At 35.2% G+C, this 60,948-nt stretch overlaps 2 protein-coding genes and 1 non-coding gene across 10 annotated transcripts; all 3 read right to left on the bottom strand.

Annotated features, from left to right (window-relative positions):
- Positions 1-24,932: 24,932 nt before the first annotated feature.
- LOC120090023 (Nucleotide/sugar transporter family protein) lies at positions 24,933-29,135 on the bottom strand. Of its 4 annotated transcripts, none has more exons than XM_039047504.2 (7): positions 28,865-29,135; positions 28,368-28,546; positions 28,040-28,248; positions 27,451-27,544; positions 27,197-27,363; positions 26,929-27,099; positions 24,933-25,335 (listed from the first exon to the last, which is right to left on the bottom strand). In XM_039047504.2, exons 1-7 carry the CDS (start codon positions 28,941-28,943, stop codon positions 25,074-25,076), a joined length of 1,161 nt encoding a protein of 386 aa, XP_038903432.1. In that variant the 5' UTR covers positions 28,944-29,135; the 3' UTR covers positions 24,933-25,073. The 4 variants fall into 4 exon arrangements, with proteins under 4 accessions (XP_038903432.1, XP_038903433.1, XP_038903435.1 ...); XM_039047505.2 differs by having other exon boundaries at positions 28,368-28,519; XM_039047507.2 differs by having other exon boundaries at positions 25,050-25,358; positions 28,865-29,129.
- Positions 29,136-30,534: 1,399 nt separating this feature from the next.
- LOC120089841 (coiled-coil protein) lies at positions 30,535-34,413 on the bottom strand. Of its 5 annotated transcripts, none has more exons than XM_039047249.2 (6): positions 34,006-34,413; positions 32,929-33,369; positions 32,527-32,723; positions 32,233-32,379; positions 31,180-31,404; positions 30,535-30,979 (listed from the first exon to the last, which is right to left on the bottom strand). In XM_039047249.2, exons 1-6 carry the CDS (start codon positions 34,267-34,269, stop codon positions 30,724-30,726), a joined length of 1,530 nt encoding a protein of 509 aa, XP_038903177.2. In that variant the 5' UTR covers positions 34,270-34,413; the 3' UTR covers positions 30,535-30,723. The 5 variants fall into 5 exon arrangements, with proteins under 5 accessions (XP_038903177.2, XP_038903178.2, XP_038903180.2 ...); XM_039047250.2 differs by having other exon boundaries at positions 30,535-30,976; XM_039047252.2 differs by having other exon boundaries at positions 32,929-33,398; positions 34,006-34,407.
- A 17,872-nt stretch (positions 34,414-52,285) lies between these two features.
- On the bottom strand, positions 52,286-52,392 carry LOC120092253 (small nucleolar RNA R71). The gene has a single exon (XR_005485963.1). It is a non-coding gene; the product is annotated as a small nucleolar RNA R71 (small nucleolar RNA).
- Between the last annotated feature and the right edge of the window lie 8,556 nt (positions 52,393-60,948).

Here is a 60,948-nt window from a genome sequence, read left to right as displayed (position 1 = left end):
ATGAACAACTAAAAATCGAATCATACACACTCCTACTATGAACAATTAGAAACTAAATTTGGAGGAAAAAAAAAGTATTTAGAAAAAAACCAGCCTTCCTTCCCGGACGAAAATTGACTATGGTCGGAATCGGAATATCTTGGACCATACCCTCAAACAAATCACAGGCTTTTGGCTCCCAATATCACCAATCACCATTATTGAAATAATAATAATAATAAAAAGAAGTATCTGCTTACTGCTTCGTAAAATACCTTGAATAGAGAAGAAAAAATAGCGGTAAGTGTGAAGAGAAATGCATTCCTATCTCCTCTGTTTTTCTTCCACCAAACCTACAATGTAACAATAATTGGCCAAAACTTTCACTTCTTTTTTCTCTCCACTTCTGTTCAATTTTCTCCGTCGCCCTACTCGAGATTTCACAAGAAATTAGCTCAAAAAGTTGTGATTTGAATGTGCTATTAAAAGAAGTTAAAGTTTACTAGCCGAGATATTAAAACAATTGATCAAAAATGCTATTTGTGAAAAAAAAAAAGAAGAAAAAAGTATGGCTATTTCCAACAATTATCCATGGATGGAAGATAGAGGATTGAAGGAAAAGAGAGGGAGAGTTTGTTAAAATATGATAGTTTCTATACTTTGAAGTTTGTTAGTTTGAGTCCATGTATTTTTAATTGTATGATTTTTTATTCATGCACTTTCAAAATCTTAAATTTAGTCCCCATAGTGCAAGGTTTTTTTCTTGATTTTTTTTTGTTAGAAGTGTTATCTATTAGCATTTTTTACTATAACAATTTTGAAAATATATTCACATGTTGTATTTTCTTGCATAAAAATTATTGTTATTATTTTACTATAACAATTTTGAAATTTTTTTTTGAGAAATTTATTAAAAATACAAAGACTAGAATTGAACCATTAAAATTTTAGAGACTAAAATTAAACAAATTTTATATGGATATCACAATGACACAAACCGCAAACCCTCAAACACTAAAAAAAAAAAAAAGAAAATACCCTAACCTTAAACCCTAAAATGCATTTTTTGAAAAAAGAGTATACTTTTGGTTTTTTTGGATTTAAGCTATCTATTTATTTAATCTCTAAGTTTTAAAATGAATACTTTTGGTCCTTCGAATGCAAAAACATTTCTAAATAGTTCATTAGTATATTTTAACGGTTAGTTGACTTATGACAAAAACGATGTGATCCTTAGATTGATAATTATATATTATTGATTAGAAAAAATACGTTAAAAGAAAAACCTAGTACATCATGAAGCTAGTCATCTTCTTGCAATCACACGAAAGAGAAAAAATTTAGAAAAATAAATTTAAGAAAGAAGAAATAATTAAGAGTTTGGCACATGGTAAACTGTGATTGGACAATTGAATAAGATGCATAAATATGAGTGAAAAAAAAACATGATCGATCCAAGTATTTTTTCTAACACTACTGTTTCTTAAAAAAAAAAATAGAAATAAAAAGAAAAAATTAGAAACAAAACGTTATCAAACAAGTCCTAAATTTTTGGAGTCTTCAAAGTGAGCATTTTGAGCCTTTGGATAATTGACAAAAATGAGGGGAAATGTTTTTGCTTTTTGAAAACTCTATTTCCAGAATTCTTCTTTTTTTTAGCCACCAATAAATGTGAGAAGTCATTTATGCCCTTAATTGTTTAAAATTAAACAAAGGGATGGGTCCAAAAAACCAACTCGTGTTTTGAACAAATTTTCTCCCATTTCTCGATTGCTTAGGCTTAATTTCCATTTCATTCATTTTCTAAGTTCGGTTTGAATTGACTTGGAAAGAATTATATTTTTTAAAAAATTCATTTTTATTTAAATATTTTTTATAAAGCTGATTAAAATACATTTGAATAGTTATTTTCAGTGGTTGTCAAATACTTTAATTTCTTCTAAAAAGATTTATTTTTTAAATTAAATATTTGAAAATGTATTCTAAACACACCTTAACTCCACATTGTTGTGGTGTAAATTATTATACGTTGCGTTATGCTTACTGCAAAGTCATAGGATAAAATGATGTGTAAAACCATATGGTATCAATAACACGCTATGCATGGAAGAAAACTTGGGTACAACTCTTTTTGTGCAACACTGAATAGCAATTTGATACGTGGTAATTTATTTTTATTTTATTTTTAATGTATATAAAAAAGATAAAGATGGATTGGTGCAGTCTAAGCTGCACCTAATCATTATTCATATAGAAAAATATCTCGAGACCAAATTTATAGAAACAAATAATGCTAATATTGAATTAAAATACTTAAAAAGGGTGCAGAACAAGATCATAATATTGGTTGGATTGCAGCGAGTAAAGAAACAAACAATCTCCATCAAATGAAAATTTTCGTTTAATTTGGCAAGAATTGGAGTGCAAATTTTAGGTGGAGAATTCGGAGGGATCGGATTTCGAGGATTTTTTTCTATTTATTTTATGTTTTTTTTTTTAAATTGTTTAAATAATTAATATTTTCTAAAAAAATTCTATCTAAATAGTGAATTCCAATAAGAATCTCCTATTTAAAGAGATTTTTTTTTTTTTTTTTTTTTAACTTTCTAATAAAAACAAAGCTTTTAAATTTAGGGTCTAGGTTTACACTCATCCTTTTTGAGAATAAATATTAAATTTAATGATATTTAATAAATATCGTCTTATAAAATTATGTTTTGTCTAAAAATTAGAACTGATTTATATATTATATATTTTTAAAGAAAAACTGATATGAAAATATGGAATAAAAATATAATTTAAATAAAAATGAAATATGTAAATTTTAAGTAGGCATCATGCATGCATGTGACATTTAAAATACAAAGAAGGTACTAATCTTACTAAATAAAAATATAATAATTGTGGGGATGAAAATGCATGATATATCATACATTAATTAATATTTTTTTAATAATAAATAAATAAATTTACCTTTCACCAGAGTCAAAGATCACTAAACAACACTGTTTTAGAAAAATTAGAAGGGCTAATGGTCTTGATTGAGAAACCTGAAAAAATTTGAGAGAAGCATTTTTGGAGAAAGAAGATAATAAACCTCAAATCCTTATTGAAATTGAGAAAAATATAGCTCTTTTATACTCTAAGATTTGAAGGGTTGCAAATCAATAAATTTAAAATTAGAAAAAAAAAAAAACTACAATCTAACATAAATGATTGAGTTTAACATCAAAGCCAAAATTATCCACACATTCCTTAAAATTATTTACTATTAATTAATGTTTATCTTTATTACATTCTAATTTTTAATTGTCTAATTTATTAGAATCCCCACACCACACTAATTGAAAGGCTTTCTAGATGTTTAGTAAAAAAAAAAAAAAGAAAAATTAAGGATTATGGTGCGGAAAAGTTCATTTATTAATTTTTACGCGAGATCCATAATTTACCTATTTATGTAATGATTTAAAATAATAATTATTACATAATTTAACTTTTGAAAAAGTAAATTTATTTTAGGGAATTCTTATTATAAGAAAAAATAAAAATATTTTCAATTTATGGCAAAAACAAATTCCATTTTTCCTTTTTTTAAAATTACTGAAAATACTCTTCTTCCTTGCCGATTTTCCTTTTCTTGAAATTTCATTTTTCGCGCTCGCTCGTTGAACTCTGCTTCTTCGTCGATGTCGTGATTTTCCTCCTCGCCATTCTCAAATTACAAACACCATATTGATGTTCTTCCTCGCTTATTCTCCTTCTCGACACCATGATTTTCTTCTTCACCGATTTTCCTTTTCTTCAAATTTGATTTCTTGCGCTCGCGGAACTCTGTTCTTTTTTCTTCCTCGTCGAACGCATTGATCTTCTTCCTTGCTGAATGCTATTTTTCCTTCTTCCTTGTAGAACACCGTGATCTTCTTCCTCACCCATTTCCCTTCTCGATACTGTGATCTTCTTCCTCGCCGATCTTCTTCATCGAAATTCTTCCTCGACCATGGTACGATTTTTTCCTTCTATTTTTTGTGTTTGTAAGTGTACGTTTCTTCATCGAATTCGTTTATAGTACTGGTGGATTTTTTTTTTTTTTTATCTGCATTGCATTTATGTGATAAATGTTTGTGGATGAATTGTTGATGGATGTTTCAGGATAGAATTCTCGTTTTAAGGCTTTCTTTAAATTTTACAAAGTTAAACGATTAAATAGCTGTTGTTATGCAATCATGTAGATTTTTTACTACACTATCATGTAGAATTTGCTAAACGATTGTATAGCTAATGCTACGCGATCATGTAGAATTTTTTACACGATCGTGTTGCGTTGGCTGCATGATCGTGTAGGCGCTTGCTTGCTAGACGATTGCGCGGTATTGGATACTCGACACATCCTTGCGTGCTAAACGATCGTGTAGCACCATCCATCTATGGCTTCTTCCCCGTAGATAGATAGTTTTTGGTTTGACTATGTATGGATGTGAACATTTCTCTACCACTGATAGACAATGATACACATCTATCATTGTTTGTAAGTTATACAAAGTGATAGAGTTATATTACTTTCTATCAGTGATAGACAGTGATAGAACTCTATCACTGTCTATTACTGATAGAAAGCAATAGAACTTTATCACTCTTTATAACAGTGATTGAGCTCTATCACTAGTGATATACCGTGCTTGATATACTGTGATTGAGCTCTATCATTGTCTATCACTGATAGACAGTGATAGCACTGTCTATCAGTGATATACAATAATAGAGCTTTGTACTCATAGACAGTGATAGACATTTACCACTGTCTATCAGTGATACAAAGTGATAAGTAGTTATAGAGCTCTATCACTCTCTATAACAGTGATTGAGCTCTATCTCTAGTGATATACTGTGATTGAGCTCTATCATTCTCTATTACTGATAGACAGTGATAACACTTTATCATTGTCTATCAGTGATAGAGCTATATACATATTAACATCTTTCTTATACAATCTTCTTTTCCTTTTATTGCAGTAAATTAATACTATGCTTAATATTCTTCTAGTCGTTTTTTATGGTGGACAGTGGACTCATTACAATTCTTATGAGAATTATAGTGTTGCTGGAGTTTTTGTTGATGATATGATAGACTTCAATGGTTTAGTTAGTTTGATATTGGGTAAAATTCAGTTGGATGTTTCAAGAGATTTATCAGTATAGTTGGATTTTGGTCAAACTAATATTCAATCTGTATTTCAAATAAAGCAAGATAAGGATGTCAGTTGGTATTTGTCTTTGGCTAAAGATTCAGGGACTAGACATCCTTTAGTTGCTCATGTTAGTCATCATTCTGTATAAGGATCTTGTAGTGGTATTAGTGATAGATTGCTATGTTTAGGTTCTTCTTCTAGTTCTTCAAATGGTCAAGTTATACAAAATGTTGATTTTAATGGTGATTTGAAGGAAAAAGATGTATTTGGAAGTAAAGAAATACTGTGTAAGTATTTTTATGTAATAGTAGTGAATAAGAATTTTCAATTCAAGACTACACGGTCAAATTCAAAGTCACTTAAGTTGAAATGTTTGCAAGAAGGTTGTCAATGGTATGTTCGGGCATCTCGATACAAGAAGAGTGAGTTGTGGATGCTTAGAAAGTATATTTCCAACCATAATTGTTCAATGAATATAACTTAAAGTTGTCATAGGTAAGCTTCTTCATTTGTAATTGGGGACTGCTTGAAAGAGGATTTTAGTTTACCTCTACTGATCACTCCCTTCCTAGAGATATTGTTCATAAGGCTCGTACTAAGCTTGGTGTTAATATTAGTTATCAAAAAGCTTGGAGGGCAAAAAAACATATATTAAGATCATTAAATGGTGATGTAGTTGAATCATATAGCTCGATTCCACAGTTTTTTGAAAGGTTGAAAGAAACGAATCCAGGTATTATTTCAAATGAAGTATTCTTCTTATAAATTTTATATCACTGTGAATTGTAGATGGACTGTGATATTAATCTATCACTGTCTATTGATGACATATAGAAATACATGTCATCTTAAGCCTTTTACTTAGAATTACGAAGGTTGTTAGGCAGAAATTGCGTCGATCATGATAAGAATTCATGAGAAAAAGAGTTTGCGTCGATCAGCATGATGAATCTCAGCTAACCCGTTACTTTGCGTTAATTCTGCGTTCAGTGTTCTATTTTTGTAGCTAATGCAGGAAATGAACGCAAATGCAAAAACCGAACCACCACATAAACGACCGCATATGGAAAAACACTCAATCGCAAAGGCAAACGCATCGATCAACGCACGGATGTTGCGGTAATCAGTCGTATGCGTCCATCGTATGGGAGTTACGCTCGTCAAGCGAATACGGTCATCGTGTAGAGTTGCGGTATTAAGCAAATGTGGTCATTGAATGATTGTGGCTGCACGAAAATGCAACTAATGGGATCAATGCAAGGTAGGTGGAATGAACGCATCAACACATCTACCTCGAGAAAATCCAAAAATGATGTTGACATTTCACCTACCACGCCGTTAGTGGCAGAGGTTCAGAAAGGATGAACGCGCCGAATGTCAGACTCAGAGCAGTCCAATTAATGAGGTCGGCGACCCAAGCTCTATAAATAGAGGCTGAAGAGTTGAAATTCAATCATCCGGAGATTATCCCTCAACCGGGGACTTTCCCCTTGATCCAGACAAATGCGTGAGAAGATAGCTGAGAGTTCTTCACCTCTTTCATCCATTTCAAGTGATGATCGGAGCCTTCGACTGGAGCTAGTTCTCGAGAGAGTCAGCTCCTCCACCCATCCATGGCACCACCGACAACCTTGACGCATATCCGCTGGAAGCAAAGTTTTGCTTCCAACCAGTCATTTCTTTTTCCTTTCTTTTCCTATGATTGTATTGTATGACATTTTGAATTAAGAAATTAATACAATGTGTTTTTCAATGCATTTCTCTATTCCTTCGACTTCATCTCTATCTTCTTGCTTAGCATCTTTACTTTCATTGCAACATTTAGTGGGATTGCGTGGGTATTGCATACTTAGTCATGTGGATTAGGGATATGAAACATGTAGCAACCCACCGAGAGGTGTGCGTTGCGCAAGTGTGTGAGTAACCTTATTTGCTTAGTGTGAAGCTGCTGCAACGCCTGTCTATAGGCTAACACATTTTTTGTCTATGAGTAAAGTCAACAACAATCAAACTGCCCGGGAGGGTGAGTGGTTGGACGCATTAAGCAAGGTATGCATTGTTCACTAGGGATAGTAACAATCTTAGGTTAGCGAAGTTTATGCAGTTGTCTTGTATTATGTATGCTTCATTCGTCCATTAGGGATACTAGGGAGGGTAGTCTAAGGACGGGATCTAGTCTTGGGAAGGTCAGATCAGAATCTAGGCTCGGGAGAGTCAGATTAGAACAAATAACACAAGAGATAGGCGCTTAGGTATAAACACTATTTGTTATTAACGCATCGCATGCATCCTAGAGATATGATACGATTGAATGCGGTCACTTTGCTTTCATACATTCTGCATCATCGCATAGGACAAGAGTAGAGACTTAGGAATAAGCTCTATGGACATTTTGCGTTCAACACATGCGTCCTAGAATTAGGAGCACCGCATTTCCATTGGAAAATGACTTGTCGTGTATGGTTGTAGCATGATTGCATGGATTGCGTTGACTAGAGTTACCCTTGCGATCACTCTTAAGTTTTACAATGAAAACATCTCCGCATTTTATCTTTTTTTCCACACATTTATTTCATGTCAAGGTTTGTCGCATCTTTACTTTTCATGCATATTCATTGCGTTGTCTGTTAGATAAGAGTAGGAGTAGGATTAACTTAGCAACATCCCCTCCATTCTTTTATTCAAACCGTCAGCATGCACATCATCGTAAACATATAGCTACAAGTCTATGTGTTCGACCTCGGATTACTCGAGAAACTTGCGTCCATGTTATACTTGGCATGAATGCAAGAAAACTTGTGGCAGGACGCATGGTCATTGCATACATTCGTTAATACATTTTTCATTCCAACGCATGACTATTGACGCATGACTATCAACGCATATCTTAGGAACATGCATTGCATACCATGTGCAAGGGAAGTTGGTTGTCGAGTAAAATTGACTTCCAATTTCCCGTCATCATATCAATGATAGTTGTGCATCATTGTCTATCACTAATTGATTGTGATAGCCATCTATCACTGTTTATCTACCAATGATAGACAATGATTGATTTGTTACCATTATGACTAATATAATTGTTTTCATTTATTTTTTCAAGAACGTACACTGCTTTAAAGATTGATGTAAATCGACATTTTAAATTATGTTTCATAGCTATTGGTGCATCTATTGAGGGGTGGAGGTACTGTAGACCTACCATATCTGTTGATGGCATGTTTTTGAAGTCTAAGTTTGGTGGTACTCTACTATCAGCTTCCACACTAGATGATAACAATAATATTTTTCCCCTTGCTTTTGCTATTGTAGATTCTAAGAATGATGTATCATGGAAATGGTTTTTCGAACATATACAAACTAGTTTAAGGGATAGAGAACATTTAGTCATTGTCTTTAATTGACATTTGAGCATTCCAAAGAGTGTCTTAAGTGTGTTTAACAATGTTGAATATTGTGTGTGCATTCAACATGTACTGTGAAATTTGAAAAAGTTGTTCAAGGATCCTTTGATTGATCAGTTGTACTTTATTTGTGCTAAATCTTATACTGTTGATGACTTCAAGTTTAATATGAGATATATGGAGTTAATTTCTCTAAATATTCGTAGTTACCTTATTAATGTAGGACTTGAGAAGTGGTCTCGTGCATATTCTCGAAGAAGAAGGTATGAAATGATGACAAAAAACCCTTTAGAGTGTGTAAATTCTATTTTGAAAGAGAATAGGAACTTACCAGTTGCAAGTTTACTCGATGCAATTAGAGGTTTACTGCAACAATAGTTTCATGATCAAAGGAAAGATAATTTGTCAATGACAACAATTTTGACTCATTGGGCAGAGAATACATTATGCAACCAACATGAACTATCAAGAAGTTTCATGATAAGTGTTATTTATAAAATTGATAGGAGAATGGTATTCAGTGTGATAGACAGTGATAGATTTATATCATTGTCCATCAGTGATAGACAGTTGATACTCAGTAATGGATGTTATTCACTGATACTCAGACAGTGATACTCAGAATGGTATTCACTGATAGACTGTTATAGAAGTCTATCACTGATAGACTGTGATAGAAATCTTTCACTGTCTATCACTGATAGACCATGATAGAAGTCTATCATCCTAACATTGATAGATTTCAACAACTTTTTATTTATTTGTATATTTGGTATTTTTGGTATGTTTGTAATGTGTTGATTTCTTTTCTCATTTTTATTTATTAGGTTCATCCTATTGACAACGTTGAATACTCAGTAATGGATGGTGATAAACAATTCCTAGTAAAGCTTATTTTGGGATCTTGTAGCTGTCGAGTATGGGATTTTGAAAAAATTCCATGCTCTCATGCGCTTGCTGTTCTTGGGCTGCTTAACATGGATATTTATTCCTATGTATCTAATTATTATTACTCAAGCGCATTGTCATGGACATATATGGGTTGTATTCGACCTGTTGGAGTCCATTCAGATTGGAGAATTTTAGATGATGGTATTAGAGCATTACCTCCTATTTTTAAAGGTTCAACATGAAGACCTAAAAACCAAAGGATTCCATCTATAGGTGAAGTTAAAAGTAGTTCATTAAGATGTAGTCGTTGTCATTTTAAAGGTCACAATTCTAGGACTTGCAAACTTTACCTAATTAGTCAATGATGTAATCATTATAGTCCATTTTTTCCCTTGTATTGCCAAATAGATTGATATTAGAACTTATGAAAGTTCTTTTTGCCCTTGGTTGGTTCTATTATTGAGTTTGTAAGTGAATGAAACACTATCTTTATATGAATAAAATTATTGAATTTCTTTATTTATATTCCTTTTCTAGATTGAAACATGTGATATACCCATTTATACAAACACTGATATATACTGATAGACACTGATAGATTTCTATCAGTATCTATCATTTATACACACTGATATACCATTGTGTTGATATCCATTGATATCTTTCAATCCGTGTATATCACTGCTATTCTGAAAATGAAGATACTTGATGAACTGATCATGGATATTGATACTGAACTTGTCTAACGGTCAATTTGAAAGTCAGTGTTTCTTCTTTACCATATGATACAGTATATCAGTTTTTGTTATTAAAATTTATATATTGATTTCATTTTTTTATGTAAAAGTTGTTGCAATACTAGGATTATCCACGGTTGATTCATTTTTTGGCATTAAAACTAAAAGCATTATAGCATTATAGTAATTGAGTTGAGAGTTGATAGACACTGATAAATGTCTATCAATGTCTATCAGTAAACTATGGAATTGATAGACTTCAAAAATATATAATATATATTTAAACATTGATAGACACTGATAGTAGTTTAAATATATTTATGTCAAACCAAAAAATAGTTTGAGATAAGCAAATTGACAATATCAACATCCAAACTCTTGCAAAAATGCTCCAAAGGACTGCTTAAACTCTTTTAAATAGCTCAAGCGAAAAATGGGTGTTCAACTTCCCCATTCTTTGTACACATAATAAACAAGAAACAAAAATGGTGGTTCAATTTTCTTCTTTAGTTTCTTCCTCAACAACTTGTTCTTCAACATGCACAGTGGACGTGGGCCTTTGGCCAAATCCCTTAAACTCTTGTGTCTTCTCTTTCTAACTCTACAATCATTTAGAATTTACTAAAGTATCGTTTACACGATCGTGTAGTTCCTATCGTATCGTGTACTCGATCATTTAGCTCAATGTCCAATCATCTATACGATCGTTTAGCTCATTAGCTGTCGTCTATACGATCGTCTAACTCTAGTCAACTGTCGTCTACACAATCGACTAGCGCTTCATCCAATTGTTTACATAATTGAACTATCGTTTAGTTCTTGGAGCTTTGTCTACACGATCGAGCTGCCATTTGGTAAACGACAAAGAATTTCAAGCCTCAACATACTACCTCCTCTAACTCTTGAATTATTATTGACCGTTAAAACTGAGTGTTTTGTGATTGTGAATGTGAAGATCATAGTTCTCTGGGACAATAAGTGGTATCAAAGCTCAGTGAGCAGTTCTTTCCCCAAGTAAAATGAAGCTTACAATCATGTTCTTTTTTAATAGACCATCACTAACAGACATTTATAGACTTCTATCATTGACCATCACTAACATACATTTATAGACTTCTATCATTGTTTATCAATGATAGAATTCATGATGTACCTAATAGAAATACATTGGACATATATTTCATAGTGGTTTATTCATCATATACCTGATAGAATTTTATCCAACACATATACAAAAGTTTATAAAATTGATACAATCACAGCAGATAACATCATTAGTATAAACTAGAATTCTTATAGATGTAGTTCTACCATCAATGTTTATTGTCACTTGTAACATTCACAAAATATCATTCACAAAATAATATAGTTCATTGTTAGTCGTATTGTAGTCTTTTTCAATAACTTTCTAAAATCAAGTTCTAACATTAAGTTTGAGAAGCTTGAGATTCAGATTTAGAAGGTTGAGATTGAGTTTGAGAGTTTAGTTGAGAGTGAAGGATCTCATACCGAGGGTTCCATGAGCGTGTTCAGATCGCTCCGATCTCACCGTGACTGAAATATAACAATATACATTCAACACATACAGTTATGCAAACAAAGACTAATTAATGGCATGCTACGAATAACAAAATAACAAAGGGACAGAGTTCCATACCAGTTGAAGACTATCTTCAATCTTCGGAACCCCAATTCAGCAGAAACCCTCCTAGTGATCTACCAACGCCCAGACGGGAAAATCGATTGTAGCAGCACGATCAACGCGAACTCACGACCACAATGGGGATGACACCACCACTAATGAGCCCCAGGTATTTTCGGAGTGAAAACCCAAAGGGTGGGCTTTGGTGAATTTGGTAGAGGACGGAGGAAAAACGAGTCGTGTATGCGATAAGCAAGTGGGAGAGAAAACAACACATCACTTTCAACTTTGCACCGATGACCCTCGTGCCATCCCAACCTTCCAACACATCACTTTCAACTTTCTTCCTTCAGCCGTATGGACGCATACCACCCATCCAACGCATCCAATGCATCCATTCAGCCTAATGCGTTGGTCTAACCTCCAAGGCATGTGTCACTCCCACTTCAACTTCTCCCTTGGCCTAAATAATCTCTCCAAGATCTTATGGCCAATGCATGGCAATGCCTAGCCCAACACTTAGTCAATTTTTCATCAATTAAAGCTTAACTCAAAGCTACTCAAGGAAAATCTATTCAACATTTAGAAATTTCCTTCACTTCAACATAGATTTTAACTTTCACTTTAGTTAATTTCCTTAACCACCTGCTTAAGTAGAGAAAATGGAAATTTGGGTTTCACACCCACTATGTCGAGGTTCTCTCATCTTGAGGTGGAACCAACCTACTGGATGAACTCCATTAACAACTCCTGTTGATGTAACAGGCTCTTCAACAACTCTTGTTGAAGTTTCAGTAGTTTCATTGGAAAGCTCACGCAACACGACTTTACATCGTGGACTGTGCTCCCTTATATGATCCTTCTCCAGAAAAGTAGCGTTTGTTGAAACAAACACCCTTTTTTCCGTCGGATCATAAAAATAATCGTGTACCTTTGGGTAGCCTATAAATAGGCATAACATCGATCGTGTTCTAACTTCTTGGGATTAGCCTCAAGCACATGTGCAGGGAAACCCCAAATGCGGAAGTGACGTAAACTAGCTTTACGCCCGTTCCACAACTCCAGAGGTGTTCTGGTAACACTCTTGGAGGGAACGCAGTTGAGTATGTACAACACAGTCTCCATTGTGAAACCCCAAAACGGGTCCGGTAAGGAAGCGTAACTCATCATCGACGAACCATGTCTAACAAGATCTTATTTCTCCTCTCCACTACTCCATTCTGCTGAGGTGTACCCAGTGCTGAGAGTTGGGAAACGATTCCATGTTCTATCAAATAGTCTTAGAATGCCGAGTCCAAAAACTCTCCACCTCGATCTGATCAAAGTGTTTTAATCCGTCTATCCAATGCATTTTCAACTTCAACCTTGAACGCTTTGAACTTTTCAAATGATTCAAACTTCTGTTGCATAAGATAAACATACTCGTACCTAGAGTAATCATCAGTAAAACTGATAAAATACTCATAGGCACCTCGGGCGCGCACATTCATAGGACCACAAAGGTTAGAATGTACTAACTCAAGAGGCTCCTTGGCTCTAGAACCTTTTCCAGTAAAAGGTCGTTTAGTCATCTTACCCTCAAGGCAAGATTCACACACTGGCAAAGAATTTTCTTCTAACTCTTTAGAAGTCCATTCTTCACCAATCTCTCAATCCTATTAAGATTGATGTGCTCTAAATGTAGATGCCAAAGTTGGACATTTTATTTTGGAGAAATTTGTCGGCGTTTTGATTGAGTTACGACAGTTCTGAACATTTCAGAATTATGGAGGGAATTAATTGCTAACGGCCTTAGCACATATAAATTAGATTCCAGATTTATTGTGTAAATAAAAACACCATCTTTATGAATAAATACTTTATTCAAATCAAAAGAGACAGTATATTTACATTGCTATAAACACTTTACAGAAATAAGGTTCCTTTTTAATTGAAGAATAATATATACATCATTTAAAATAAGAAACCTATTCTATAAAGCTAACTGGAGTCCTTCCACTGCCACAGCTGAGACGACGTTCCCGGTGCCTTACTCGCATCATCATCTCACCAGCCTCCAGTTGCCGCCAAGATCTAATCCCCCTAAAAAGAAGAACAAACATGGTTAGTGGCACCTGAATCAATTATCTAGGCAGAATCATCATTCTCCACTAAACAAGTATCAAGCACAAGTAAATCACATTTACCTTTATCCGTCTTGGCCTTAGCCTTGGCTGCTTTCTTCTCTTTTAGATACCGAGGACAATTCTTCTTCCAGTGTCCATCTTGGTTGCAGTGGAAACACTTTCCTTTAGCAACTTGTGGACGCCTCCTTGGGGCAATAGGCAGTTGATTAGCAGGTGTCTTCCCTTTACCCTTACCACCCTTCTTCTTCTTCCCCTTTGCAGAGTTAGAAGAGGAAGGTGCAGACTTCGTTCTTGAGGTTGAACCTCTATGGAACGTCCTAGAGGATGAAACAACATTTGCCTCACCCTTCTACCTCTCTTTACTGATGTGTGTCTGCAACTTGTTGAGGAGAGTTGTAAGGTTATATTTCACTTTGTTAAGAATCACATTACTAACAAAGTGCAGGAAGCTCTCCGGTAAAGAATGCAGGATTATGCTAACCTGGCTGCCCTCATCGATGGTAGTCCCATTCAACTCTGCCACATTAAAGTGGACCATCATGTTTAGCACATGTTCACGAACAGAGGTGCCTTTTTACATTTTGGAGTTGAATATGTATTTAAGAGCCCTCATGCATAAGCTGTTCAGACGGTTGTCCAAACATCCCCCGCAGGGACTCTATGATCTCACGCGCTGAGACCATAGGCTCATGTTTCTTAGCCAAGACTTCAAAAAAACTTGCCAAGATGTAAGCTCGGGCCTTCTTATTCACCCTTGTCCATCGCTCGTATGCCTCTCGAACATTTCGAGCGGCATTTGGAGCTGGAATAGGAAGGCAAGCCTCCGTGAGAGCGAACATGAGATCCTCGATGATTAGGATCGTCGTGATCATGTGTTTCCATGTTGCAAAATTATTGCCAATAAGTTTTTCGGCGCTTAACAACGATAATGTGGCTGTTGGCATTTGAAAATGTTGCTTAAAATACGAAAAAAACTTTATTAGATTTTGTAAAACTAATTTTAAACCAATCAGTTTTGCAAAACAGTTTCAAGTACCCTAAGTTGTAGATTACTATTTTGCAATGATGCCCTAGTGAATTAGGACAAACGCCACCGGTGGGGTGATCAGTTGCCCTTTCGCTGGGATGAGACATTCTCAACCATTAGGCAGAACCAACTCTTGGAACTGAACCTAACAGCCACTATTTTTCGGTCCAGAATCGTTAACCTTTAACTATTCCACGTAAGTGTAACCCCTTGCGTTCGGTGCCAAAGTCCTGCTCTAATGCGCTTACCGTAGGGAAAAGACAGATTAAGACAAGAGATTAAGTTACATTATCCTCTTACAAGAGATCAAATAAAGAAACGTGCAAAACTGCCATCCTTTAGGGGGATACTCCCAGGGTGCCTCGAGGCGATGCGTAGTAACTTTATTCAACCTAACGTGGGAGACCGAGGGATATGCTGTCGCACTTCCCGCTCCCACTTACTATGAACATTCTTTCCATCCACTTTGATATTGACCTATCCAAACACCATCCGTTAGGGGGACACACCAAAGGTGCCACGAGGCCGAGGATAGATTTAAGTGAATCCGACTATTGATTTTAGGAGAAAAGTGAAAGGTTTAAGTGAAGCATCTCATGCCCCAAGTACCTCCCACTGAATGTTCTACCTAGGGATTCATTACCCTAGACAATCCGACTATTGATTTTAGTCTAAGTCGTCTTTTTAAACTCTACTCATAAACAACGTTTGTCTATGAAATATGAACAAGTTTAAGTAGTCACATTTAAACACTTTAATGGACTGTGCCTAACTTGCATGCATGCATCAAATCTATCTAATTCACCTTTCCAGGTAAGTTCCTAAGTAGGAGTGTTACGTTTCCGTCAACTTAAATACCCCAGCCTAGACAGAACCCGCCTTGGACAAAAGGTTCCTTATAGATAGATTTGCTACACTTTAACTTATTTGCCAATTTAATCCTATTAAACTGATTAAAAGATTAAAGCCTTAGTGTTGCTAATTGTATTAGAATCGTGATCTTAGGTCTATGTGATCCAAGTTTTAAACACTTTAAAAACATGAATTAAACCTAAGTGAGCATGCATGTCTTTCTTATTTCTTTTAGTTCTAATTTCTCTTTAACTTTTAAAAAGAAACAACTAAAACCATTGCGCACAATGAGGTGTTTATAACATTTATAAATTAACTTATGTGTCATGCTTCATGCAATGTCCGGTCATTACTATATATAAATTTTATATAAAGCATAACAACCAAGAAAACATGCTATCATTCATCCTTATACTATAACAATTATAATATAAAGATGATGCATGTCAATGTTTTTTATGCATGCATAAATATAACTCTTATATTATATAATGCATGAGCATGCTCTTACATAATTAAAATCATGCTTCTCTAAATTATAACAATTACAATAAAGAGATGATGCATGACCATTGCATAACCTAAGGTGGGATTTACTATATGTACATACCATATGACATATAAAACATACATCGCATGTAATAAACAAAGTATTAATGGATCGGGATGAGCCTTGACACAAAAAAACTGGAATAAAAAACCTTATCTATTACATTTTTCATCGAGCAAACCGGTTCACAGACAAACCGGGTCTTGAACCGCCAGGAGGTCTTCATCGTGTAGCAAACTCCAGTAGGTAGACGATCGTTCAGCGCGCACTAGACAATAGGAGCATAAGAAAATGATCGCGTAGACGATGACGAGGCTGCGAAGCCTGACTGTCCATGTGATCGTGTAGCGTGATGATAGGTAAATGATTTACCTTGAGTTACTAAGCGATCGTTTAGTCAGTTACTAAGCGATGAAGCTTGCTGTCCTAAACGATCGTCTAGCGCGCTCGCTTTAAACGATATGCGAGCGTCTCATCGTCTAATCGATGCGTGCAACTTGGTAAACAATTTACCTTGCGATGCTAAGCGATCGTTTAGCCAGTTACTAAGCGATGAAGCTTGCTGACCTAAACGATCGTCTAGCACGCACGCGCATTAAACGATACTCAGCGAACACGTACCCAATCGTTAACACAATATGATCAACTCTTGATTGCATACCCCGTCGTTTAAACAATGCGTTCAACCGCGATCGCGTACTCCTTCATCTTTACGATACGATGGACAATGATCGTGTAGAACTTCTTCTACACGATGCGATCAACCCTAGATCACCTTCTTCCTCGAAGAGTCGTAAGCTTGCCTAGAACTTTGACAAACAACTCAAAACTTCAAACAAACTTTGAATACATACTCGATAATGATTATTATTGCCCAAAAACGCAGGGGCCTTTACAAATAACTGCAAATGTAAAAGGATCTTAAACAAACTGAGGCTAATCATCCCGAAAACATCCATTAATCTGGCACATCCACAACAGATGTAACAATTAAAACAACATAGAAATGTATCCACCATGAATGTATATGTCATTTCGTTGCAACAGATGAAATCGGAGTATCAGAACCTGGTTCTGATACCAATTGAAGGATCTCATACCGAGAGTTCCATGAGCGTGTTCAGATCGCTCTGATCTCACCGTGACCGAAATATAATAATATACATTCAACACATACAGTTATGCAAACAAAGACTAATTAATGGCATGCTATGAACAACAAAATAACAAAGGGACAGAGTTCCATACCAGTTGAAGACTATCTTCAATCTTCGGAACCCCAGTGCAGCAGAAACCATCCCAGTGATCTACCAACGCTCGGTGGAATCGTCGATTGCAGCAGCACGATCAACGCGAACTCAGACCACAATGGGGACGACACCACCACTAATGAGCCCCAGGTATTTTTGGAGTGAAAACCCAAAGGGTGGGCTTTGGTGAATTTGGTAGAGGACGGAGGAAAAACGAGTCGTGTATACGATAAGTAAATGGGAGAGAAAACAACGCTATCGTATAGCATAATTTATTATCGCATAGAGGAGCTACACAATCGTGTAGGATTTGCTAAACGATCGTTTAGGAAAAGGTATACGATCGTTTAGCTAAATCGACACACTATACGATCGTTTAAAGAAGCTATCCGATCGTCTAGGCGACAGTTTACGATTGTGTAGGCACGAGGTATACGATCGTTTAGGCGGAGAACGCTATCGTATAGGCTCTCAAGTGATCATTTTGAATCACCAACGCGCACTTCACGAATTCTTTTGGGCGATTGAACGACCACGCGAAAATGAAAACATTTTTCATTTTAACCCATCGGTTACCATAACCAACGCTGCCCACTAACCCATGTTCAAACATGATATTAGGATTAATTATCATATAATTAATCAATTAACTAATTAATAAATATAATCATATTATATTTATATCCTATAGTTTGATATCACATATCTACTATAATATTTTCTCCTTTACTTGATATAAATCATATTTATATCTTATTTCCTCCAAAATAATGTATCTAATACATTTGCCAATTATATCATATATAATTAACCAGTCCAATTATATCATATATAATCGAATTTCCTCTTGTCAATTTGAACATTTCAAATTAACCCAAATACTGGTTCTCAACCTTATCCAAGCTACCCAGGGGACCTAATGGACCTGTAGCTTGAAGCTCCAACGGTACGTGAATAGCTGACTAAACTCTTTAGCCACGAGATCCACCATCCGTTAACTGTCAGTGATTCCACTAAAGACCAACATCTGAACTCTTCTTACCACATATATATTTCTGTGTCCATCGGATATAACCAATCATGAGTATGATGACCCTTCACAGATGCTCGTAAGTATAGCTAGGCCAAATTACCTTTATGCCCCTGTAGTTATATCTCACTTCTTAAGTACCATTGATTCCTCTAATGAACAATACACCAAAGTCCAATTATGTGTGAACACCTCTCGGGGCAAGAGAAGGTGTGTGGCGCCCCATCGTTCAAGCACCGGAATCAGCCCTTAAGGGAGCCATCTATCAATTTACCCCTGCCTCGGGGAAGGAGTGAATTCCATCTTGTGTAGCTGAGTTCCCAGCTCCCAAATCAGACGAATCCCCAAAATGGTAGGTTTGAATCGGCGACCTGGCCACTCGTACCCATACAAATTAAAGGATCGCCCTCAATGGCAGAAGTTTCCAACTCACTCAGAATTGAGGTCATGTTAGCTATGATCATCCTAGTGAAATGAAATCTCTATCATGAATGGTGTTATATAACGAGACGTTAACACTTCATGGTCAGGTCTTATACAAACTCTTTGTATAGGACGCCCCCGCTCGTATGTCCCCAACACGAATGATCAGGATCAGACCATCTGTGACAAGTCACAACACTTGTGACCATTCCACAAAGCGGGCCGCGTTTATAGCGTTATCAGGATAAAGTTTCCCTCCTATATCCATATACTATAAGCCATTTTAGTTATCACTCAAGACATGATCCACTTGTATGTCACCACATACATGCTTGAGTCACATACAGATAACTAGGGATTTTTTTATTTTTGGTAAAGCAAATAAAATAATGAACCGAGCAAAATACAAGATGTGAAGTAAATATCATATATTAACAGCATAAGTATTCATACATACTGTTTACAAACTACAGAACATGAGACTTTAGGGCATCAACCTCAACAGAGAGATGTTTAAGCTAAAGCTTGGAGCACTGTCCATCAATGAAGTCGTTTTAGTCTTTTTCTTCTTTTTAGGAGAGCTTTTTTTTTTTTTTTTTATTTCTTTTGCCTTTGCTGTTTGTTTTCTTTCTCTCTTGGACCTCTCATTGACAATTTTCCTGTCATCATCTAATACTTTTGGTCTAAACTTTGTACGTTTTCCTTTTCCTGCAGCTTCAACAACCTAAAATAATAGTAACAAGAAAGAAAGTTAAATGTTAGAATTTGAAAACTACATATCATGATATCATCAACTATTTATATATATGTATCAATAAATATATGAACATATTTGTGACAAACAAATTGATTTATCATAAAATCTCTCACTATATACTGTTGATAGATAGTGATAATGATCTATCACTATCTATCATTGATAAATAGTGATAGACCACTATCACTCTATTCATCATTATAAAAATTAATATGTACAAATTTCTAACTAGATATGACTGACAACAACTCTTGGTTACCTTCTTTTCTATTGGTTGTTTTCTTTTATTTTCATGTCTTTTTTTTCTTTTCATTCTCATCTTCTTCTTCAGTTTCTTCCTTATCAACTTGTTCATCAATATGCTCTTCTTGTTCAACAACATTTTTTTTCTTTATCAATAGGCTGTAATAAATAAAGTAATAGTATAGTGTTAGAAATTGATAGTATTTTATAAATATCATTAACCTTAATTAATTATATTTACATTTTTCTCATTTTGTTAGTTTTGATCTTTCTCCTTTTTTTGTTTTTCTTCTTTGTCAAATAGATCAAATTCTTCTTCTTCTTCAAGCTCAACTTCCTGCAATAGATTCAAAATTCTATAATATTTAAGAAGATAACCTATCGCTTTATTTTCTTTCATAGTGTCTATATATTTAGCTTATCCTTTTGCTAAACATGATTAGTTTTCTCTATATGTTTATCATCTTCAAATTCTTTTTCCTACAAACATGAGAATTAAGAAAGTTATAGAAGTATACCATACACTGATAGAATTCCATCAATTCAGTGATTGACCTTATTTACTTCTATCATGAATGTCTATCACTGATAAATATTGATAGAATTCTATCAGTGTCTATCACTGTTGGGCAGTGATTGACCTTATTGACTTATATCACAAAAGTCTATCACTGATAGACACTGGTAGAATTCTATCAGTGTATATCAGTGATAGACACTTCCTGTTAAAAGTCTATCATTTAGATTTCAACTTAGATATTTACCTTTTGCTGATCATCATCAATTTTTTCTAGATGCTCTACAACTTCAAATTCATTTTGCTGCAATAATACAATACAATGTAATGTATCATTGTTACCTAAGAATCAAGAAAGTCATAGAATTTTCTATTAGTGATAGACACTGATAAAATTCTATTAGTACGTATCACTGATGGGCAGTGATAGACCTAGTGATAGATCTAATTGACTTTCATGACAATATGTAACTTAATAGAGACAATATATAGCTTTACAGAGAAAACATAGCTTAAGAGACGAAGCATACCTTTTCCTTTCTATCCTCTTCCTCGAACACTGTTATTAATTCTTGTGTCTTTGAGGTTTCCAAAGGTAGAGGTTGTATATCGGCAAAATGATCTTGTGTTTGTGGTAAGACTCCTAAAACAAAAAAACATAAATCAAATATAAAGATAATGAAAAGAATGAGATTCCTATAATAAAAGACAAAACATATGGAAGAAAGATGCATTGATAGGCAGTGATATGTCACTGTCTATCAACACAAAAACTTGTATACAAACATTTCCTTCATTCCCACTTTTAATCTACAAGATTTTTTTTTTTTTTTTAGTTTAGTTAGTAAATGTATGTTTACATTTAAAAAAACACAACACATTGCAAAAGACTTACCTGAGCTACATAATTCACAGCATAATTCACCATTTTGTCAATTTCATAATTTCTTTCAAGAATTTGTAAGCTACAATAAGGAGCTTTATTTTTCTCCATGGTCTCCTCAACCTCTTTTTCTTGTTCTTCTTGTGAAAGCTTTTCAATTGGAAGTCTTTCAATGATGGTTTTTAATATTCTGATGATCTCTTTTTGGCCTTGTTTCAAACTTTTCTGCTCTTTTTCTTCATTTGTTGGCCATCTTTCAGTTCTTCTATTTCCTCCATTATATTTTTCCCATGCTCTTTTTTTTCTCCAATTAAATCTCTTCCTTCATTTATTTCTTCTTCTTTTTTTCTTTCTCTTTCAATCTTTTTCTTCTCCTTTTCTTCCAAATCTATCAAATATTTGATAGTGGTTGATTGTGATTCTTCTTCTGTTGGAAGTAGTGGAATTACACAAAACCACAAGTTTAAACACATGTTAAATCATTAGATCAAAACCAGAAAAACACTAACAAGTTTTTTTATGATATATGTCTATCACTGTTTTTGTTGATAGATAATGATAGAAGTCTATCACTGTCTATCAGTGATAGACTATTATCTATTTTTTGTTTGAAACCATTGCAAGTAATAAAAACAAGGCTATGAAATTATAGAAAATACTTACATCATTTCTTTGAAAGATATTCTCTTCAAGATTTCTCCAATGATCAGGTTGTAAGCACTCCTATGATATTATTCTTGGACTTTGATTGCAATTTTTTCTTCCAAATCCAATATATATTGTTGAAAATTTTGGTATTATTTTGAATGCCCAATAAACTAGTGTCAAAGGGAAACCTTGAAGTGCATACAGAATCCTTTTCAGTAGAAGAAGCCTTTTTGAAAAATTGATATGTCAAGTTATATGACAATCGTCCCCAATGATTGGTTTTGAATTCTTCTTCATTGTCCAATATGTCAACATGTTTCCAATTAACAACATTGTGTCCTTGCCTTGCGATTAAAAAGGCCTCTAAGAGAAGGAGGTTTGCCAACTTAACCTTGACACTATCACCTTCAGAATCATGTAGGAACTTAAAGCTTCTCTCAATGTCTTTTTTATCAATCGAATCATCATTCTTAAAGACTATTTTTCTAAGTTCAGAAATTTGCTCTTTTTCTTCTAAATCTATTGATGGTAGTTGAGTACCATTTAAACCTGTGATTAAACAAAACTCTTTCAATCCAAATTCTGCTATATGATCATTAAAGTTAAAAGCCAAGACATTTGGCTTATTTGTGATGCATTATCTTCTTAGAAGGTAGTTTATGAATCTTGTGGGCATTTTCTTAATTTTTATATTTAGAAAGTGTCCGAAAGGACCATTTCTAAAAGTATTTAAATTCCTATCATCTAATTGGTTTTTTTTAATAATTTGTATCACATCTAATGAGATGCATATTGTTATTTTCAAATTCTTGTTCTGGTCTTGCATTATTGTTTGATGTTCATGTTCTTGTTCCACCTATTTAAACATACAAGTATCAACAATAAACAAGTTATATATGTCTATATTCTATCATAAACTATCACTCACTATTAATAGACAGTGATAAAAGTCTATTAGTGTCTATCATTTATAGACAGTGATAGATTCTATCACTGTCTATTGCAAACCATGAAATATGATAGACAGTGATAGTTTTGAATATGAGATATAGATTCACTTGTGCATCCCTTGCAACTTTAATATACCACCAAAACACATATGTAACGCCTTAAAATTTTTAATATACCACCAACATCATGAAATGTTTTGAAAATTGAATAGGCTTTGAGAGCAAAAAGAACATAGATAACAAAACATAAAGAAAAAAGGAAGAAAGGAATGATGAAACTTCAAGTAACTGGTGAAGAAAATGGTAAATAATTAAAATGCTCATTATATTGGTAGTAGAATGTGAGTTAAAAAAATCTTTTGAATTCTATAACTTCTAAAATCCAATTATGAATTATAATTAAAGAAGGGTTTGGTTGCACAAATTATAATTAGGTCCAAAAAAATAAAAGATGTAGCACAAAAATAAAGGTAATATATGGTTATGACCCATAATTAACGTCGGATATTGAATATCACTTATAGCAGCTATCAGCAATAACCATATTGGTAAATGACTAAAAAGGCCACATGCAACCCACAATTTTGCACTTCTTCCGATTTTCTTAATAAGAAAAATTATTTACACAAAATAGCAAAATTTTTACTCTTCTTTGATAGAGGCTGATAGAAATCTATCAGTGATAGACTTTGATAGAAGTTTTTCGGTGTCTATCAATGTTTTTTTTTTTGTTATTTCTATAAATAATTTGATATTATTTTTTTATGTGAAAATTTTCTATTAATTAATTTGAAACAATTAAATTTAATAAATTAACTGAAATTGGAGAATCATTGAATAGACTAAGTTGCCTCCAACATATCATAAGAAAGATTTATAATGAAAGGATAAAATTGGCATAAAAAAATTTGTCCATACCTAACCTTTTATATATACAGTAGATAAGGAACACAATTTTTCATAATTCAACTCTTTATGTTCTGTTCTTTTTTCTTTAGAAAAAAACTAAATTCAAACTTTTTACTTAATTAAATGAAAAAAACTTTTCATATTCAAACTCTACATATTCTAGTCCTGTTTACTGATTTTCAAAAAGAAGTTTCTCAATGTTTTATATCTCCCAGTATTAAAAAATTTAATAATATTTTAAAGTAATTATATAATAATTAATAAATGCTTTGTGAAAAATATATATGGACAGTTGCAAATACAACTATCAGATTCAAAGTATTAATAGTTTTCAGAAATTTTATTGACAGAGGCTTTATAATCGAAAAAAAATCTGAAAAAATAAATATAAAAAGTGGGACCTGGGTTCAAAGGGAGCTAAAAAGTCATATTTACCACAGCTAGCTACTGGTATTGATACTATGTCCAATATATATATATATATATATATATATAAAATATAAAAAGTATAAAGTTGAGGGGGGCTCGAGTCCCCTAGATCTATACTAAATCTGTCAAATTAGCAGATATAATATAGTGCAAAAGAATTGGTAATATAACAAAATTTAGATAAACTCTCGGAGCCTATCTATGATAGACTATATCGTTAATATGAGTCTATCATTGATAGGATTCTATCAGCAATAGAGTCTATAATCGATAGATTCTACTGTATTTACAATTCTTAGTCCTAAAAATTTCTATTCAAAGATAAAATAAAATGAAATTTGAAATTAAATCATATTATATAATATTTCACATATCCAACCTTCTAACATTGCAATTCTTATCGTTATTTAATAGTTTTTTTGTGTGCTTTTCCCATTTGGAATTTACATGGCAACATTTGTTTTGTATATATATACACACACAACAAACCATTTAGAAATGTTTCAAAAGGAATAGTATGCATATCTCTATAAAATTGTTATCAGTATTATAGGAAGAAATTAGATATTTTCTACCTCAATTTACCATTAAAAAAAAAACTATAGAACTCATATGGTAGCTCAGATGGTTCATTCAATCTCTATACAGCAACATCAGAATTTTGTACATCTGACTTTGGAGCATCTTCTACAATACTGTTTTCGGGTTTTGGTATCGCCTGCTTGTTGTCAAGTTGTTGCTGCAGATTAAGGGATGTATAAGCAGACATTCCGCCGAGAGCTGTAACCGCTCCGCAAATGCTCACGAACCCGGGATCGGACCCGAAAACAAAATAGCTTCCGAGCAGAATCACACAAGTCTTGAACTGTCCCAGAACAACATGAGATGTTGCAGAGGTTGCACTGCACAAAATTGAACAACAAAACTGCTAAGGAAGTAAGAACATTATTTACCATATGGATTAGCCTTTCAAAATAATGATATGGTATGTTTATTAGACAAATTCTGGTGATATGGTACAGTGGACAAATGATTAAACAGAGTAGTGACACAGTGTTTATATAAAAGAGTTTTTACACGATCTATTGAAAAGAGAGTATATTGCACGGGACATGTTATTCATCTATATGTCATATTGTGCTAAATCAAATGACATTTATCCAATATGTATACCACATTATTATAAATATCAAGAATAGTTACTACATACACCAATATTCGAAGTCTAAACCATGGAATCAAAAGTTTTAAGGATCCGTTCGATAACTATTTTATGTTTTGTTTTTGAAAACTAAACACTATTTTCTGGTTTGTAATCTACTTTTTAGGAGCGTTTTGGAAAACCAAACCAAATTTTGAAAATTAAAAAAAAAGTAAACCCCATTTGATAATTATTTAGGCTTTATGTGGTAATCATTTTGTTTTTGGTTTTTTGTTCAAAAAATTATACTTGTTTCCTCTCAATTTCTTTTAATGGTATTCGTTTTTTCCAAATAAAAAAGTTAATCTTTTAATAAAAGTCAAAAACAAAAAGAAGTTTTTAAAAACCACTATTTTTTAGTTTTCAAAACTTGGTTTAGCTTTTAATAACATGAGTAGAAAGTAGATAACAAAGTAAAGAAACCTAGAGGCAGAAAAAGTGTTTATAAGCTTAATTTTAAAAAAACAAAAAACCAAATGGTTGCCCAAATGAGCCTTGGTTTTTAGTTTTTGAAAATTAAGTTTCTAAATATTACTCTTATGTCATATTATTCTACTATTGTGTTTTCAAAAACTAAGCCAAAATTTGAAAATTAAACCTTGTTTTTGTTTTCAGAATTTGATTAGAAATTCCAATATTTGTTTAACAAAGCTAAAAATCATAATTGATAAATTTAAAGAAAACAAACAAAAAAACTAAGACTCTCTTTGGTAACTATTTGACTTATAAATTTAAAGAAAACAAACAAAAAACTAAGACTCTCTTTGGTAACTATTTGACTTTTGGTTTTTTGTTTTTAAAAATTAAGCCTACAGACATTGCTTATACTTCCAAATTTCTTCATTTGATATCTGTTTTTTTACCGATGATTTAAAAAACTAAGCCAAAATTTGAAAACTAAAACAAGTAGCTTTTAAAAACTTGTTCTTGTTTTTGGAATTTGACTAAGAATTCAGCTATTATACTAAAGAAAGATGCAAATCATTGTAAGAAATGGAGAAAATAGGAAACTAGAATCGCAAACAAAGGTCGTAGTATTAAACAACCTGTTTTCTGTTTTAGAATATGATTAAAAATTCAAATGTTTAATTAGGAAAGACAAAAACGAAGGTAAAGAAGTTGTAAGAAAACAACAACAATTTTCAAACCTAAAACCAAATACCAAATCGTTATCAAACGAAATCAAACAGATTAATCGAGCAATACGAAAAGAACAAAAAAAGGGTAAAGAAAAACAAACTAATATGAAAAAAAGGAGGGTAAAAAGTATATTTGTTATGAGTTATAGTCTCACCCAAGTGCCAAAGCTCCGGACCATTGCAAGAGAAAACCAAGAAGAGCTGATATCAAAATAGCAGTTGAACTGCTAAGATCCCAATTAAAGGATAAAACTCCTGGTGGATCCAGCCAAGGCATGAGAGCAAGTAAGAAAAATATTGTAATTGGAGTAGTTTTCCACATCAACCTAACACACCACAAGTTTAACTGCATTGTGAAAAACAGGTCTCCTCATCTTTCCTCAATGGGACACAATCAATTAGAAACTAACAACAAGAGCTTACGCTAACGCCGTCCAACTCGCTTGTTGTTGAAGATTCGACCACAGAATTTTGTTTATGGCACTTGGGATTATCCAAGCGATTGCGATCAAAGCACCAAATACGTTGAACTCTAAATCCGTTACGGTCGCAATCGCCACGCCAACGGAGACAACAGACAAAGCCAATACCTACATGAACATAAACATGACTGAAAAACACATTATGAGAAGTAACAAAACTCTCTTCAGACAGATATTTCTTTGTTTTGTTGGGACCTTTTTATAAGAAATGGTTTTCTTGAAGAGAATGAACTCTGAAAATACAATGGTGGGAGTTACTGCAATTTTAGCCATCTGGTAGAATCCAACACTGCACATTGAATTCAAAAGTAAGAAAACAACATAACCCCTCCCCTCTTGATGTTTTAAAAGGCTAAAGACGGTCTCGAGGTTTTTTCTTTCGAAAAAACGAGGTGTAAACCTCTAAACATGATTGTCATATAAAAGTGTAGAAGAAAGAAATTCATCCCTGCAATTTTTCACTTGATAAAAAAATTCTGTTATCATTGATAGGATTGATTTATACTATAAGTAGTAACGGTTCAAATTCTCACTATTATTTTTATAACCACTAGACGAGGCATAAAGATTTTAAACCTTGATACGTTTTCAAAGACGTAAACCTCTTTTATGAGAGGTGTAAGCCTCTTAAATTTCGAGGTTAAAAGTTAGAGTCTTGCTTCGAGGCGAGCCTTAAGGTGTAAGTCTAAATAGCTTTTTTAAAACATTGCCCCCCTGCCCCCCGACTCGATTGACGACTCACTACGAAAGACGAGGGAAAGGAAAAAGAATCCGAGTGGAAAACCTGTTATGCTTTAGACTTGTATTGGCAAGACCTGAAGCAAAAGCCATGACAACGCCTAAGGCAAAAAGAGAGGAGAAGGGAGTGGTTTTGGTAGGAGGAGAAACAGGAAGCAAAGAAAGTGCCTTGAAAATTGCTAGTAGAAACCAAGCAATAGTGTAATGGATTGATGTGAGAAATATTGGGAAGTTAAATCCAACTCTTCCCATCACCTACAAAACAAAAAAGAGTACACACCTGAAAATAGGCCTAAAAAAACACAAACACACAAATGTAAATAGTTTCTTCCATTTCCAAACAGAAACCAAACACAATGTTAAACATTTCTTACTAATTTGTTTGCCATTATAATTCCAACAGCAACCATGAAATTGAATGTCATTGCAACAACAGGCCCGCAATATCGTTGCTGTTGGCGTTTCGCCCCGTCCGACATTCGTAGTTCATTATAAAGCGAACCTCTAATTTCCTCGAGCGCTCGGCCTGTGGATTTATAGAGTATGAGAACTTCTGTTCATGAAAAACATAGATAACAACACCAATGATCAATAAGAAACAGCCAAGGATCTCATAACTTTCACTACATTCAATACATGAATCTGCATTAATATAATCCCCAGTTCCAGATATCAACAACAACAAGATGCAAAACTATGGAATCCCCAAATTCAAACCAATGAATTTGGATTTGAAAACCGCAATGCAATTGACAAGAACAAAAGAAAACAAGAGGGAAAAAAAAAAACACAACCCCAGATGCCAGAAATCAAAGAATGAACTAAAGAAAGAGGATTAAAAAGAAAAGAAAAAGGTTATAAATAAAATCACCTGCTTCACCTGCATCGCTGTCTTTTCTTTTGATAAACTTTCTTGAATCTCTTCCAAACAAAGAATCAAGAAACCCCATTTCTGTGTAAACAGAGTTATGTTGAAATCACACATCAATGGAAGAAATGGAGCAGCAAAAATGATGGAATGGCAATCTCTTGTAATAAAAGAAAGAGACCCTTAAAAAGAAAAGTTTATTTTGATGGATGATTGAGGAAATTCACCCAATAAAAGGAATACAAACAAGCAAGAAATGAAATGATTTGGTTATATTTTTGCTTTCATTGTGGTTGATTATATGGTTATATTATGATGGTAGGGTCCAATGGCAGATGCCACTTGGCAGGTTTTGAGAGGTCCACGTGTAAAGCGCTGGTCACAGGTGGGGTTACAAAATCAGAACCGACATTGGTTGTTTACGGAGAAGTTAAGGTTTGATGAATTCTATATAATGGAGAGAATAGGTCAATTTCCTAAACATTCAAACCACACTACTTGTCTTGTCATTAATGTGAAAACTTTGGGTTTTTCTTTTTGCCTATAGTACAAAAATTGAGAGGATAAATTCCAACCGTCTAAGCATTTGATCTGGAGTATACGTCTTGTGTCAGTTGAATTATGTTCACGTTAACAAAAATATGCAAATGTTATCTTGTGCAGACTACTACTCTAATACTAGATTAAATGATGACTCTTTAATAGTTATTGACTAAATGATTATATGCCAAACTTGATTTAAGTTTAATGTTGATTGATTTGTACTCTTTTCTTTGAGTTTAGGGGTTCAAATTTCTGTACTCTACTTGTCTTACTAAAGATGATGATACGATATATATGTTGGACAAATATAGATCAATTCGAACATAATTCTATAGATAAAGTATTAATTACCATCACAAAAGTCAACGAACAATTCTTCACCTAAGCAATTGTTGAAGGAAAAATTATTTGTGTATTGGACAAATATTGATCGATTTGACCGAGAATCAACATTTTGTTCAATAGACATATTATTTAGGTACTTTTGATAACTATTTGAGCTCCATTTAACAATCCTTTCATTTTTTGTTTTTTGATTTTGAAATTTTAGCCGATAAACATTAATTTTGCATATGTGCTTATTGACTTTGTTAGCTACATTTTTTTTTTGCCAAATTTTAAAACAAAAGAAAGTGGTATCTATTTAATAACTAATTGGTTTTTAGTTTTAAAAAATTATATTTGTTCTCCATCGACTTCTTAACCATAGTTTTCATTTTTTTTAGGTAAACATTTGAATTTTTTTGTTAAATTCTAAAGACAAAAATAAGTTTTTAAAAATTACTTGTTTTAGTTTTCCAACATTGGCTTAGATTTAAATTGGATCTTAATTTATAGAAATGTAATAGTCAAAGATTAAGAAGTAATATTTTTCTTTTTAAACAAATTATCTAGTAAAAAAGTTTTTGTACAAAAAGTAAAAACTTAATCCATTGATCATTATGGAACTTGGAAAGATTCTTGTGGTAGAAGATGCATCAAAATCCTAAGGGATGGAAGAGACTTAAAACTCCCTTAACCACCAAAGTTCCAGTTGAGTATGTAACTTGTAAATCAAGGAATCCCCTACCATAAAAATGATGATGCTAGCTTCCATTTCAATACACAACTAAAATCACAATAAAAATCCAGAAGTAGAAGCCTTATTTCACAAGGCATCACATTCCAACTAATTAATGAACAACCACTTTAGTAGTAGCAGATGGATGTCATTTGTATCGTATTATTTTCTCCTTTACAATAGTATTTAATTGCTGCAAAAAGCATGATGAATGATTTACACTAAACAAAAAAATTTCCAGAAAATATTCTACACTTGGTCAATGGGTTTTTTTATAGCAAAGATGTTGCTCTAGGTAACTATTTTCCCTCCTGATAGCATCCAGATCAGCTTGTAATTTGGTAAAATTCAAACTTCGGGATGCTGAGGCTGCTATCTTCTTCTCGTATTCTGCAGTTTCTCTTCTTAGTCTATCCGTAGAGAGGATTTTGTTCGAGATCTCGCCAAAGTTCTCATGGATACTAGTCAAAAGCTTGTGTGCTTGCTTGCCTATGCCATCTTTTTTTGCTTCCCTGCTTAGACATGAATCAGTTCAGCTAGTTTTCTCAGCGAGATAAAAACTCGATTTTTCTTTTTCGGGTAGAGAATGAAATGTAAACGAGGGAAAAGAAAGTGGGACGTTAATACTACATCATTGTCAACCAATTGATTAAGACAATTTTAATCAATGATGCAACAGTTCTGTTTCATTTCCACCTCGCTTTGTGGTGCATACCTGAAAACTAGCTCATCCACAACTGCGTAGGTTCTATGGAGGCGTTCTTGAATGTTGTTACTTTCTTGCTGAAGCTCTCTAGTTTCTTTGAGGATTCGATCAATGTCGGCATCTTGTTTCCGGCTGTTTTTTGTGATCTCCTTTACTCTATTGATATAGGATCGTCTCGGTAATTGTTTGGGCTGCTTCTTAATATCTGTAGCGAGATTAGAATTCTCTTCCTCCCTGAAGAATGGATAAGAATATTTGAGGAAGAATCAATATGGTTTGACATAAGCAAGATATGGTAATTGACCAACTAGAAATTCTATGTTGCATATCATGATTGGGAAAAAAAGATCAAGTTGCAGTAGAAAATACATAATCAGTCATATTTTAACCAAAATAAAATACATTAAACGATGTCAAGGTTGGAAAAGAAAACATGAATTGAATTTTGAATATTAATGCCGACATAACACACAATAGATCCCTATAAACTCTCCACAAAAGTACAGATTACTCTTTATTAACAGTTACATTAATGTTCATATGCCGACAAACCCACCTATCCGAAAAGGAGAAGACCTAATTATGATATCACTTTATATAAAGACAGGTTGATACTGATTTTCAAAACCTAGCTTGCTCAAGAAACCACTAATAAATAATGATTAAGATTTAACATAAGGGATTGATAATTGACAGTAAGTTCCGGATGATTTTTGATAAAAATGTAAACCAATCAAGTATTTCCTCTAAGGATTAGTGCTTTCAAGTACTTTTACATTTTATAAAATCACTTTTGTCGATGTAATAAAATACCATAAAAATTTGGGAAAGTAAATTTTAATTAGCTAGAAATACTTTTCACTCTTCAAAAGTAAAGCAAAACTCGTTTTAGAACTAAGACGCTGGAGGATATCTTCAAATAACTTCTTAATCTAAAACATATGTTTAATGTGACAGTAGTCCATTTTGAAAAATTATTACTAGAAATACTGAGAATATTTCAGAGATTTCAGTAAGGATTCCTTTTCACTTCCTATTTAACATTCAAAAGAAGTAGCATACCGCCTCCTGATTTCCGACTCAATGATCTTCTTTTCCGATTCAAACTCCCTCAATTTTTGCAGCTTTTCTTGAGCCTTTGGATTACTTGCGCATAGTGAATCTTGTAGACTTTGCCTTTTATTTTCTAAAAGCTCCCTCTCTGCATCCCTGTAGAGTTAGATGATAAAGAAAAACTAAATGAGATCTACATCTTTGTATTAGGACTTAATTCCTACATGAATTTGCTTTTGTGAATGAATAATGCAAAAGCAGTATAAAAGTTAATCCAGCCATCAAACTAAAATGATGTCCCACCACTGTGACTTCATTGCACGAAGATTCAGGTTTCTAGAGTTTATTTGCTCCTCCAGTTGCTGAAGATGGAATTCAATCGACTGATTTTCATCGAATACAATTCTGGTCACTGCCTTCAACCTTTCCAACTCCACTTGAAGATGCTCTAATTCAGACGCCTTCGAAGTGACCTCTTCCAAAGGTCTGATCTCTTGATCCTGAACTTTCTCAGGCTCAGTTCTCATTTCAAACAAGAATATATGTAGAAGATATAATATATTTTTATATCATCTGATCTAATACCTTTATTCCAAGGGCTGACCATTTATTTATTCACTTATATACCCAGTTGATGTCTAAATTTAGACTTACACAACAACAGATTTTAATAATTGTTTCAAGTTAGGAGGCATAAGTACTTACTTCACAGGTCTTCTCAGTGTAAGAACCAACTTCATGTCTATTATTCCCCTGCAGTGCAACCGATTCATTTCCAGAAACCTCAGACTGATCCTTGGGAGCATTAACAAGGTTATCGGCCATAGCTGCTTCACCCAAGCTTTGTTGGACGAGACATAAATCAGAGAATCTACCAACGATGGAATTTGACGATTTTGTCTCTTCAGAAATAATATTAAGATCAGCACGTTTGTTCTCAACCTTCTGATGGGTAAAAACAGAATCATCAGTATTGACCTTGTCTGATGGGTCCTCCACATAGTAGCATTTGGAAGTGTCGGCTTTCGTTTCTTTTCTACCATCACCATCTTCCAAAACCTTAGACTTTCCATCTGAAGCTTCAGGAAGCCTCTCCACCAAGAATCTTATCAACTTATACAAGTCCTCTTCAGATGGATACAAGAACTGTTGTAAGCAACACATGTAATCTGGTTCTAAGTTCAATTCCAAAAATGTATTAAGCTCAGAATCAACAACAGATGGATATCAAAAACAAATACCTTAGCCCCATTCAACAACTATTTAAAAATTAAGCTTATAAACATTACTTCCAGGTACAGTTTTCTTGCTTTATCATCTACTTTTAAAACCATTTTCAAAAACCATGCCAAAATTAGAAAACTAAAAACCCTAGTTTGTAAAACTTGATTTGGTTCTTGAAATCCTAATGTGTTTATACGATAGGTGAATAGCTTACAACAAGAGAGAAAACAAGCATAATTGAACCAAAAACAAAACAATTATCAAATGGGGTGCCTTTAACTTTTGCTAATAATGTCCAAGAGGTACAAAAGAAATACAAACGTTAGATTATAAATTTATCAATCTCCTTTTGAGCACAGTCTATTTAGTTCCTAGACTTGGAGAAGTTTCGAGTAGTCCTACAACTTTAGGCTATACTATTATCACCATTAACAGAGATAGAAAGCTAACATGGCATGTCAACCAAAATCAGAGCTGAGTAAATAGGCAGAGTTAAATGAACCAAATATAAACAACATTAGAACTAGTTAGTCAAAAAAAAGGGAAGTATGGGCAGACCTTATGGAAGCTCATATCTCCAATGAAACCCAGATCCTTAATAGCGGAAGCGATTTCAGAACATATCTTGAATTGATCGGCGACAGAATCCGGCAGAGAAATGGAGAAGGGGATTTTAGTTTGGAGATGAATTCGATTCAAAACTTGAGCACAGATCGAGAACAAGAGCGGAGGAGTTAAGTTCCGAATCGAGGAAATGTCTGGAGGGATTGAAACACCCGATTTTTGGAGGGAGTTCAGAAGAATTTCCTGAGATTCCTCCATAGCTCCGATTGTAATTTTTTTCAGTTTTTCTCTTCGCTCTCAGACTTCTAGTTCTTTTGCCTTCAGAAATCAACCACGGGGAAAATTGATTCTTTTTTTTTAGGTCCAAATCTGAAGAAATGTTTAAAATGGAATAACGTAGGTGAAAGAAAATAAAATAAAGGTTAAATATCAATTTAAACTCTAAATTAATAATTAGATCAATTTAAATTTCGAATTTCGGAGGTTATATCAATTTAAATCTCAAATTAATAATTATATTACTTTCATAAGTGTATCAATTTAAAGCTCACATTATATTTTAATTGTATCAATTTAAAGTCTCCATTATGTTTTAATGGGATATATGTTCATGATTTAACTTGATACAACTCTCATAATTTAAAATTTAAATTGATACAAATCTAAAGTTTAGGAATGTAAATTAATATTTGTCCTAAAATTAAAATAATAAGATTGATATTGTCCGAATGTTTAAAAAAGAAATTAAAAACAAATGTTATCATAGATTATGAAATATATTTATCAATTTTGTATTTTCTACGTCTCAATTTTTATTTAATTAGTTGAAATTAAGTGTAATGTGTAGATTCTACCATCAGAATAGCTTACTTGATATTGCTTTTGTACTTAGTTTAAAGTTAGAGGTTAGATTTTCTTACCCTACATATTATTTATTTATTTTTATATATAAATAAATAAATAAATAAAGTAGATGAGAAAGTAAAATAAATCCTTTAAAAGAAAAATAAAACAAAAATGAATTTTGATTATAAAATATAATTTTTCACGTATTTTATTCTAAAATCGCAATTTTTAGTTGATAAATTTAAAATAAGTGGTATTGTGTAGATAGAAAAAGAAAATTTAAATTTAAAATTTTAAGTGAAATGATATTGTTAGAGTTAAAATAAAAATTGAACTAAAAGAACAAGGAAAAACAATATGAAAAGAAAAAGAAAAGAAAAACGGTTAACACAGTTATTATTATTCTTTTTTTTTTTTTAAAAAAAAAAAAAAGCAAAATGGGCTGTTACGTGGAACTATTATTAGGTTGGGCTAAAATTTAGGATTCTAAATATTTAATTGTATTTAATCGTTAATATTTTTTTAGAATAGGTGATATTATTATACAACAATAAAAGGATCCCACCATTCGGGATCAAAGCAACAAAACACAAGCAAAGACATGACAATAAAACCACAAACAAAGGCAACAAGATAAACCAGAAAACAACCAAAACATAAACGCATAAACCCCCAAACAACCAGGGAGAAAGTTAGAGAAAAGAAACAAAAACCCCATAACTAGGGACAACAGCAAAACAAAAGGCAACGACAAGTTCAAAAAGAAGAAAAACATCCGTAAACACACTAGATAAAACCAAGAAGCAGTTTGAGCACGAACCGTAGAGATCATAAGGTGAAACAAAACAGACACTATCCTCGGTCGGCCTCCATGCAGCCGCCGATTATGCTTCTGTCAGATGTAGTAGATGGAAGTACGTTAGAAAATACAGAACAACTTACTACGCACCCCTTACTCGACCTCACTCGGTACAACCAACTTAACTCGACATCCCAACCCGCCACTCGATGCGACGAACCAAACTGACGTAACACACCAGACCACACCTCTCTCCCAAACCCACACTCAAAAAATAAATGATCCCGTGACTCCACACTTCCCCTACACAGAAGACACCCCCTTTGACAACACACCCTAGCTTCTTACCTAGTCCCGCGTACCCAACCTGTCCCTTACAACTAACCACACACAGAAGGAATGACGTGGAATACCACCCCCGCCATCAAAATACCAGTCCAAAACACCCTAGGATGACGAGGTCGTATACTTTCCCACGCACTATTATAGAAAACTGACCACTAGCATCTGACACTTGGCACCCAATAATCCTCCCCCCTCACTTTAGGCCCCACTACCTACCTGAATAAGACTCCAGATCTCAAGCAACTCCCAAGACGCTGTAGGCCATCTCCAACCTCCCTCACCATCCAAGAACTCCGACAACCGCGCCTCCAAACTACTCCTTGCATCATAAACCACCGTAGACCCATATGAATCCAAGATCGCACCCCCCGACAGCCAAGGATCCTATCAAACAAAATAAAACTGTCATCACCGATCCTCAAACGAACCAGATGCTTGAAACTATTTCTACAACGCAAGATAGCCCTCAAGCACCAAGACCTGCCAACCTCACTCCAAACAGCCCACAAAGTCTGCCCACGCAAAACATACGTCTCCACCCACGCCACCCATAATGATCCTGATTTAATTAAGAGAAGTCAGAGCACCTTCATAATAGCAGATTAATTCCAATTTAATCGTTAAATTTTTTATTATTTATTTTAATAGCATTAAGTTTTAACCAATATATATATATATATTTATAGCATTAAGTTTTAACCAAAAAAAATCTTTTATAAAAAAATTTATGGCCTTTTTAAATATAAAAATACATTTAAAAATATTTACACTTTAAGAAATTCTAAAATACAAAACACTATATAAATATTTTTTGGATTTTTCTATTTATAGGAATATCTCAAAAATAAATTATTTAGAAAATATATTTTTCTTGTTGCTCAAATATAACTAAAATCTCTTAATAAATATTATAAATAAATTCAAAATTAAAATTGTGTTTTTTTTTTTTACTTTTGTTATTTCAAATTAATTAAATTAAATAAGAAAAACATGACTCTTTTAAAAGAAAATATATTTGTAGAACTTTTTCAATTGTTATTATTAAAAAATCTAAAATTGTTACGCAAAAAATGAAATATATAATATAATATTAAAAAAAAAGTGTAATTTAGATGCCTATTCATAATGTCCAAAGACCAAGTGTCACTTCTCCATTACCCCATATGTTGTCCATGTGTCTCAAGATTATACATTATTAGTATTCATATAATTCACCTCCTACTTGTCAAAGTACTTATAAATAGTGACATTCGTTTGGTTTTGTAGGATATGCACATTGGTGAGAAAAATCTATTTCAAATTTCCATTTTCCATATTTTCTAAATTTCATATATTCTGTTATTTTATTTTATTTATTTATCATTATTATATATATATATATATATATTATATTATATTATATTTTCTCCATATTTGTAATCCGTTGTGCTCCTCAATTTTACAACATGTTATCAGCATGAGTTTTTGACAATTACCCTGCTGAAAGTAGGTATTAAAGGTAGGTCGTTTTTTCTCTTTGTAATTAACAAATTAAATGTTGTTTTGTATGTTTCAAATTTCTAATACAAATACAATGTTTTATGATAGTGTTACCATGAAAAATCTTATAAAACTAGAATCCGCCGCCATTGACATTAATGGTAATAATTATTTGTTGTGAATGCTTGACGTTGAAATATATTTAGATGCAATGAACCTTGGAGAAACAATTAAAGAAGGGAATACGACATCAAGATAGGAAAAGACAAAAAGCCATGATTTTCCTTTGTCATCATCTCCATGAGGGATTAAAAATAGAATATCTAACAGTGAAAGATCTTCGCATCTTGCGGAAGAATTTGAGAGAAAGATATGATCATCAGAAAACGGTTATTCTTCCTAAAGCTCGTTTTGATTGGATGCATCTAAGGCTCCAAGATTTTAAATCAGTAAGTGATTACAACTCCACATTATTTAAAACCAGTTCAAAATTGTTGTTATGTAGAGAGAAAATTACCAATGCAGATATATTAGAGAAGACATTTTCTACTTTCATGTTCGAATATGCTCTTGTAGCAACAATATCGAGAGAGTCATCTCATGTCTTTTTGTAGCTAAACAAAATAACGAGTTCTTGATGAAGAATCACGAATCTTGACCAACTGGAACAACATCATACCGTGAAGTGAATGCTGTGAATTTTAATAATCATAGTCGAGGTCGAAGTCGTGACCGTGGCAGAGGAAGAAATAATCATTATTTTTGTCGTGGTTGTTCTAATCATCCAAATCTCAAAAGGACCACTCGAAATGATGATCATAAAGGAAAAACTCCACAAGATAAGAATTTAGAAGGTGATGAACAAAAATACCTCCAATGTGGTATGACTAGGCATTGGTCACGTATTTGTCGTACATCAAAACACTTGGTTGATCTGTATCAAGCTTCCTTGAAGGAAAAAGCAAAAAATGTAGAAGTTAATTGTGCTTACCAAGATGATGATATATTTGACCCATCAAATCTGACAAATTTAGATGTGACGAGCTTTTTTGAATCTCCCAAAGAGAAAATTAGCACAGTTGATGAAACATCTGAAGAATTGTGAGGTTCATAGCGGAAGCGAGATCGGGATCGATCCCAATTTTCAATTCTCATAGAGAATTTAAACACAGAAACCTAAGTTATGCAATATTACAGATAATATTTTACAACATGCTTCTAAAGGAGGAATTAAGGTTAGAATAACATTTACCCTTTGAAGAACCAATTCTTCACGAATTTTCTCCCAATTGGTCACGAACTTTTCATACAGAAACAAACCTCAATGTGGATACCACCACAATGAGCCTCATGTATTCTCCTTAGGGGTGAGAATTACAAAGAGAGTTGTGGGCTTCTCTGATTTTTGGAAGAGGGAAAGAAGATTTGAGAGGGAAATAGTTTTCTGGGTATTTTTTCACAGGGAGATCAAAAAACAAAACACACTCTACTTCAGAAGAAATGAAGAAGATCAAGATGCTGTAACTCTCTCTACACATTTTTTAGAGAATTAAGGGGAGAGAAGTTGTAACTCCCTCCCTTTAATTTTAAAAATTAAATAAAAATAAATTTAATTTAATAAATAAAAAATATATATAATAACTAACTAGTTATATATATATAACTATATGTCAAATATAACACATAACCTATAATTTTTATATTGTATCAAATACAATATAACCTATAGTTTGTATTCTCTCAATTATTTATGGTATTTAATATAAATCACATTTATCATAAATTTAATTATATGAATCTAATCCATACAATTAGTGTAAGACCCACATCTTACTTTTCCCTTTTTAACCATGTTTATTGTTAAGTAAAATAAAGTGTTGGGTTAAGTATCTAAGTTAGATTGGATTTGTACATCCCAAAGTAAAAGGTGAGTTAGAAGTAGGAGGAAAATGGTTAAGTAAGGAAGCTTAGCTCTCGTTCATATCATTCTGGCTTTACAAGAGAAATTTTGGCTAAGTGTTAATTGTATTGAAGGATGCTTGAACATCGAGTGAGCGCCAGGCGAGCATCGAGTAGATGCTGCCGAGCGTTGAGTATAAGTGAGCGAGGAAGAAGGCGAGCGTCGAGTATACTAATCGAGAAGGGTCGAGCATCGAGTAGATGCTGCTGAGTGTCGAGTATATGTGAGCGAGGAAGGAGGCGAGTGTCGAGGGTGAGCGCGGAAGGCTCGCGTGTCGAGTTCGAGCGTCGAGTGGGGAACGCGTGTCCAGCGAGCTCCCAGTATCGAGTTCCCCATCGAGTAGCGAGTTCTCCCATCGAGTATTTGATAGAGAGTCCCAGAATTGTCTATCGAGTAAAGACATCTCCCCATCAAGTTTCCCCAGCAAGCAACGAGTTACTCGAAACACTTAGATTTAAACACTCAATTTTAGACTTCTCTTTTAGTTATCGAGACATATGGCTTAATCTCGATCCTTGATCTCCATTAATGGATGAGGTGGCTTAAGGAGATTTAGGTGAAGGGCTAGACAGTAGTATAAAAAGGAAGAGAATTTCAAGGGCTCGTTTTGGACGTTCTACTAGAGCAAACTAGGCGAACTTAGTACCAGTGGAAAGCTCTTCGAGTCTAGTTGTTGGAATTGAGCTTTGGAAGGAAGATCTCACCGGAAGAAAGGCTGGAGAAGGAAGGAATATCCAAAGTTTCTTTTTTGGGCATTTTCGGGCACTCGAACAAGAAACATAGATCTAGACCAAACCTCTTAGATTTTTAAGCCGAAACTTTAAGGTATTCTCATAGACACCTTCTCAAGTAAGTTTGTAGAAGGAACCTTGGCAAGAAAACGTCTATGGTTCGAGTTATATATTTTGGGAATTTAACCCTAGAATCTCTACTCAAGCAGGAAGTTGTAGTTAGGGATATCAGGAAAGATTCAAGAACCCAGGTTAAACTACAACAAGTTTCATGCTGAAACTTTGAGGTAACATTGGTAACGAGATTCCGAACATGTTTGGAGAAGTAACTTTCATGAAATGGATTCTAGTTTTCAAGTTATTTACGTTAGAAGTTGAATCGGGAAAATGTTAGACGATTAGCCAATCCCTTGCCAAGTATGAGCTTAGTTAAAAGAGTAGTCTCAAAAGGGAGGCCAAGTAGCAACTAAACTCTTATTCTTTGATGTGTAGGAACTACGTCCATTGGGAGACCTACAAAGCTTAGGAAGAACTAAGCCCAAGGATTTGTGAGTGACTAAATGTTTTCAAACATGTTCACAAAAGAGACATGCATTTCAAATGAATTTCATGCTAATGTTCATGGGTTTTCCAAGCAACTAAAGTTAAACTTGTGTTTTTAAATGAGTTTTGTTAATCCTAGCATATGTTAAGAATGTATACAAAGTAGAGCAATTACACGTTATTAATTTCGAAGCATGCAGGTTGACTTATAATGATGCTCATATTTTTCCATGAATGTTATGTTTCTAATGTAACGGGTACCAAAGGTATAGAAGGTATCCAAGGAAGTACCTAAGGTGTTGACGGTACTTAGTATACTCCATGTGCACGTAGGCAGTTCTTTATGAGAGGCCGAATTATGGGCCTCTTGGCCATAGTCTTCATTAAGAGACCGAAGTATGGGTCTCACGGCCTTGAATGGATGTTGGGAGCTTGAGCTATGAATGCTCATTCTCAACTAAGGTTTGATAGCATGATTGATTATAACGCTATGATTAATGTATGATACTAATGTTTGATAGAAAGACCCGAGAACCTTTAAATTAGAAGGTGACGTCTGAGGAAGAGTCGAGCACTCCCCTGGTTAGAGAAAATCCTCAGCTGAAGGACAGGGTGCTCGAAAAAATTGCCCAAAGATTGGCGGCCAGTGTAAGTGCGGTACAGGCTGACTCGGAAAAGAAGTACGGCATTGAGAGGCTTCGAGCCCTTGGGGCTATGACTTTCATGGGAACTGTTGATCTCGCAGAAGCGGAGGTATGGTTGGACCAAATAGAGAAGTGCTTCAATGTGATGAACTGTCCGGAAGACCGCAAAGTTGGGTTGGCTGTATTCCTGTTGAAAAAGGGGGCAGAAAAGTGGTCGAAAGTAGTATCCATTAGGCGGAATAGCTCAAGCGCCTTGTTGTGGCCTAAATTTAGGAAGGTTTTTTAGGAAAAGTATTACCTTAGCTCTTTTCAAGAGGCGAAAAGAGATGAGTTCCTCAAGTTGGTGCAAGGAACTTTGATCGGGGCTGAGTATGAACAGAAATTTACCAAACTATCTCAGTATGCTCTTCCCATTATAGTGGAAGAAAAGGAATGATGCAGGAGGTTTAAGAATGGTTTGAGAAAAGAGATTAGGACTCCAGTGATTTCTACTGCCAACTGGCTGGATTTTAACTAGCTAGTGGAGACCGCCATCCGGGTGGAGCAGAGTTTGGCAGAGGATGAGCAAGCGCAAAAGGACCAAACCTTGTCTGTGGGGCCTAGGGACGGGGTTTTTAACCCCTAGCTTCAGGCCAGTCAGGTATGAGTAGGTCCAAAAGCGTGGATTGGCAGAAGTCTAAGAGAAGGAGACCTCACTCCTCGCTAGCGCGACTAGTCAACCTAGTGGAGCACGTTCAAGCGAGTCAGTAGCCAGTACAGACTGGAAACCCTTGTGCCAGAATTATGGCAAGAAACATTTCGGGGCATGCTATAGTGGAAGTGGAGTTTGCTTTTAGTGCAAGCAAATAGGTCATTTTAAGAGAGAGAGTGCCCCCAATTAACCTGAAGGGCCTAGTCGTGCAACAGGTGACCTCCCAGACAGTGAACCAGCCAAGGGGTGCCGGAAACAAGGGAGAGGGAAACATGGGAGAGGGAACAAGTGGTGCAAAGCTGAAGGTGGCAGAACGACCCTAACAGCAAGGCCATGTGTACGCAGTTACACACCAAGAAGCTGCAGAAGTTCCAGATGTAGTGACTGGTAATGTGACCTTATGTAATCAGTCTACTTGTGTTTTAATTAATCCTGGTGCCACACATTCCTTTGTATCTAGCATGTTTGCATTGCATTTAGGTAGGTTGCCTGAGGGTATGCCAGAGGACTTGTTTATCTCTACTTCTATGGAAGATGTAGTAGTAGTAAGTGATTGGTATAAAAGTTGTGACGTGTTGATCGAAGGTCAGGATTTCTGTGTCGATCTAATTCCCCTAGCTTGCTAGAGTTCGACGCAATTCTGGGAATGGACTTCCTGGGTAAGTATCATGCTATTGTTGATTGCTTTAAAAGGGAAGTGACCTTCAGAAGACCCGAGAAGTAGAAAGTAGTTCTTGTGAGATGTAAGGGGTTAACTTCAAGTAGCCTTATCTCAGCAGTAAAGGCCAGAAAGTTGATGGGAAAAGAATGTGAAGCCTAACTGGCTCATGTAGTGATCTCTCAGGATGAAAAGTTGAAACCTGAAGACGTACCAGTAGTTCAGGAGTTTATAGATATTTTCCTTGAAGAGTTGTTAGGCTTGCCACCTGATAAGGAAGTAGAATTCACCATTGACTTAATTTTGGGCATGACCCCTATATCGCAAGCTTCGTGTAGAATGGTGCTGGTGGAATTGAAGGAACCGAAGGTATAGTTACAGGAATTAGTTGATAAGGGTTACGTTAGACCCAACGTGTCACCCTGGGGAGCCCCATTTCTATTTGTAAAGAAGAAGGATGGGTCCTTCAGACTGTGTATTGATTATAGGCAGTTAAATAAGGTAACAATTAGGAACAAGTATCCGCTACAATGTATTGATGATCTCTTTGATCAGTTGAGGGGAGCTGTAGTATTTTCGAAGGTAGATCTGAGATCAGGGTACCATCAGTTGAAGGTGGAGGAGACGGATGTCCCTAAGACTGCATTTAGGACCTGGTACCGCCACTTTGAGTTCCTGTTGATGCCTTTTGGCTTAACGAATGCTTCGACAGTGTTTATGGATTTGATGAATAGGATTTTTCACCCTTATCTCGATCAGTTCATCATAGTCTTCATTGATGATATCCTAGTATACTCAGGTAACTAGAAGGAGCATGCCAACCATCTAAGAACAGTATTGCAGACACTACGAGAGAAGCAGTTGTACGCCAAGTTTAGAAAATGTGACTTTTGGCTAGATCAGGTAGCATTTTTGGGGCATGTAGTTTCTACGGCTAGGGTAAGTGTAGACCCCTAGAAGACGGAAGCCGTAGGAAATTGGGAAAGACCAACCAATGTGTTTGAGGTACGTAGCTTCTTGGGCCTGGTAGGTTACTATAGGCGCTTCGTGGATGGTTTCTCGAAGATAGCCTTCTCACTGAAAAGTCTGACCAAGAAGAACGTAAAGTTTGATTGGACTTCAGATTGTGAATGGAGTTTCCGGGAGTTGAAGTAAAGGCTAGTTTCAGCGCCCATACTTATGTTGCCCAGTCCTGGCGAGGAGTTTGTGATTTACTGTGATACGTCTCGGCAGGGACTAGGTTGTGTGTTGATGTAGAAGGAAAAGGTGGTAGCTTATGCTTCTCGACAGCTAAAGAAGCATGAGGGTAACTATCCCACTCATGATTGGAGTTAGCGACAATTGTGTTAGCCCTAAAGCTTTGGAGACATTATTTGTTCGGGGAGTGTTGCCATATTTTACAGACCATAAGAGCTTAAAGTACATATTTGAGTATAAATAACTTAATTTAAGGAAAAGGAGATGGATCGAGCTGATCAAAAACTATGACTGCTTGACTGAGTATCACCTTGGTAAGGCCAATGTAATGGCTAATGCCTTAAGCAGGAAGTCAAATGGGTATAAAGCGATTGTTTGTTCAGTAAGGGGGATGTTGATCCAAAAATTCAGGAATTCTGGAGTGACTTTAGCAATGGAACAAACAGGTGGATTGTTGGCCTCATTCCAGGTACGATCCACCCTAGTGGATGAAATTTTACTTGAATAGTTGAATGATCTTAACCTCCAAAAGATGGTAGATGAGACAAGTAAGAGACTGAGAACGGACTTCCAAGTGAGGGCAGATGGTGCCTTATCGAAGGAAGGTAGATTATGCATACCGAATGTGTTGTAACTTTAGCAGGCCATATTAGAGGAGGCACACAATTCGGCTTACGCCATGCGTCCAGGAAGCACCAAAATGTACAAAATCTTGTGGAGATCGTATTGGTGGTCTAGAATGAAGAAAGAAATAGCTAAATTCGTAGACCGATGCCTAATTTGTCAACAAGTTAAACCCGAGAGACAGAGACCCGCGGGATAACTCAACTCGCTCCTAGTGCCAGAGTGGAAGTGGGACCATGTCACGATGGATTTCTTGTTTGGATTGCCTAGTGCACCCTCGGGGTATGATGGAATTTGGGTGATAGTTGACAAGCTAACCAAGACGATCCAAATTTCTACCGGTGAGAGTTACCTTTACCTTGAACCAGTTTGCTAAGATGTATGTGAACAAGATAATTAGTCAATTCGGAGCTCCAGTATCGGTAGTATCAGATTGGGATCTGATGTTTATCTCGAAGTTCTGGCCTAGTTTATAGAAGGCCTTGGGTACCAAGCTACATTTTAGTATGAATTTTCATCCGCAGAACACGTGTCTTACAATTTAAAGGAAGTTGGGATGCACAATTGCCATTGGTTGAGTTTGCGTATAATAACAGTTATCACTCGCCCCGTACGAAGCATTGTATGGCAGACCATGTAGAACCTTAATATGTTGGAATGAAGTCGGAGAACGGAAACTATTGGGTCCAGAATTAGTGCAGCAAAAGGCCGATACTGTGAAGCTTATTAGGGAAAATTTGAAGACAGCACGAGACAGGCAGAAGAGTTATGCTAATAAGGGAATGAGAGATCTAGAATTTGATGTCGGAGACCAAGTATTCCTTCAGTTATCCCCATGGAAAGGAGTAACCAGGTTTGGAAGAAAAGGGAAACTGAGTCCCCGTTACATCGGACCTTATGAGATTATAGAATGAGTTGGCCTAGTAGCATATAAGTTACAGTTACCTCTGGAGCTAACACGTATTCACAACGTGTTCCATGTTTCAATGTTGAGGAAGTATATACCTGATCCTACGCATGTACTGATGGATCAACCGATTCAACTGAAGGAAAATATGTCGTATGACGAAGACCCAGTTCAGATCTTAGAATGGAAAGAACAGGTGCTCAAGAACAAAACTATGCCTTTGGTGAAGGTATTGTGGAACAACCATGGAGTTGAAGAGGTGACGTGGGAGTCTGAGGAGAAAGTAAAGAAGAAGTATCCTCAACTCTTCCACTGATTTATCCAGATAAATTTTGTGGATGAAATTTCTTTTAAGGGTGGTAGGTTGTAAGATCCGCACCTTACTTTTCCCTTTTTAACCATGTTTATTGTTAAGTTAAGAAAGTGTTAGGTTAAGTATCTAAGTTAGATTGGATTTGTACATCCCGAAGTATAAGTGAGTTAAAAGCAGGAGGAAAATGGTTAAGTAGGGAAGCTTAGCTCTCGTTCATATCATTCTAACTTTACAAGGGAAATTTTGGCTAAGTGTTGATTATAGTGAAGGATGCTTGAACATCGAGTGAGCATCAGGCGAGCATCGCGTAAGTGCTGTTAAGCATCAAGTATAAATGAGCGAGGAAGAAGGTGAGCATCGAGTATACGTAATCGAGAAGGGTCAAGCATCGAGTAGATGCTGCCAAGTGTCGAGTATATATGAGCGAGGAAGGAGGCGAGTGTCGAAGCTGAGCGAGAAAGGCTCGCATGTCGAGTTCGAGCATCGAGTGGGGAGCAAATGTCGAGCGAGCTCCCAGTGTCGAGTTCCCCATCGAGTAGTGAGTCCTCCCATTGAGTATTTGACAGAGAGTCCTGGAATTGTCTGTCGAGTAAGGACATCTCCCCGTCGAGTTTCCCTAGTGAGAAATGAGTTGCTTGAAACACTCAGATTTAAATGCTCAATTTTAGACTTCTCTTTTAGTTATTGGGACAGATGGCTTAATCTCGGCCCTTGATCTCCATTAATGGGTGAGGTGGCTTAAGGAGATTCAGGTGAAGGGCTAAACAGTAGTATAAAAAGAAAAAGAACTTCAAGGGCTCATTTTGGACGTTTTACTCGAGCAAACCAAGCAAACTTGGTACCATTGGAAAGATCTTCGAGTCTAGTTGCTAGAATCGAGCCTTTAGAAGGGAGATCTCACCGAAAAGATGGCTGGAGAAGGAAGGAAAAGCCGGAGTTTCTTTTTTGGGCATTCTCGGGCACTCGACCAATAAACATAGATCTAGACCGAACCGCTTGGATTTTTAATTCGAAACATTAAGGTATTCTTGTACACACCTTCTTAAGTAATTTTGTAGAAGAAACCTTGGCAAGAAAAGGTCTATGGTTCGAGTTATATATTTTGGGAATTTTACCCTAGAATCTCTACTCAAGCCAGATGTTACGGTTAGGGCTATCGGGAAAGATTCGAGGGCCCAAGTTAAACCACAAGAAGTTTCAAGCTGAAACTTTAAGATAACATTGGTAATGAGATTCCGAACATGTTTGGAGAAGGAACTTTCATGAAATAGGTTCTAGTTTTCAAGTTATTTACGTTAGATTTTGAACGAGGAAAATGTTGGACGATTAGCCAATCCCTTGCCAAGTATGAGCTTAGTTAAAAGAGTAGTCTCAAAAGGGAGGCCAAGTAGCAACTAAACTCTTATTCTTTTATGTGTAGGAACTACGTCCATTGGGAGACCTACAAAGCTTAGGAAGAACCAAGCCCAAGGATTTGTGAGTGACTAAATGTTTTCAAACATGTTCACAAAAGAGACATACGTTTCAAATGAATTTTATGCTAATGTTCATGGGTTTTCCAAGCAACTAAAGTTATACTTGTGTTTTTAAATGAGTTTTTTTAAATCCTAGCGTATGTTAAGAATGTATGCAAAGTAGAGCAACTACACGTTATTAATTTCGAAGCATGCAGGTTGACTAATAATGATGCTCGTATTTTTCCATGAATGTTATGTTTCTAATGTACCAGGTACCAAAGGTATAGAAGGTATTCGAGGAAGTACCTAAGGTGTTGACGGTACTTAGTATACTCCACGTGCATGTAGGCAGTTCTTTATGAGAGGTCGAAGTATAGGCCTCCTGGCCACAGTCTTCATTAAGGGACCGAAGTATGGGTCTAACGACCTTGAATGGACGTGGGAGCTTGAGCTATGAATGCTCGTTCTCAACTAAGGTTTGATAGTATGATTGATTATAATGCTATGATTAATATATGATACTATGCAAGTTGCTTGAGGTTATTTTCCAGCATGTCATTTATTTTACATTAAAGCATATGAAAGGTTTGAGAAGAAATGTATTTCTATGTGTCACTCACTGGGCAACCAGCTCATAGTTTTCAAATGTTTTTCCTTTTTTCAGGTAGCGGTCACTACCTTCACGGTTGAATCCACTGCAACTTGCCACTCAAAGTTTAGGGACCTTAGGAAGAAGCTTAGGTTAAACTTGTTTTGATGTACACACATTTGGAAAGGAGTCGGGGACTTGTGAAACTTATTTTCTTTTAGGCCTCCTATTATTTTGGTCATCTTATTTTCATTGGACATATGTTTGTTTTGGAACTGTATATAGGACTTACACTGTTTAATTTCATGGATATGTTTTGTGCCAAGTCGTTGCATATACAGGTTTAAGCAGGTTAATTTAAGTTAGGTAATAAGTACTGGCACCTAGGTCGGTAATTGCTGCCATCATATTTTCTTCCGGTTTTAGAGGGTAAACTGGGATGAGGTATGAAAATTAGTATTTGAATCACATCCAAATATTTAATTGCTCTCAAAATAAACTTTTATATTATAATGTATCAAATACATCATAGTAATTATATCACATATAATTAATTTAAACTAATTATATCATATATAATCAATCTCTCGATTAATTTGAACAATTCAAATTAATCCAAAATTAATTCTTATTAATCCCTATTGAGTTATAGAAGGGACCTTATAGACATGTAGATTGAAGCTCCAATGGTACTTAAATAATTAATTAAACTCCTTTAATTAAATTATCTAACATTAATTAACTGTTAGTCATTCCACTAAAGATCGACAACTTCATTCTTCGCCCTACAGATATATTTCTGTGTCCATTGGATATAACCAGTCAATAGTGTGATGACCCTTCACAAATTGTTCGTAAGTACAGTTGAGCCAAAATTACCATTTTGTCCCTTTAGTTACATCTATCTCTTTAAGTACCACTGATCACACTAATGAACAATAAAGCATAGTTCAATTATGACTAAATCCTTCTCGAGCCAAGCGAGGGTATGGCGCCACATTGTTAAAGCCTTAGAATCAACCCTTAAGGGATTTGTCTACTTACCCCAACATTAGGGACGAAGTGAATTCTGTCTTGTGTAGTTATGTTCCCAGCTCCCCAATCAGACGAACCCTAAAAATGGTAGGCATATTGAGTCGGCAAACTGGCCACTCTCACCCATGCAAATCAAAGGACCGCCTTCATATACTGGATTTCACAACTCACTCAAGATTTAAGTCATGTCACCTATGGTCATCTTGGTGAAATGTAAGTCTCTGTTATTAACGGCGTTATATGATGAGACTATTCATTTCGTAGTCCGGTCTTATATAAACCCCTTTGTATAGAATACCTCCGCTCACACGTTTTTACATGAATGATCAGGATCAGATCATTTGTATCACTTTACAACAATTGTAACATCTACAAAGCGGACCGTATTCGTAGTGCCACCAAGATAAGGTATCTAACCTTATCCATCTACTACAAATCCTTCAGGTTATCACTTAAACACAATCCATCCATATGTCTCTACATACATGTTTAAGTTATAAAAGATATCTTGGATGTTTGTTTATTGGCTTTGTGGGTTAATGCTACTAAATGTCAAATAAAATACCTTAGATTTTATTAAATAAATAATTTGTATGTACAATACAATTACAAACCACAGTACCGATGAGATTTAGGGCATCAACACCAACAACATCAATTGTTTCTTTTGACTTTGAGAATATGTAGACTTAATATTGTTGTTATTTTTTTTAATCTATCTTCATGTTTTTTTTCTTAGTTAAGTTCACATTTGTATATTCCATGTGTTATTTTTATAATGTAATTATTTTCTTTTAATAAAGAAATATGGATTATTTTCATATGTTGGATGATTAAAAAAATAAGCAAAGAAGATCTATGTTTGGCAGATAGTGTAACTACACAAACAATACTTACAAGTAAAAGATAGTCTTCCAAATTGACAATGCTGAAAGCAAAAGTAAATACAATATAAGGTTTGCAATTTGATTGAGGGTTTTGGAAAAGCAAATATTATTTTGTTTACAGGAACAAAATTTACAATTGATAATGCATTGTTCTCTAGTTAATGAAAGAGAAATCTACTTAGTTTTAACGATATACGTTGCAATACTTATCATATTGAGACTAGTAGAAAGAATAAGATAGAGTATCTTTATATCATATCTACTGTCTCAAATGAAAAACTGATAACGGGCAGGAATGCACGTTATTACAGTACTAAGTTATTAAACAATGTAGGTTTGCGTTGATAAAATATATGAGATTGCATCCAAAAAGCTTTAAGTTCATAACATTGCAATCGCATGCGTTCATCGCATAAAAACAGTTAACTTTTGTATTTTTGTGCAGAATATGCATTGACACAAAGCATAAAATGCGTCACAAGAAAGCAACGGTCGAGTGCAGTGTTACCATAAGGCTTTGCGGTGATTTATGTTCGTAAATATCTGCTCAAGAAGGATTGCCGCATAGAGCCGCCGCAACTTGGTGGGCGCATCTGGGTGAAAAGCATAATAAATCACGATGGGACAAAAAGCTGATTACGGTTAATTCCGAATTAAGTTGACAAGCCGCTAACGAACTACTATAGCAAGTACACTCAACTTTTCGATTACAAAAATTTGGCGCATCAGACAGAGAATTAATGTCATCCCATCAGTGCAATCATAAGAGAGAAGCAGCCTTTCAACCCGAAGCTCTATAAATACCAAAGGTTCAGTAAAGGAGTTCGGATAGTTAAAGAATTTTCCCTTAGATAGAATAACCTTATTCTTAGTTTTTTTTTATTGAAGGTGGAAGCAAGAGAAACAAGATTGTGCCGAGAGATCATTCCGGTGAACTTGGAAGAGTGCTGGAAGCGTCAAGATCAGAAGAGAGTCAGCTTCTGTGGAAGCAGGAATATCTTTTGAACAGAATAATGTTGATAGTGTAAAAGCCTTGGGAAGCAAGGGATTGCTATCAGGCTCTCTATCCTTATCTTCCATTGTCATTTTGTACTTAAACTTATCTATAGAAATGGAATTTACTTCTTTATATCTGTTCACTCTCTATTTATTATGCATGTATAGCTAAATCTGTCGAATGGGTTGAGAAGCATATAGCTAGTATAACTGGGGATCTTCATTCTATGTGATTATCTTGTATTATGCATGCATCATTCGTCCATTAGAGATACTCGAGAGGGTAGTCTAAGGGCAGAATCTAGGCTTGGAAAAGTCAAGTTAGAATCTAGACTCTAGAGAGTCAGATTAGAATGCATAATCAAGAGATAGAAGCTTAGAAATAAGCATTATTTTCTATTAACACATCGCATGCATCCTAGAGATAGGATATGATTGTGTGCGGTCACCTTGTCTTTGTGTGCATCTTGCATCATCGCATAGGAAAAAAGTAGAGACATAGGAATAAGCTCTATGGTCATTATCGCATTCAACACATGTGTTCTAGAACTAGGGGCACCGCATTTGCATTGGAAAATGATTTGCTGTCGCATGAGTGTAGCATGATAGCATAGTTTGATGCATTCCCGAGAAACACTAGCTAAAGACCTTCTCAACCCGTTCCTCTGCATACTCAGTGCATCTAACGCATAATTGATCTTTTCTCAAATTCGTTGCATACATTTATTTTATACCGCAAACAACAACCCAAAACAAATATTTGATTTACTGGTTACCACAAAGTTTTCTTGAAAATTATCGCCGCATATCGTTTTCCTTAGTCCCTAAGTTCAACCCTGGACTTACCAGGAAACTCAGTGGAATTTATACATGGATTCTGCTAAGAAAACTTGTTGCTCAATGCATTTCCATCACTGCATTTCATTCCATTATGTCATCACATAAAATAATGCATCAAGTTTTTGGCACCATTGCCGGGGACTTCGAAAATTTAGTGTGCTAACGGTAATTTTTCTGATTTCTTTGCAGTTTTCAATCTCTGGCAAATTATGACCTAAAGATTGAGAGGACATTTCGACGAAGACTAAGAGATAGCTGCCGCCAACAACAACCAGATAAAGACGACATGGCGGAGCAGCCTGGAAACGGAGCACCAAATGAAAACAATGTCATGGCGAATCCAATCCTACTGGCAAACGATCGTAATAGGCCCATTCGGGACTATGCAGCGCCAAACCTCTACGATTTCTTTCCAAGAATCATGAGGCGTGCTCTTGATGGATCCTGATTTGAAATGAAACCGGTGATGCTGCAGATGATCCAGACTACAGGGCAGTTCGGAGGAAGGCATGACGAGGACCCGCACGCCCACCTCCAGAGCTTCATAGAAATCTACAACACTTTTGTGTTCCCGAATATCTCGATCGAAGAAGTTTGACTAACTTTGTTTCCATTTTCTTTGTGTGATCAGGCACGAAAATAGGCGTATTCTCTCGAACCGGGGGAAATTACTTCTTGGGAACAAGTGGTGGAGAAGTTTATGAAGAAATATTTCCCACCAACTGAGAATGCCAGGAGAAGAAAATTAATAACCAATTTTGAACAAGAAACTGACGAATCGCTCAGTGATGCTTGGGCGAGGTTTAAGAGGCTGGTAAGAGACTGTCCATACAATGACTTACCAGACTGCTTACAAATGGAGATCTTTTACCAAGGATTGAACCCTGCTTCGCAGACCGCTACCAATGCGGCAGTAGCTGTAGGTCTGCTGGACAAAACGTATGAGAAGGCCAAGAATATCCTTGATCGCATTTCAAAAAATCACGAGGACTGGAGAGAAAGCAATCAAAGATTAAGAATTAGAAACAATGATGCAAATAATGGGGCCATCACATCCCTTCAGAACCAAATGACTGCGATGATGAGTTTGATACAAGGCATCGCAATTAATAGCACGGGAGCAAACAAAGGGCAGGTCAACGCAATTGCTCAAACGATCGAAAGTTGTGTCATCCGCGGAGACGTGCATCCAATGGAAGAATGCCCAGGAAATCCGCAGTCAGTATGCTTCATAAAGAATAATCCTTATTCCGACACGTACAACCCTGGGTGAAGAAACCATCCCAATTTTGAATGGAAAAATCAACAACAAAGCTTTCAACCAGTGGTGCAAAAAGAAGGGCCACCCGAATTTTTCCCGTGAACCAACGGTCTAACGCATAACCAAGCCAGTAGTTCACAGACACTACAATCTTCGTCCTTAGAAAGCTTGCTGAAGCAGTACATTGAGAAAAACGAATCAGTGCTTCAGAATCAAGCAACGTCCATCCAAAATCTCGAAATCTAGCTAGGACAGATTGCGGGCGAACTTAAAACCGCAAGAAGCTTTGCCGAGCTCAACTGAGCTCCCTTGCAACGCTGGGGGTACGGGGAAGGAACAATGCTTAGTAGTCTCTTTGCTAAGCGAGAAAACGATTGTGGATGTAGAGGAAGAACCCATCCTGACCAACTTGAATGCGGTAACAACCGAGGACCCGTTGACGTGTAATTCAGAAGAGCCCGAGCAGATGAAACCCGAAGTTATGTCCACCCTCAAGCCTCTAGATCATGAGATAGAAAAAGTCCAGCTGCCACCATTTCCGCAAAGATTGAAAAAGAAATAGAATGATGAGGAAAAGATCGCGACAGTGGCAGTAACGCAAAATGCGATGATCCCACAAAAAATGTGCGACCCAGGAATCTTCACGATACCATGCTCCATTGGAGGGGTCTACAGTGGGCAAGCACTATGCGATCTTGGGGCGAGTATAAACGTAATGCTGCTATTAATCTTCAAACGATTGAATATGGGCAACCTCATGCCCATGACAAAGACTCTCATACTTGCGGACAGATCCCGAATCCATCTTGAGGGAGAGTTGAAAGACGCTGCAATTTCAATTGATAAATTCATCTTGCCGGCAGACTTCATCATTTTGGATTACAAAGCGGACGAAGATGCGCCAATCATATTGGGACGACCATTCCTCTCAACTGGTCGTGCTCAAATTGATGTGTAAAAGGGGGAGATTGCGATGAACATTAACGGGGAAAGGCTCCGGATTAAGGCAGTCAAGATTCCGAAAGATCAAGAAAAGAAGAAAAAGCCACCATGGACGTGAAAAGCCCAGCTTGAAATAAACAATCCCTCATTACTATGCAACTCAACCTCATCAGGAACGCAATTTTTTTAATATCCTTTTTGTTTCATATCAATGATTAATGAATTTTTATCATGTCTTTTAATTGCTATCATATCTTTGTCTTTATCTTTAAAAAAAAAAAAAGCAATCATGCTGAACGATTGTGGTAAACGATTTTGTTAAACTTTGCTTTTTTTATTATTTGACCCTCTCAAAGTTTTTCGTGTAACGATCGAGGTACACGATTGCGGAGGCGCTACACGAAGACGCAACTACTTTCACACCACAATCCAAAGAAAAGAGATCGTCACAAAGCAGGATGCGTCAACAAATAATGTGGGCGACAGCGCAAATTTGGGGGTTGTATCTTTCCTTGACTTTATTCCAAATTTCGTTATTGCATCGCATTTTAATTTTGAAATTTTTTTCACCGCATCCTCTTTGGTTATATCATTTAACATTGATAAATTTAATAAGTCACCGCATGCTTTTTCTTTGCCAATTATGATTTCAATGATGAAACACATGCTTCTATTTTTTTCATGTACACAAGAGTCGATTCAATGTTAGGACAGTCACCTCATGAAATATTTCTAGAAGTTAGTGGTCTGCTAGCTTTCTTTCAAACTGACCCTTTACCAAACTTCCTAAGAATATCGCATAACTTCTTTCAATCTTTTGGTAATGAGGACATTGTCGCATTTTAAATTTGGGGGTAAGGTATTTATTTTCGACCTTGCTATTTACAGCTCTTCAAAAAAAAAAGAAAAAAAAAATTGAGAATAACAACTCCACTGTCAACGCAATAGGGAAACCCATGTTGATTAGAGTTAAGTTGTGAAGGGCACTTACCCGTAGTTGGATTTCCGCATGACACACGTGGGGGCAAGCCAAAACACAAGTAAGTCGCCAGGATGAACGCATAAATAAATGACCACAACTCTGTTGCCAAGTAAGTATGAGTTTAGTCTGAGAAAATGCGCCCTGCTCGTAGTTGGATGTCTGCATGACACACATGGGGTAAGCCAAAACGAATGTGAGACACTTGGATCAACACAAGGTCAGAGAAAAATAATAGTGTCAAAATATGCAAGGATAAAAATTAATTAACACCCTAGTGGAAAAGTTTTTTTTTTTTTTAAATAAATCATGCAATGTGATGGAATCTAGTAAAGTCTTTTTGAAGGTTAAACTTGCGGTCCCTAGGCCTTAGAAATATTTTAAGAAGAGACTTAAATAAGAATTTAGGAAATTTTGGTGTATAGGATTTGAATGAAGTATCCTTTAGAAATCTAGGAAAAGAGATTGAGGTTGACTTTCTAAAGGAAATATTTAGCTTATGCTTGAGGATAAGTATTGTTTAAATTTGGGGGTGTGATAACGGGCAGAAATGCACGTTATTACAGTACTAAGTTATTAAACAATACAGGTTTGTGTTGAAAAAATATATAAGATTGCGTCCAAAAAAGCATTAAGTTCATAACATTGTGGTCGCATGTGTTCATCGCATAAAAACAGTTAACTTTTGTATTTTTGTGCAGAATATGCATTGACACAAAGCGTAAAATGCGATCACAAGAAAGCAACGGTCGAGTGTAGCATTACTGCAAGGCTTTGCAGTGATTTATATTCGCAAATATCTTCTCAAGAAGAATTTCCTCATAGAGTCGCCGCAACTTGGTGGGCGCATCTGGGTGAAAAGCATAATAAATCACGATGGAACATAAAGCTGATGACGGTCGATTTCGAATTAAGTTGACAAGCCGCTAATGAACTACTGTAGCAAGTACACTCAACTTTTCGGTGACAAATATTCGGCGCATCAGACAAAGAATTAATGCCATCTCATCAGTGCAATCATAAGAGAGAAGCAACCTTTCACCTTGAAGCTCTATAAATACCAAAGGCAACTTTCAGTAAAGAAGTTCGGATAGTTAGAGAATTTTCCCTTAGATAGAATAGCCTTATTCTTAGTTTTTTTTATTGAAGGCAGAAGCAAGAGAAGCAAGATTGTGCCGAGAGATTGTTCCGGTGAACTTGTAAGAGTGCCGGAAGCGTCGAGATCAGAGAGAGGGCCAGCTCTTGTGGAAGCAGGAATATCTTTTAAATAGAATATAGTTGACAGTGTAAAAGCCTTGGGAAGCAAGGGATTGCTACCAGGCTCTCTATCCTTATCTTCCATTGTTATTTTGTACTTAAACTTATCTATAGAAATGGAATTTACTTCTTTATATTTGGTCACTCTCTGTTTATTATGCATGTGTAGCTAAATTTGTCAAATGGGTTAAGAAGCACTTAGCTAGTATAACTGGGGATCTTCATTCTATGTAATCATCTTGTATTATGTATGCATCATTCGTCCACTAGAGATACTTGGGAGGGTAGTCTAAAGGCAAAATCTAGGCTTGGAAAAGTCGGGTTAGAATCTAGACTCGAGAGAGTCAGATTAGAACGCATAATCAAGAGATAGAAACTTAGGAATAAACACTGTTTGCTATTAACACATTGCATGCATCTTAGAGATAGGATATGATTGTGTGCGGTCACCTTGTCTTTGTGTGCATCTTGCATCATCGCATAGGTAAAAAGTAGAGACATAGGAATAAGCTCTATGGTCATTATTGCATTCAACACATGCGTCCTTGAACTAGGGGCACCGCATTTGCATTGGAAAATGATTTGCTGTCGCATGAGTGTAGCATGATTGCATAGTTTGACGCATTCTCGGGAAATGCTAGCTAAAGACCTTCTCAACCCATTCCTCCGTATACTCAGTGCATCTAACGCATAATCGATCTTTTCTCAAATCTGTCACATACATTTATTTTATACCGCAAACAACAACCCAAAACAAATATTTGATTTACTGGTTACCACAAAGTCTTCTTGAAAATTATCACCGCATATCATTTTTCCTAGTCCCTGAATTCGACCCTAGACTTACCAGGAAGCTTAATGGAATTTATACCTAGATTCTGCTGAGAAAACTTGTTGCTCAACGCATTTCCATCATCATATTTCATTCCATTATTTCATAACATAAAATAACACACCAAAAATGTATATTGGAAAAGTTGCCTCCTTTATCTTCTGAATTGTATTATACTCATGTACGAGTAATTGAAACTTTTACAACAATGAACCTGAAGTTCATGAATCCATATATATTTACTATTTGGCATGATAGATTAGTGTTGGGGTTTGTGCTCTAAAGCCTCGTAACTGATTACTTTATTAATTTACTTATTACTTATGCAATATTAATTTATCCATTAACCAGAAAAATCCAAGATTATCATATGTAGTCTTGAATAGTATGTAATTGACATAAAAAATGGATCATGTTCAAGAGATAACCTAAAAGGTCTATAGTATGTGAATAAGGTTGGGTGCCTTATCTTGGTGACACTGTGGATACGACCCACTTTGCAATAGTTACAAATAGTTTGATCCAAATCATGAAGGAACTCTTAAACAAGAGAACCGTTAAGCGGAAGCAAGATCGTTCCAAACCCATTGTGAAAGAACAACACATTTACAACCATACAAAAACAGTTATGCATCATCGAGTAAATTACAACATACTTTTAAGTTAAAATCGACTAGGATTGAGTGACATACCTTTGAAGAACTATTCTTCGTGTATTCCCTCGATCAACACCAATCACACATCCACGAAAACTCGATCAAATGCACGAATGCAACAAACAACAAGTGAGAATCACAAACTATCAGATCCTCGAACACAATCGAGTAATACTCGATCCTCGACCCTCGAACAGAAACACTCGACACTACCAAGAGGCTACCTTGGTATTCTTGGTATGAAAATCCAGGAGGTGTGGGCTCTGTGTGGATTTGGTAGAGGGAAGGAAGAACTATACGATCGAGTAAGTGGGAGAATAAGAAAGTTTATCATATAGACTTGGTACTTGATCATTTTGTAATGAGGAACTATCGTCTAGCAAACTTGATCACTCGATGCTTGATCGTTCACTCTCTCAAAGGCTATTGTATAACTCTTTTCTTTACCCGATCGTTATGTCTTGCATGCTTTGAAAAATTGAAACAATTTTCCTTTTATCTTTCAGTTATTAAAATTGATAATAACTTCCCACTATTCACGATTAAAGGACAAAATAAATACCAACCAAACAATTATCTTATAATTGTTTTATTATAAATAAATATAATAATTAATTTATCATATTATATTTATAACCTATAGTTTTAATATCACATCATATATAATATTTAAACCATAGTTCTTTTTCTCCTTTATAACATTTAATATAAATCAAGTTTATATTAATTCCTCCAATTAATGTATCTAATACATCAAATCATTATATCACATATAATTGAATCAACTTAATTATATCATATATAATCAAATTCACTTTTGTTAATTTGAACACTTCAAACTATCCCAAAAACTGATTCTCAACATGAATCCATCGAGCTACCAAGGGGATCTTATAGATCTGTAGCTTGAAACTCCAACGGTACATGAATAACTGACTAAACACTTTAATCACGATATCCACCATCCATTAACTGTCGGGTATTCCACTAAAGACACACAGCTATACTCTTCGCATTACAGATATATTTCTGTGTCCATTGGATATAACCAATCAACAGTACGATGACCCTTCACAAATCGCTCGTAAGTACAGTTGGGCCAATTTACTATTTTGCCTCTGTAGTTACATCTAACTCCTTAAGTACCATTGATTCCTCTAATGAACAATACATCATCGTCCTACTATGAGTGAACACTTCTCTGGCCATTAGAAGGTGTGGCGCCACATTGTTCAAGCCCCAGAATCAGCCCTTAGGGAGCAATCTATCTACTTACCCCTACTTTGGGGAAAAAGTGAATTCCGTCTTGTGTAGCTGAATTCTCAATTCCCCAATTAGACGAATCCCCAAAATGGTAGGTTTGAATCGACGATCTGGCCACCCGCACTCATGCAAATCGAAGGACCGCCCTCATAGGCAAGAGTTCCCAACTCTCTCAGGATTAAGGTCATGTTACCTATGGTCATCCTAGAAAAATGAAAGTCTTTGTCATGAACGGCGTTATATAACGAGACTAAACATTTCGTGGTCTGGTCTTATACAAACTCCTTTGTATAGGATACCCCCGCTCGCATGTCTCCACATGAATGATCAGGATCAGACCATTTGTAGCACTTTACAACACTTGTAACATCTATAAAGCGAGTCGTGTCTGTAGTGTCACCAGGATAAGGTTTCCCTCCTTTATCCATATACTACAGACCATTTAGGTTATCACTTAAGGCACAATCCACTTGTATGTCTCCACATACATGCTCAAGTTACAACGATAACTAGGGATCTTAGTTTATTGATTTGTGGTTAATGCAACTAAAATATCTCATATTTTATAGACAATAATGAATAAAATATCTCATATTATTACGTCACAAATGTTTATTCATACACGTGTTTAAAAACTATAGGACCCTACGAGATTTAGGGTATCAACTCCAAAAAACCGTTCATGTGGAGACATGTGAGTGGAGATATCCTATATAAAGAGTTTGTATAAGATCGGATCGTGAAATTTTTAATCTCTCTTTGTAAATTCGTTAATTAATGAGATTACTATTTCGTAGGATGATCATGTGTGGCTCGATCTTAATCTTGAGTGATTTATGAACTCTTGTCCATGAGGTCAGTCCTTTGATTTGCATGTGTAAGAGTGGCCTAAGTTGCAGACTCAATAAGCCTACTATTTTAAGGACTTGACTAAATAGGAAGCTGGGAACATAATTTCACGAGATGGAATTTGCTCCTTCTCACATAGAGTAAGTAGATGAGTAGTTCCTTTAAATGCTGGTTTCGGGTCTTGAACAAGGGGCCTTACCTCTCTCACTGGCCCGAAAGGGACTTAATTTATGGTTGGATCATAAACAAGTTGTTCATTAGAGGAATCGGTAGAACTTAAGGAAAATAGGTAATTGTAGGGATAAAATAGACATTTAGCCCATCTATAATTAAGAAAAACTGGTGAAGGATCTGACAGGATATGCAAGTACCCGTTGCAGAATTGATCGAGTCCTAATTCTAATTTTACATAACATACAGAAAATATAAAAGACAGAAACAAGATATCTAAGATCTATTAAGCATACATTTGTGTAGAAATTAAATAGGAAAAAAGATTCAAAAGTCACAAACCCTTGAAGACTAATCTCTTCTCAATTCCTCTCCGGAACTTGAACACAACAAACACTTTGATCGTAAAAATACAGCAACCGATCGAACTCCACCATACGAAAACCTCGTTATTCTCGGGATAGAGAATCGATGAGAGTTGTGGGCTTCAAGATTAATGTGGATAAAGGATTTGAAGGAAATAATTTGAGAGAACAAGGTAATATCACACCCCACATAAAAAATCTACACACCTTAGGTATATTTATAAGTGGGCAAGAGGAAGATGAAATAACAAATCCATTCATCTTCCATATGCCAATTAGTGAGAGAATATGAAGAGAAAATATTTATTTAAAATCAATTCTCTAATTAAAAACATTTAATTAAACAAAAAACTAATTTTCTTTAATTAATACATATACATAAATTCATTAATCATCCATATGACAATTAACGAAAGAATATGAAGAGAAAAGGTTATTTAAAACCAAATCTCTAATTAAAAAATATTTAATTAAACAAAAAACTAATTTTTCTTTAATATATATATATATGATAGCTCGTAGAAATGCAAGCTTTTGTAGCCATTTACTTAGAATTATAAGGGCTAAAAAGCAGAATATGCATTGATAATACTAAGAATTCATGTGAAAAGTGAGCTTGCATCAATCAGCGCCAAAAATCCTCACTAATCCTATACCATGCATTTTTCCAGGTCAAAGTGTTCATTTTTGCAGATATTACAGGAATTGATCGCATGTGTCGGTCCCAGACTGCCACAAGGTTGAACACATGAGTTGATTAAGTTTGCCGTATGGGATGTTGCATCCACAGATCGATAGAAGTTTGCTCACAAGGTAGATGG

The sequence above is a fragment of the Benincasa hispida genome, chromosome 11 (assembly GCF_027475165.1).
Source record: "Benincasa hispida cultivar pf3 chromosome 11, pf3_genome.v1.1, whole genome shotgun sequence".
Taxonomy (NCBI): Eukaryota; Viridiplantae; Streptophyta; class Magnoliopsida; order Cucurbitales; family Cucurbitaceae; genus Benincasa; species Benincasa hispida.
Note: the sequence above shows the minus strand (reverse complement) of the source record. Positions and strands in the feature narration are given on the sequence as shown.

Bases quoted from the DNA above. Each gene is read 5' to 3' on its own strand.
- LOC120090023 (XM_039047504.2), bottom strand. From the start codon at position 28,943: ATGGGGTTTCTTGATTCTTTGTTTGGAAGAGATTCAAGAAAGTTTATC. The intron at 28,249-28,367 runs GTAAGAAATGTT...TTTGTTTTGTAG, and splicing joins TTATAATGGCAAACAAATTA to GTGATGGGAAGAGTTGGATT. The intron at 27,364-27,450 runs GTCCCAACAAAA...ATGTTCATGTAG, and splicing joins AAACCATTTCTTATAAAAAG to GTATTGGCTTTGTCTGTTGT.
- LOC120089841 (XM_039047249.2), bottom strand. From the start codon at position 34,269: ATGGAGGAATCTCAGGAAATTCTTCTGAACTCCCTCCAAAAATCGGGT. The intron at 31,405-32,232 runs GTATGCTACTTC...TCCATTCTTCAG, and splicing joins GAGTCGGAAATCAGGAGGCG to GGAGGAAGAGAATTCTAATC. The intron at 30,980-31,179 runs GTATGCACCACA...TTCATGTCTAAG, and splicing joins GTGGATGAGCTAGTTTTCAG to CAGGGAAGCAAAAAAAGATG.